General features: G+C 43.0%; 4 protein-coding genes and 2 long non-coding RNA genes across 6 annotated transcripts; 1 reads left to right on the plus strand and 5 right to left on the minus strand.

Annotated features, from left to right (window-relative positions):
* Nucleotides 1-3,577: 3,577 nt before the first annotated feature.
* LOC139839053 (uncharacterized) lies at nt 3,578-7,410 on the minus strand. The gene is made up of 7 exons (XM_071829097.1): nt 7,057-7,410; nt 6,809-6,946; nt 6,491-6,592; nt 4,685-6,382; nt 4,479-4,574; nt 3,924-4,186; nt 3,578-3,820 (listed from the first exon to the last, which is right to left on the minus strand). Exons 1-7 carry the CDS (start codon nt 7,408-7,410, stop codon nt 3,643-3,645), a joined length of 2,829 nt encoding a protein of 942 aa, XP_071685198.1. The 3' UTR covers nt 3,578-3,642.
* Nucleotides 7,411-14,481: 7,071 nt separating this feature from the next.
* On the minus strand, nt 14,482-15,009 carry LOC139830878 (uncharacterized). The gene is made up of 2 exons (XR_011744386.1): nt 14,826-15,009; nt 14,482-14,736 (listed from the first exon to the last, which is right to left on the minus strand). It is a non-coding gene; the product is annotated as an uncharacterized lncRNA (long non-coding RNA).
* Nucleotides 15,010-21,613: 6,604 nt separating this feature from the next.
* Nucleotides 21,614-23,082, minus strand: LOC127293495 (uncharacterized). Its single transcript, XM_071829098.1, has 3 exons — nt 22,986-23,082; nt 21,948-22,608; nt 21,614-21,867 (listed from the first exon to the last, which is right to left on the minus strand). Exons 1-2 carry the CDS (start codon nt 23,080-23,082, stop codon nt 21,968-21,970), a joined length of 738 nt encoding a protein of 245 aa, XP_071685199.1. The 3' UTR covers nt 21,614-21,867; nt 21,948-21,967.
* Nucleotides 23,083-28,175: 5,093 nt separating this feature from the next.
* Nucleotides 28,176-29,395, minus strand: LOC127347049 (uncharacterized). The gene is made up of 2 exons (XM_071829099.1): nt 28,668-29,395; nt 28,176-28,587 (listed from the first exon to the last, which is right to left on the minus strand). Exon 1 carries the CDS (start codon nt 29,393-29,395, stop codon nt 28,688-28,690), a length of 708 nt encoding a protein of 235 aa, XP_071685200.1. The 3' UTR covers nt 28,176-28,587; nt 28,668-28,687.
* Nucleotides 29,396-30,185: 790 nt separating this feature from the next.
* LOC127293496 (uncharacterized) lies at nt 30,186-37,272 on the minus strand. Its single transcript, XR_007845867.1, has 2 exons — nt 36,849-37,272; nt 30,186-30,537 (listed from the first exon to the last, which is right to left on the minus strand). It is a non-coding gene; the product is annotated as an uncharacterized lncRNA (long non-coding RNA).
* An 18,613-nt stretch (nt 37,273-55,885) lies between these two features.
* Nucleotides 55,886-56,690, plus strand: LOC127348537 (uncharacterized). The gene has a single exon (XM_051374530.1). It carries the CDS (start codon nt 55,956-55,958, stop codon nt 56,340-56,342), a length of 387 nt encoding a protein of 128 aa, XP_051230490.1. The 5' UTR covers nt 55,886-55,955; the 3' UTR covers nt 56,343-56,690.
* Nucleotides 56,691-72,089: the final 15,399 nt, after the last annotated feature.

Raw genomic sequence — 72,089 nt, forward strand, 5'->3', positions numbered from 1 at the left:
TTACAATAGTATGATCAAGGTTATGATGGCATGTCACTCCAGAAATTATCTTTGTTATCGTTTACCTGCTCGGGACGAGCAGGAACTAAGCTTGGGGATGCTGATACGTCTCCGACGTATCGATAATTTCTTATGTTCCATGCCACATTATTGATGATATCTACATGTTATATACACATTATATGTCGTATTTATGCATTTTCCGGCACTAACCTATTAACGAGATGCCGAAACGACCGATTCTTTGTTTTCTGCTGTTTTTGGTTTCAGAAATCCTACAAAGGAAATATTCTCGGAATTGGACGAAATCAACGCCCAGGGTCCTATTTTTACACGAAGCTTCCAGAAGACCGGAGGGGAGACGAAGTGGGTCCACGGGGCGCCGCCACACTAGGGCGGCGCGGCCCAGGGGGGCCCGCGCGGCCCTAGCGTGTGGGGCTCCCGTGACTCTCCCGACTCCGCCCTTCTGCCTACTTAAAGTCTTCGTCGCGAAACCCTCTGTACCGAGAGCCACGATACGGAAAACCTTACTGAGACGCCGCTGCCGCCAATCCCATCTCGGGGGATTCTGGAGATCGCCTCCGGCACCCTGCCGGAGAGGGGAATCATCTCCCGGAGGACTCTTCACCGCCATGGTCGCCTCCGGAGTGATGAGTGAGTAGTTCACCCCTGGACTATGGGTCCATAGCAGTAGCTAGATGGTCGTATTCTCCTTATGTGCTTCATTGTCGGATCTTGTGAGCTGCCTAACATGATCAAGATCATCTATCTGTAATGCTATATGTTGTGTTTGTCGGGATCCGATGGATAGAGAATACTATGTTATGTTAATTATCAATCTATTACCTATGTGTTGTTTATGATCTTGCATGCTCTCCGTTATTAGTAGAGGCTCTGGCCAAGTTTTTACTCTTAACTCCAAGAGGGAGTATTTATGCTCGATAGTGGGTTCATGCCTCCATTAAATCTGGGACAGTGACAGAAAGTTCTAAGGTTGTGGATGTGATGTTGCCACTGGGGATAAAACATTGATGCTATGTCCAAGGATGTAGTTATTGATTACATTACGCACCATACTTAATGCAATTGTCTGTTGTTTGCAACTTAATACCGGAAGGGGTTCGGATGATAACCTGAAGGTGGACTTTTTAGGCATAGATGCATGCTGAATAGCGGTCTATGTACTTTGTCGTAATGCCCAATTAAATCTCACAATACTTATCATATCATGTATGTGCATTGTCATGCCCTCTCTATTTGTCAATTGCCCGACTGTAATTTGTTCACCCAACATGCTATTTATCTTATGGGAGAGACACCTCTAGTGAACTGTGGACCCCGGTCCTATTCTTTACATCGCATACAATCTACTGCAATAATTGTTCTTTACTGTTTTCTGCAAACAATCATCTTCCACACAATAAGGTTAATCCTTTGTTACAGCAAGCCGGTGAGATTGACAACCTCACTGTTACGTTGGGGCAAAGTACTTTGGTTGTGTTGTGCAGGTTCCACGTTGGCGCCGGAATCACTGGTGTTGCGCCGCACTACATCCCTCCGCCATCAACCTTCAACGTGCTTCTTGGCTCCTCCTGGTTCGATAAACCTTGGTTTCTTTCTGAGGGAAAACTTACTGCTGTGCACATCACACCTTCCTCTTGGGGTTCCCAACGGACGTGTGTTTCACGCGCATCACACCACAACTTAAATATCATAACACTGAATACTACTCAACCATGATTCACTACTAACATTTAGACTTCACCCATGTCCTCAAGAACTAAACGAACTACTCACGAGACATCATATGGAACATGATCAGAGGTGATATGATGATGAATAACAATCTGAACATAAACCTTGGTTCAATGGTTTCACTCAATAGCATCAATAACAAGTAGAAATCAACACCGGGAGAGTTTCCCCTATCAAACAATCCAGATCAAACCCAAATTGTTACAGCGGTGACGAGATGCAGCGGTGGAGATGGCGGTGATAATGATGGAGATGATGACGATGGTGATGGAGATGATGTCCAGCTCGGTGACGGTGACGATGGCGTCGATTTCCCCCTCCGGGAGGGAATTTCCCCCGCGGATTCCTGCCCGCCGGAGAGCTCTTTTCTCTCTGGTGTTCTCCGCCCCGCAGAGGCGGCTGTGACTCTTCGCGACTATCCTCTGTGGCTTAGGTTTTCGGGACGAAGACGTACGCGAAGAAAAGGAGGCGAGAGAGGGCTGTGGGCCCCCTCCTCACAGGGCGGCGCGGCCAGGTCTTGGGCTGCGCCGGCCTATGAGGTGGGCCCACCTCGGGTCCCCTCGGCCCCCCCTTCTGGCTCCCTTCGTCTTCTGGAAAAATAGGATTTTTCATATAATTTCCGCCAACTGCTGATCTTCCGAAATATTACATCCTGACGGTGCTTTTTCCAGCAGAATCCTGGCTCTGGTGCGCGATCTCCAAATAATCATGAAATATGCAAAATAGATGAAATAACATAAGTATCATCTCCAAATATGAAATATATCAATGAATAGCAGCAAATTATGATATAAAATAGTGATGCAAATTGGACGTATCAAATACATACTAGACAAGTGGAGAGTACAGGAGGAAACCATTGTGGAGGAAAAAATGGACTTGCCTAAGCAGCCAGTGGGCAGGAAGATGAATAACAAAGAAAGGCAGCAGTTGCGTTACGGCACTCTATGCAATGACTACACCAGAGTAGCAAGAATGGCATCAACATCAGAAAAAGGGAAAGCCATTGCAGATAATAAATACATGCTAGCTTTGGAGAAAGAGTTGTTGGAAATGAAAGCTCCTGAATCTGCAAAGAGGAAGAAGAAAAAACTGGCTGCTCCATCTTTTGATGAGGAACCAGATGTAGAAAATGTAGGTGACGATGGGCAAGGGAATTCTTCAAAGTTTGACCATGTTGAAGATCCGGTTTATATTGCTAAACAAGGTCGTCCAGCTGAAAAGAGAAAGAAATCTGGACTGCACCTGAAGGCTACAAAGGTTGTGAAATGCAGTGTATGTGGGTCAAACCAACACACTGCGGCTACATGCAAAGATAAGATAATGCCAGGACCTGAATCAAATGAAATCGATTTCTTCCGTGTCATGGTCTAGCTTATTGAAAAATGCAAAGTTGTTTTCGATTATGATTTAAGTTGTAATGAACTTAGCTTTATGTTGACGTCAAACTTGTTGTATTCTTACTGTGATGGTAGGTGGCATGATAATTTTACATGCATGTGCTTCATGATGTAAAAAGAGAATGCAAAGTGTTGAACTGCTGTCCATGTGCTTACTGTTAGATGAATGTTTTATGAAATTACCAGACAGAAGTACATCTATTATTTTCACTCGAAGAAACAAAAACAAGAGTAAAAAGGGGCACTAAAGTAAAAAATAGCAAATGCACTTTGTAAGCACATTCAGGATGTATAAAACCACATATGCAATCAAAAAATTGTATCAGAAAAATACAAGAAAACATATGTATATATATATATAACATAGTGTAGAAAAAGCAGACAGAAAAATACACTTATCAACAGTTGTCATACAAAAAAAAAGACAACAAATACTGATTCTAGTCTTCAGACATTATTACCTGGCTCCCTATCATCAAGAAGAAGATCAACAAATCCTTACTGGGAAGAGAAGTTCCTCCCAGTCAATCCTGTTCTCGACATAATCCATCCATTTCTTCAGGAATATCTTTCTAAGCGTCGGCATGTCTGATGGGTTAATTGCTGCCATCCTTCTCCCATTCCAACACTCAATGTACTTGAGCATGAAGAACCCGCAGTCATACCTTGGAAACATAGAAAAATTGGAAAATGCATATATCAACTAAAAAAATCTATGGACAATTAGAAAAATGTAGAATTGGAAATGCAAAAGAAACTAGTCCTTACGTAGTCAATTGCCTTGGTGTAGTTATGTGCACTGTTTTGTATTTCGAGATGTCGATTTTTGATTCGCTGTTGTTTGTTGCCCACAAATGCTTTATACTTCCAATGATTGTTCGAGCATCAGCCATCAGCGCTTTGTCACCCTCACGCCTTAGTGAGTCCATCACTTCAAACCTCCCGGACGTCAAGTTCAACACAATAAGATAGTAGTGCCCAGTCATTTTCTTGATTTCAGGTGTTAAATCTTGAAGAACTGAAAACATTATCTGTACAGTTGTTGTAGAATAGAAAAGTAGTATCAGGAACATAACCGTAACAGGAACATAACCGTAGAAACACAGAAACATGTTATATTTGAGAAAAATGTAAAAATTACTTCCAATGGATGTTCTAACTCTTTGAATCATGTATTGCTAATAAGTTTTTTAGTTACATCTTGAATCTTATCATTGTATAAAAGATGCACCCAGAAAAATGCAGTAAGCATGTATCCAGGAAGTTTTTTAAAAACAAAAAAAATAGAGGAAGCAAAAAAGTGAAAAAAGAGATAGAACGTACCATATCTTTGTGGTCTAGGCGGTGCGTAGGTGAACACTCGAAAGCTTTTCTAACAGTCCTATCTAAAATACAGTTGGTTGCACTCCTTAGTTTAGTCTGCACACCATTATAAAGTATAAAAAGGGACAGGTTAAAGAGAGCAAAGAAATACATATCCAGGAAATACATTAAAAAGAAACATTTTAAGTGTAAATGATTTTACTAACCGCAATCATAAGAGGCATAACGAATTTTTTCTGCTTGGCCATGTCTGCAGAAAGCACTTGCAATGCGATCTCACAGGTTGTGTTGCTTAGCCAACCTCCTGGCTTGACTGAGTCTGATAAATCGCGGAGTTGAACAAAGAAAGTTCCATAATCGATAATCCTTTCCTCATTCAACTTATCTTTAGTTTTGCCTCCATACATGCACACCTTGTTGTATAACTCAGTATCTGATTTGGGAACAGAAGGCTTCTTATCGTTTGCAACAAATGGTGATTTCTGTTGAGGTCCTAGCTTCAAAATCCTTTTTGTTTGAGGAATGGGTGTGGAATTACCAGGAGTTGTAGGTGAAACACCAGATGAATTCTGCAAGTTAATGGCTTTTCCTCCTGAGGTAGGCATCTCAATTGAAGCAAAAATCTTGTCAAGGGAGTCACCGCTATCATTGTTAGAAATGACAATAACTTCATCCACCTGTGAATCTTGATCCTTTTGTACTGTTTCAACTTGCTGGACATGTACCGTCTGCTCAGGAACTGTGAGCTCAGGAACTGTCAGCTCAGGAGCTGTATGCTCAACCATTGTCTGCTCCCCAGGACTGAAACCGAGATCAAAAGATGGGAAATCTTCAGCCAACTCTCTAACCTTCCTCTGATGTTCTGATTCTGGAGTTTCTGCATTTCCAAGATCGACAGACAAGTTCTTGGACATGTTTCTGAAAGACTTTGAAGCAGATGAAGGAGAATTACAAAGCTTCGTCGAACTAGCATTAGCCCGTGCTTCAGTAGTAGCAAACCTTGTAAGCCTCCTTGGGCTAGGAGCAGTATTTTTGACATCTTCCTTAAGAAGTGGAGATTTCAAAGGAGACATTGATCTTGTGACAGGCCTCCTGGCAACTGGAGTAACCTGCACCTGGTCTAAAAATGTATCAGATTTACTCGTCTTTGTTTTCAATTGAGCAGAACCATTGCTTCTCTCATCCTCTTGGTCCACTTGCATGCCTTCTCCAGTGATATGAACTTGCGGAGTTTCAGTGCTTGATTGAGATCCAGTACCGTATCCTTGAAGAATCCTCAATGCATCAACCATGTTTGTATGCGGGGGTGATACTTCTGTCTCCACAGACACTATAGGAAGTACTTCCTCGTTGGCTTGAACAAGTTCTTCAATGTTCACAGTACCTTCATCAATACCATCTTCCTCGTATAGTTTATCAGCTTCTTTGTTGAGTGTCTGATCATCTTCAGCAATCATGTTACATGTAATGTCAACACTTTGACCATCTGATGCTTTTTCTTCATAAACAACTGCGGGCCCTTCGTCATGACAATCTTCACTGACGACATACACTTTAATCTTCTTCTTCTTAGGTCGTCCCGCAGCAATAAATCTGTCATCGGGTTTCCTTTTCTTGGTTTTTACCTCATTGTCTCTTGGATTTGCTTCACCTTCCATCTGGTCCACTTGCACATCCACTTGCACATCTTTCTGATTCTCGTCGTCTCTGACACTTTGTTGCACTTTTGTAACTCTCCTACGTCGTTTGTGCTTGCTCGTTTTATCAACATCTTTCTCTACCTGGTGAAGATCAGGATTGCCTTCTTTTACTTGATTCGGAGCAAAGGACCTGATAAACTGAGATAAGCCATCCTCAAACGCACTGCACATGTTTATGACAGCTTCTCTGTACTGTACCAGTTTCTGTTGGAAAAAAGCAGAAAAGAGAATGGAAAAGATTAGAAACTTGTGCACTCATAGTAACTACATACATTTCATGTCAAATGGAAAGAAGAAACACCAGTACCTTACTTCTTCATTAGGAGATTCTGGTGCATGACATCTGATAAACATGTCTATAGCAGATGGGTCATTATTAAAAAGGACAGTCTTGTTCCTAAAGCAAGCCTTGAGCTGTGGCAGTTACACAATTTTTTTAGAATAAAAGCTTGGTAAGTAAATTCAAACATGCTATTCTAAAAAATGTTGAACATCATTTAATGGCACCATATGCAAAAGTACAAAGAAGAAACTATTTACAAAAGCCATTGTATATTTATTAGGAGAACCAGTTCATACTTTGGAAAACCAAAAAAATTGAAAGTATTAAAAGAAAACAATGGGCAGTACCGGTAGTTTTCCAAATGATCCATCAGTGTTGGTATCCAAATTTACGACATGCCTTATTAACTGGTTAGTCCAAACACAAATGCGAGGTCCAGGTGGCAAATCTACAGCGTCTGTTTCCAGTGAATCTACATATAGAACCTACAAAAACAATGTAGAAAACAAAAAATGATTATGTCTTATAAGAAATTGTTACAAAAATAAGAAAAAGAAGAATAGAAAAGAGTGAAACCAGAAATGAAGGAACTCACCATTAGGTATGGCATGCAAGCTTTAAACCAGTTTTTTTTTCCTTTGGCGTTCGCGGTCTTAATGAGGATGTCGATAATAAATCTTGCCCGGTCCAACCTTCGGATTGCTTCTATGTTAATCACTGCTGGATAACACTTTGGACTAATATAAATTCCTGTTGTAGGAGCAAACACAGAAGACATAAGGAAGATAATGAACTTCCTCAAGTAAGCATCATCAGCGGGATAGCTGCGTTCCAACTGCTTCTCCACCTCTGATAAGGTTGGTTGCCTCTCATTGTTGATCCCCATCATCTCTAGCACAGAACTTGTTGCATTAATGTTTTGCTTGTACGGGACAGGGTGTGTACCCATGGGTACTGCCATCACACTCACAACCGACTGAACATTAACTGGGATTTTCCCCCTCTCACCAAAATCTAGAACACAAGCCACTAGATCAAAGTGTTCCATGAGGAATCTGCATAACTCTGGGATTAGCTTTGAACACTTCATGCTAAGGATGACACTAAAATCTGCTCCACTGATCAAAGCACGCTGCTTAGATGTCATTCCTTTGCAAACCCTAACAACCTTCATTGGAGAAGAACGGTTGAATAAATTATTCTGCAGCAAAAATGTAGTAGCATGAGAAACAACACCCATTTACAGCATGCAGAAGTAAAAAAGAAATGAAAAAGGGGAAGCATACAGTAGAAACAAAAAAGAGAGTTACAGAAAAATCTTCTTCTCAACAACATTATCCTCTTCATCTGACTTTTCGTCATCATGTAATGGATGTTCTAGCACATCGACAGGGGGCTCATCGGAAGGAGGAACAGTCTGCAATGGTACTGGTTCTTCTTGCACACCCTGAGATACATTTTTATACTGTAACCTCTCCTTCATCCTCTTGAATTTAGAAATCTTCTGCCGGCTCTTTGGAGTTTTAGAATGTTTCTGCAACATACAAAAAAGTAGAAAAGCAAGAATTACATAATCACCATGACATAAAACAAAATATACATAAAAAATCATGCATATGGTGGGACAGATTTCTTACGAGTGAGATTACAGGTTTCATTGCAACCTAATAGAGGACAGAAAACAAAATGATCCAGAATAAAAACCCTGAAAAAACAAAAAAATAGCAGTCAAAAAATGTATGAATTATAGATATAGTGGTATATCTACATGCTACAAGCCAGAATTTAAAAATGTATGTTGGAAGAACATAAATGCAAAAAATGAGAACCCATGGAATATCTACAAATAGCAGCAGCATAATTAACTGCAAAACATAACTACAAACATAAGAAAATGTATATTCAATTGACAGCCATAGGTATATGTTGAAAAGATTACAATGAAAGAAAAAATACATCAAACACATGAAACAATATTTTAAATATACACCCAACAACATTTAAAATATACATCCAAAGGGGTAAGTCAATCTTCTCTGCAACCTTGCTGACTTGAAAAAACAGATGCAAACACAAACATGTTAATGAAGTTTTATACACCCAACAGTATTTAAATATACATCCAAAAAGGTAAGTCAATCTTCTCTGTAACCTTGCTGACTTGAACAAACAGATGCAAACACAACATGTTTCTAAGTTTTATACACCCAACAACATTTAAAATATACATCCAAAGGGGTAAGTCAATCTTCTCTGCAACCTTGCTGACTTGAAAAAACAGATGCAAACACAAACATGTTAATTAAGTTTTATACACCCAACAGTATTTAATTATACATCCAAAAGGGGTAAGTCAATCTTCTCTGCAACCTTGCTGACTTGAAAATGCAGATACAAAACAACATGTTAATGAAGTTTTATACACCCACAGTATTTAATTATACATCCAAAGGGTAAGTCAATCTTCCTATAACCTTGCTGACTTGAAAATGCAGATACAAAACAACATGTTAATGAAGTTTTATACACCCACAATATTACAAAATACATGCAACAGCACTTAAACACATACAACCATCAAAAAATAAGAAAAAAATCTTCCTACAACCTTGATGACTTGATGAATATACATCCAAATATCAATGACAACAACTGAAAACTACATTGGATTTCAGCACATCAACATTGGATTTCATCACAGCAAAATGACATGATCAAATCATCACATCAAACATTTGATTTCATCAGAGCAACTTAACCTACTCAAATAAATCACAGCAACATTGGATTTCATCACAGCAACTTGAACTACTCAAATGTACATCACAAAAATAACTTGAGCAACTCAAAACTACATGATAGCCATCTGGGGGGCGCAGGATGAACTAGTTGATTCTACTACTGCTAGTACATCAACTCGATATGCTACTAGTACTACGATAACTCGAAACTTGTCGTGCTACGTGTGACAACTAACAAACAGTACAAGTGCAAATCGGGATACTAATCATCAAAATCGACATGATCCGGGTGCGAATCAAACACACCAGTGGGACTAATGCAAACTATACCAAGCCGCCGATGAGTTTCCGCCACAAAATCAACAGGGATACGACCAAAAAAATCTCCACCACAGACAAAATAATCTAGGCGGACGAACAGCTCTACCTATCGGAACAAAATCAAAGCACGTAACAGGCAGGGGCGCGAAATCAAAGCACTAACCACAAAATCAACAGGGATACGACCAAAAAAATCTCCGCCACGGACAAAATCATCTAGGCGGACGAACAGCTCTAGCTATCGGAAGTAAGAGGGGCAGGGGCGCGAAATCGAAGCACTAACCAGCGTACCAGCTGTGGATCGACGCGGGCTCGACGCAGAACAAGTCGCCGTCGCAGACACCTCCTCTCCACCTCGAATGGGACGAAATCACACCGCCGGGCGAGTCGATCCCCGCGTCCTCGACACCAATTCTGCTCACCAGAGCAGCCCGGCGGCTCCCCCCGGCGACGAGCTCGGCAACGGCGATTTAGGGGAGGAGATCTCCCATCGATGAAGCGGAGCAGCGCGAGGGGGAGAGAGAGAAAACCGGAGCAGTTTTGGAGCGAGGAAGAAGGCGAGTAGCCCACGCGTGCGGGCGTCCCCGTCGGCAATATTTTGGACGTTAGCGAGGAGGAGCGCGGACGGTCTGATTTTGATCGGACGGTAGACACGAGTGGTCACCGGCTAAGACAAGACAGAGACCCAGCACATAATAGAAATTGGGAAAACATAAGTACTAATTTGTACCTCAGAACTACTACCATCTCTTGCAGGCCAAAAGACATCACAAAAATGCTCCTTCCAACTGCATATGTTACCTGCAGCTACAACAATTTCCCAGATCAGACAGTTCGCTGGGATAGATGTGAAGGGACGAATTGTATTGGGAAACATTGCATTGCAACCGTAAGCTTGTTTATCTTAACAGCATCAACAATTAGCTTCATCTTCCACCTCCTCATCCTGCACAAACCCACCTCCTATCTCACAAATCCAGTCCCAGCTCTCAACAATGGAGTAGTACCAAACATTAGAAGAAGCTTTAAGCCAGCCAGTCATCCACTGCCAGGCTGCATAACCCCTGCTTGCAGCAGCAGATATTTTTTCCTTCATAAGCATCACCTCTGCACGGCTGACCAACCACATTTGACATTTGTGTCCTGCTCTCACTTGCGCACTTCGCCCAGATGATGAATTAAGTTGAAAAGAATGGTTTTCAAGAGTAAAATAATTGATCCCAAAGACTCTACAGCAGTCCGCGGATCCTTTGGAGATTGTACTCATGACAGCAAAGCTACATACATAGTCATCTTGCATTGTTCATAGCTGGGAAAAGAAGGAACTATTCGCTCATAAACCAGGTATTATAAAACAGGGTGCAGTACACTCCTGAATTTAGTCATGGCACCTATTTGAAACAGCGATCATAATTCACACATACCCAAGCGATGAATCCCACGAGACCACAAGTGTCATAGCATCAAAAGCATGAAAGTATGAAACCACCTGCTTAAAAATTCGCTGGACATTATATGCATACAGCCAGCATATGAGCGACTCTTTGCTTGATCTCAAAGCCCTGTGAGACAACTGTTCTTGCAACATGCCGACATCGACCACTAAACTTACAGTGACTAGCTAGTTGATATACACTTCTAGTCAGACTATAACTCCAGATCCTGTAATATTGTCTGCTCAAAATAAAAGGTGTATAATCATTTATTTTTATAATCTAGTTTGCCTCACCAAATAAGCTACGTAGATCCTTTCTTCTCCTCTAGAATTACAATGTACTATAGAATTAATCAAATTAAGCCTCTCTGGACTAGATCTTGTTTCCTTTCCAGCATAACTAATCTACGATATTGTAATTGATATACATGCACGCGTATGTAAACCTGTGTGCCAAACAGCCAGCTGACTTCTACAGATTCAATATCTAATTCAGTTCAGGAGGGTGTCTCAGCACAAGGTAACCCATACAGTACAATACAAACTGAACGGGAATCCCTTTGTGCGCACTTAGGTTTCTTGCTTCTGTGAACTAATTTGTATTGTTTCTGGCCTCATGACGATTGTTTCTAGCCATTTCCGATTTTATTCATACGTGACCAGGAGGACCCCATGTTTATATCTCAACCATTTAGATGTCCTAATTTTGGATTGACAAATATGCGCTGTTTGTTTCCTATTGTTCCAATACAATAGAAGGTAGATTGAAAACCTGATCATAATCCTCTTGCTCGCCTAAGACAATTTGCGGAGTTTTCTTTTCTAGTAGTCATGTATCGTAGATTCGTAGTAGAAAAATTGAAAGCATTTAGACTTCAACTGGAAAGGTGCTGCTGATAAATAACTTCACCATGGGCAGACCAGACAATGGCAGAGCTTGACAGAAAACACAGGGGGCTGCTGAATTTCACTCCGCTAGTGCCCAGTCCGTATGCATATGCACTGTCAGTTAAATGCCATACATATGAAATATATATATCATCTGTGCACTTCCCTGCCTACATACCCGGTAAGTGACACCCCTGTCCCCTTGCCGTTCTCGCCATCTGCAATGAGTGCTCTTTGTGCTCCTAGCTACATGTCTTAAGTTTTTTCTTCGTTGGGCGAGCGCTAAAAAATACACTTTAGATCATGCGAATGTGGTGTGCGCATGCGACATTGGAATGTGAGGTACCAGGAAAACATAGTCAGCTACCATGTTCAGTTCATTGTCATAATTCTGATTTGGCACTTCTTTTTGGTAACTTTAGGAATCTTGGAAACTCAAATAGATATTAGATAGAAGATTACTGGGTAGATTGTCCTTGATGACCTGCCTCTAAGGTTCCACCTCCAGTACTTCTTCAGAGTCCAGCAGATACACTCTCATGCAAGATTCTATGTGCTTTCTATCTATCTTACAATCGCTTCTACCATTAATTGAAGAAAAAATAGTAAGCCTGTTGAACACAAGGGTCTCAAGAGCTTCCTACTGAATACACTCTGCAGTTATTAGATTTGGATGTCCATTTTTAATAGCATCCTCCAGAATAGTGATATGATCTCTAGCGTTGTAAATCTTCTTGTCCACACAAGCTACTAATTTGGACCCCTATAAGTGATGACAAACATCCGGCAAAGTCCATTTATGAGGGTCTGTTTGTGGTACGGATCAATCAGATCACTTTGAAAAAAATCTAGAAGATCAAGATAGAGGGGGCAATGTAAGTATGGATAGTTCTGCTATGTCCCTTCATGAAAGAGGTGTGGTTTGGTTTCAGCTGAAATCACTCACGCATTGCTAGTGTTGCGCTGGCAGCTTCCTTGGTCGAAGGTTCCTGGCTTAACTCCACACTCTGTTCCTCTGTTTTTGCCAGGAGGGAGATGGCTCTCACCTCCTTCGTGGATCAGAACTTATGGAACTAGAGGAGTAGCAAAATGCGAGGGAAATCTTCATGGCATAAGAGAAAATTTTCTAACTTAGAAAATTTTAAGCACCGATCAAGATATGCAAAATTTGATGACTACATAGAAGGTGTACTTGCATGGGACCTTAGTTACAGCTTTCCCAGAAACCAACTATTTTTTGCACAGAAACCGGGTATTATGACAGTTTGTAGTTACGCACTTACACATCTTAATTTAGGCACAATACCTATATGAAACGATGATCCTCATTCAACACATAGCAAGCTAGGGCTCATCCATGAGACTGACTGTCGTAGCATCACAAGCATGAAACCACCTACTTGAAAATTCACTGGACAGCATATCCATACAGCCACATAAGACAGCATATGACTCATTGATTTGATCTCAAAGCCCTAAGATGAGGACTGTTCTTGCAACATGCCAACATCTACCACTGAACTTACGCTTGAACATGCTAGTGGATAGTCACACTGCGGTGCAGAGACAACACACACTAGAGTAAGATACACAACATATCGCTAATTCATTTCTCACAAGTCCTAACATCTCTGGCAGGCCAAAAGGGATAAAAAAAATGCTCCTTCTAACTGCATACATTACCTGCAGCTAGAACAATTTTCAACACAATTGGCCAACTGTTTTTCCTCTAGTAGCCGCCTATTGCAATTAAAAATTGAAGACCTTAAGAGTGTAAATCTGGGAAGGTGCTGCTGTAAAATCTCTTCACCATGTGCAAATGTATTACTCCTTTCTAGTGTACCAATAAATACTCACTCTGGCGTGCCAAGTACATATGAATAAGCATTGTCTGGTCTGGGTGGAGTTCCCATATATGTATGTATCATAGTTGCACTCCCTGCCCACGTACCCCAGAAGTGACACTCATCCAGTTGTCGCTGCCTGCAATCAGTGTTCTTTGTGCTCCTAGCTACATGTATTAGGTTTTTTTCTTTGTTGGGTGAGCTGCTGAAAGATATACTTAGTTGATGCGAATGTGGTGTGTGTATGCAGCCATGCACGACATCGGAATGCAAGGTACCAGGAAAACATATTTAACAACCATGGAGATGTAACCTGTTTTGGAAATTTCAACTTTGCCAGTGTGGCATTGACGAATTCCTTGGATAAGATGTGCTCATCTATTGTTGCCGGGAGGGAGACAGCTCTCGCCTCTTCCATGGTCTGGATCATCAGGAAAAAGAGGAGTAGCAGAATTGGAGGGGAAATTTCAAGGAAGAGGAGAGAATTTTCTAAACACCATGTCAAGTCAAAATTTGATGGCTAGGTAGAAGGTGTATCAGCAAGGGAGCTCTGTTACAACTTTCCCAAAAAGTTAACTATTCATGCTCAGAAACAGGGTTTTAACAAACAGTGTGCAGTTTCACACACTTACTCTTCTTAATTTAGTCACAACGCCTATATGAAAAAGAGATCATAATTTCACGCATAGCTAAGCTAGGAATCATCCATTGGGCCATATCATGTGTGTCATAGCATCAGCAGCATGGAACCACATGCTTGAAATTTCAGTGAACAGCACATCCATACATCAACAAAGAACAGCATATGACTCATTGATTCAATCTCAAAGCCCCAAGATAAGGACTCTTCTTGCAACATGCCAACGTCGACTACTAAACTTACATTGACTAGCTAGTGGATACACACTTATAGTCACACTGGGGTGCACAGACGGCAAACACTAGAGAAGATGCAGAACATACCACTAATTTGTTCCTCAGAAGTACGACCCTCCCTTGCAGGCCAAATAGCATCCCAAAATTCCTCCTCCAACTGCATATGTTACCTGCAGCTAGAAAAAATTCAAGATTAGTGGACAATTTGGTGGGATACACGTGAAGAGACGAATTGCGTGGCCACAGTACCTGTTTTTACCTTGACAGCATCAACCCTCAGTTTCATCTTCCACCTCCCCATCCTGCACAAATCCACCTCCCATCTCACAAATCCAATCCCAGATCTTCACCGGCACGGGCATCACGGACAGCCAGGCCTGACGGATCAGCGCGAAGTCCTTCATCGCGTCCACCTCCCCCGCCGCCTTCTTGATCTCCCCGAGCCCCACGTCAATTATTTTTCAAATTTGTAGTTTCATTTACCGTATATGGTCTGCAGACACCTAGTTCGGCCCTCAAATCGTGATTTCTTTGGTCTGCAAACACGTATATGCGGTTTGTGGTTCAAGGTGTCTGCTCTTGCAGCCACATAGAACTGCATATGACTCATTGATTGTTGCAAAGCCCTAAAGATAGATACTGTTCTTGCAACATGCCAGCATCGACCACTGAACTTACACTGACTGCAGTGCAGAGACGGCAAACACTAGAGTAGATACAAAACATAAGTACTAATTTGTACCTCAGAACTACTACCATCTCTTGCAGGCCAAAAGACATCACAATAATGCTCCTTCCAACTGCATATGTTACCTGCAGCTACAACAATTTCCTAGATCAGACAGTTCGCTGGGATATATGTGAAGGGACGAATTGTATTGGGAAACATTGCGTTGCAACCGTAAGCTTGTTTATCTTAACAGCATCCACCATTTGCTTCATCTTCCACCTCCTCATCCTGCACAAACCCACCTCCTATCTCACAAATCCAGTCCCAGCTCTCAACAATGGAATAGTACCAAACATTAGAAGAAGCTTTAAGCCAGCCAGCCACCAGGCTGCATAAACCATGCTTGCAGCGGCGGATTTTTTTTCCTTCATAAGCATCACCTCTGCTTGGCTGACCAACCACATTTGACATTTGTGTCCTGCCCTCACTCGCGTACTTTGCCCAGATGATGAATTATGAAAGTCATATGGTTATAATTAAGTTGAAAAGAATGGTTTTCAAAGCAGTCTGCAGATCCTTTGGAGATTGTACTCATGACAGCAAAGCGACATACATAGTCATCTTTCATTGTTCATTGCTGGGAAAAGAAGGAACTATTCGCTCATAAACCAGGTATTATAAAACAGGGTGCAGTACACTCCTGAATTTAGTCATGGCACCTCTTTGAAACAGCGATCATAATTCACACATACCCAAGCGATGAATCATCCATGAGACCACGAGTGTCATAGCATCAAAAGCATGAATCATCCATGAGACCACGAGTGTCATAGCATCAAAAGCATGAAGTATGAAACCACCTGCTTAAAAATTCGCTGGACAGCATATGCATACAGCCAGCATATGAGAGACTCCTTGCTTGATCTCAAATCCCTGTGAGAGAACAACTGTTCGGTGCCTTTCTGGTGCTCCTGCCCAAAATTGATGCCGCCATTCATCCATCTCAATTCAGGCCCATCTCGCTCCAGAACTGTGTTATGAAAGCTATCACGAAGGTGCTTACCACGAGGCTGCAGGCCGCCATCCAAACCCTTGTTGATGCTGACCAAACCGGCTTTCTCTCCGGCAGACGTATTTCTGAGAACATCGTCTACGCGGCAGATCTCCTTCGGTGCTGCCACTCTAGACGCGCCCCCACCCTCGTGTTCAAGATTGATTTCCGCAAGGCCTTTGACTCGGTTAATTGGGCTAGCCTCCTCACCATTTTGAGGGCAAGAGGGTTTGATGAACGCTGGTGCCTCTGGATGGAAATGATCCTTGCCACTGGGCATACTGCCGTTCTGCTTAACGGTGTTCCCGGACGCTGGATTCGCTGTCGAAACGGCCTTCGTCAGGGTGACCCCCTCTCCCCCTACCTTTTCATCATTGTGGCGGACGTGTTGCAACGCCTTATCCGCCGTGCCTGGACCTCCGGCTCCCTGGCCCACCCCATTTCCCCCGATACCCCATGCCCGGTCCTTCAATACGCTGACGATACCCTGATCCTCTGCCAAGCTTCCCTTGAGGCTGCGATCTGCCTCAAGCAAGTCCTGGATGACTTCGCTTTGGCCACTGGGCTAGCGATCAATTTCCACAAATCTTGCTTCATTCCCATGCACACGGAGGCGACTGTCGCCTCTGCTATGGCCTCTGTCTTAGGGTGCCCCATCTCCTCCTTCCCGCAACCCTACCTGGGCTTGCCCCTCTCGCCCACCAAACTTCCAAACTCGGCCTTCGCCCCTCTCCTCCTCTCCTTCGACCGTAGACTTTCAGGCTGGCGCGCGCATCTGTTGTCTGCTGGGGGTAGACTTGTGTTGTGTAATGCTGTTCTGAATAATCTTGCTACTTACTACATGTGTTCCTTCTTGCTACCGCGTGGGGTCATTGAGAGTATTGATAAGAGGCGTCGTGCCTTTTTTTGGACTGGAAAGGACTCGTGCTCTGGTGCTCGCTGTCTAATTGCTTGGGATAAAGTTTTGTTGTCTAAGCAGGAGGGTGGCTTCGGCGTCAAGGATCTCCACCGGCAGAACAGGTGCTTGCTCCTCAATTTTATCCATAAACTTCATCAACCTAACCACCTGCCTTGGAAGACTTGGTATTTCTCTCACACAGGTCGCGACCTTGGAGACCCCTCGCCCTCCCCCTCCTTCTTGGAGAGGATTGTTGCGGAGTGCCACCCGCTCTACCGCTCTATTACTAGAGTGGCGGTGGCGGACGGCCGCTCCACCTCCTTCTGGCTGGATAAGTGGCTCCCGGGGGAGCCGCTCGCGACACGCTTCCCCGCCCTCTTCTCCCACAGTACACGCCCCCACGCCTCCGTGGCCGCGGTGGTATCGCTGGGGCTGGACCTCCAGAGCCGCCTCACTAGGGCTGCTGAGGAGGAGCTCCGGGCTGTGCGATGCTTCATCGACACCACCTCGCTTTCTGCGGGGGGCGACCGCCGCTCCATCGACTCACCGTCGGCGCCTTCCTTCTCCTCGCGTGCGGCCTACCGTGCCCTCTCGCCGGCGCGGCCCGTCGACTCTGCGGCCTGCTTGACCTGGTCCCTCAAGATACCCACCAAGGTCAAGATCTTCGCGTACCTCCTCGACATCGACAGGCTGAGCACCCGGGTGAACCTCTTCCACAAGGGGTGCGCCTCCTCCGCCGCTTGCGCCTCCTGCGGTGCCCCTGAGACGGGGCGCCACTTGTTCTTCGACTGTCCCAGAGCTGCTGACCTCTGGGCTGCCCTGGACGTCCCAATCCCAGTCGGCAGTTTCTCTATTTCGGATCTCCAGTCCCCCCCCAGACACCCACGGGCGCGTGGCATTTCGGTCTTGCGACCGTTCTCTGGTCCATTTGGAAGTCCAGGAACGACCTCGTCTTCAATGGAGTGGCCCACTCTACCGCTTCGACGGAGCCGGCGACGACCTCTCTCTTTGGAGGTGGCGTCTCCGCCCATCTGACCGGGAGCCACTCGACCGGCTCCGGTCTAGCTTTCTTGCTAGAGCTGTTACATAGAATAAGGAAAACTCTCCTCCCCCCCTGTATTTCCCTCCTGTGTACATGGACTGGCTACTTGGCCGCTTTCGAGTTTGAATAACAACCGGTGGGGTCTTTTCCCCCCCCGTCTACCTCGAAAAAAGAGAACAACTGTTCTTGCAACATGCCGGCATCGACCACTAAACTTACAGTGACTAGCTAGTGGATATATACTTCTAGTCAGACTATAACTCCTGTAATATTGTCTCCTCAAAATAAACGGTGTATAATCATTCATTTTTATAATCTAGTTTGCCTCACAAATAAGCTACGTAGATCCTTTCTTCTCCTCTAGAATTACAATGTACTATATAATTAATCAAATTAAGCCTCATCTGGACTAGATCATGTTTCCTTTCCAGCATAACTAATCTACGATATTGTAATTGACATACATGCACGTATGTAAACCTGCATGCCAAACAGCCAGCTGACTTCTACAGATTCTATATCTAATTCAATTCAGAAGATAACAGGTATGGTACAATAGAAACTGACCCGGAATCCCTTTTGTCTCCACGCAGGTTTCTTGCTTCTGCGAACTAATTTGTATTGTTTCTGGCTCCAGGACGATTGTTTCTAGCCATTTCTGATTTTACTCATACGTGATCAAAGAGGAGCCCATGTTTGTAACTCAACCGTTTAGATGTCCTAATTGGATTGACAAATCTGTGCTGTTTGTTTTCTATTGTTTTAATAATACAATAGAAAATAGATTGAAACCCTGATCATAATCCTTTTGCTCGCTCAAGACAATTCGCGGTCTTTTTTTTTCTAGTAGTCCTGTATGATAGTAGAAAAATTGATGTCAACTGGGAAAATGTTGTTGTTAAATAACTTCACAATGTGAAAGATGTATTACTCTTGAGTCCCTGGCCATAGTAATTTGCCTGCTGTACCATTAAATTTCACTCCGCTAATGCCCAGTCCGTATGCATATGCACTGTCAGTTATGTGTGGAATGCCATACATGTGAAATATATATACCTGGTAAGAAACACCCCTGCCCCTGCCGTTCTCGCCACCTGCAATCAGTGCTCGTTGTGCTCCTAGCTACATGTCTTAGGTTTTTCCTTCGTTGGGCAAGCACTAAAAAATACACTTTAATTGACCTCATAAATCCTAATTTTTTACATCACTGCAGTTTATTGTGAGCTTTGACATCACTTGCTGATAGTCCTAGCTCCGCCACTGCCAGGTACCATGTTCAGTTCATGGTCATATATCTGATTTGGCACTTGTTTTTGGAAAGTTTAGGAATCTTGGAAACTCAAATATATAGAAGATAGAAGATTATTTTTTACTCATTGGATAGATGGTCCTTGATGTCTATAACCTGCCTCTCTAAGGTTCCACCTCAAGTCTTCCTTCAGGGTCCAGCAGATACGCTCACATGCAAAATTTAGTCACAGGAGCCTACGGAAATTGTAGTACCGAAGATTCTATGTGCTTTCTATCTATCTTAGAATCGCTTCTAACCTTAATTGAAGAAAAATTAGTAAGCCTATTGACCACAAGAGTTTCAAGAGCTCTCTACTGAACACACTCTACAATTATTAGATTTGGATGTCCATTTTTAATAGCATTGTCCAGAATAATGATATGATCTATAGTGGTAAATCTTATTGTCCACAAAATTTATTAATTTGGACACCTATAAGTGATGAAAAACATTTGGCAAAGTCCACTTATGAGGCTCTGTTTGTGGTATGGATCCATCAAATACACTTTGGAAAAAATCTAGATCAAGATGGAGGGGGAAATTAAGTATAAATAGTGCTTCTATGTCACTTCACGAAAGAGGTGTGGTTCGGTTTCAGCTCAAATCACTCATGCATTGCTAGTGTTGCGCTGGCAGCTTCCTTGGTTAAAGGGTGCTGCATTAATTCCACACTTCATTCCGCTGTTTTTTACAGGAGGGAGACGGCTTTCGCCTCCTTCGTGGTTAAGAACTTATGGAAACAGAGGAGCAGCAAAGTGTGAGGGAAATCTTCAAGGCATAAGAGAAAATTTTCTGACTTCGAAAAATTTAAGCACTGGCCTCGATGCAAAATTTGATGGCTACATTGGAGGTGTTCTTGCATGAGACCTTAGTTACAGCTTTCCCAAAAAACAAGGTATTATGACAGTTTGCAGTTACACACTTACACTTCTTAATTTAGGCACGATACCTATATGAAACGATGATCGTCGTTCAACACATAGCAAGCTAGGGATCATCGAAGAGACCGTGACTGGCGCAGTATCAAAAGCATGAAACCACCTACTTGAAAATTCATTGGAGAGCATATCTATACAGCCACATAGAAGAGCATATGACTCGTTGATTTGATCTCAAAGCCCTAAGATGAGGACTGTTCTTGCAACATCCCAACATCAATCACTGAACTTAGGCTGGAATATGCTAGTGGATAGTCACACTGCAGTGCAGAGACGGCACACAGTGCAGAAGATGCACAACATACCATTAATTCGTTCCTCACAAGTCCTAACATGTCTTGCAGGCCAGAAGGCATAAAAAATGCTCATTTTAACTACATAGTTACCTGTAGCTAGAACAATTTTCAAGACAGTTGGACAACTGTTTTTTCCCATAGTAGTCACCTATCGCAGTTAAAAATTGAAGACCTTTAGAGTGTAAATCTGGGAAGATGCTGCTATAAAATCCCTTGACCATGTGCAAACGTATTACTCCTTTCTAGTGTACCAATAAATAATCACTCTAGCATGCAAAGTACATATGCATAAGCATTGTTTGGTATGCGTGGAGTGCCCATATATGTCTATATCATCTATGCACTCCCTGTCCACATACCCAAGTGACACTCCTCCAGTTCTCGCTACCGGCAATCAGTGTTCTTTGTGCTCCTAGCTACATGTCTTAGGTTTTTTCTTTGTCAGGTGAGCAGCTGAAAGATATACTTAATTGATGCAAATGTGGTGTGCGCATGCACGACATCGGAATGCGAGGTACCAGGAAAACATATTCAACAATCCTTGGCTGCCTTGGTTAAGATGTGCTCCTCCGTGGTTGTCAGGAGGGAAATGGCTGTCGCCGCTTTCGTGTTTTGGAACATTGGGGAACAGTGGAGTAGCAGAACTCTGTTACAACTTTTCCAAAAAAAAAAACCCAGCTATTCGTGCTCAGAAACCGGGTATTACAAAAGGTGTGCAGTTTCACACACTTATTCTTCTTAATTTCGTCACAGCGCCTATATGAATCAGAGATCATCATATCACTCCTAGCTAAGCTAGGAATCACCCATGGGGCCATGTGTGCCATAGCATCAAGCCATCAACAGCATGGAACCGTGTGCTTGAAAGTTCCGAACAGCAACATCCATACAGCCACATAGAACAGCATATGACTCATTGATTCAATCTCAAAGCCCCAAGATAAGGACTCTTCTTGCAACATGCCAACGTCAACTACTAAACTTACATTGACTAGCTAGTGGATACACACTTATAGTCACATCGCGGTGCAGAGACGGCAAACACTAGAGAAGATGCAGAACATACCACTAATTTGTTCCTCAAAAGTACTACCCCCTCCAACTACATATGTTACCTGCAGCTAGAAAAATTTCCAAGATTAGTGGACAATTCGGTGGGATACAAGTGAAGGGACGAATTGCGTGGCCACCATACCTGTTTTCACCTTGACAGCATCAACCCACAGTTTCATCTTCCACCTCCCCATCCTGCACAAACCCACCTCCCATCTCACAAATCCAATCCCAGATCTTCACCGGCACGGGCATCACCGACAGCCGGGCCTGACGGATCAGCGCGAAGTCCTTCATCCCCTCCACCTCCCCCGCGGCCTTCTTGATCTCTGCCAGCCCCACAGGTTTCTGGAACTCCCCGACGGCCCGCACGTCCACGGCGCCGCCGGCCGTCGCCTCCCCCTCCTCGCCCTCGTACCACTCCCTGGTGACCTCCACGACGCCCACGACGCGGCGCGAGGCTGCGCCGGCGCCCGAGTGGTAGAAGAGGCAGCGGTCGCCGCAGCGCATCGCGCGGAGGTTGTTCATGGCCTGGTGGTTGCGGACGCCGTCCCACGGCCCGACGCCGCCGGGGGCGCTGGCCTGGTCGGACCACGACCACTCCCCCGGCTCCGTCTTCAGGAGCCAGTGCTTGCTGGCGGCGGTCACGGTGGGCGCTGCCTTCTTGCTGACGGACGCCGCCGCTTTCTTGCCGGCGGCGGTGACAGTGGGCAGGGCCGGCCCATAGGCCGGGGCAACGGGGCGACCGCCCCGGGCCCCTAGCAGGAAAGGGCCCCGGCCCAGGTAGTAGTCCAATGCTAATTCTAGGATATTTGTGCTTATGTTCAGGAAAGGAATAGAAAAAAGTAAGATGGCCAAGCCCACCACGCAGTAGTCGCAGTTAGTTTTGACAAGGTTAATTGCTTTGTATATATGAATTGATTGTATCTTTGTGCCATCTAGAAGATAGATCTTTTGCAGAACAATATTCTTTTCTTACTGTCATGATGTAGTTGTCTGAATTGCTACAAATAAATATTTGCGGTGTGAGTTTTGCTGTTCCAAAACCATCCATCTATATATATACGAGATTTGCTTTTGAAATACATTACATTCCAAAAAATTGTTTGTCAACAAGGGCCCCTTTTTATTGCTCGCCCCGGGGCCCTGAATATGTGTGGACCGGGCCTGACAGTGGGACCTGCCTTCTTGCTGGCGGCTGTCGCTGCTTTCTTGCCGGCGGCGGTCGCTGCTTTCTTGCTGGCGGTAGTCACGGTGGTGGCTGCTTTCCTCGCCATCCTGTGAAGGGTCAGTGCTGTGGCTATCGCCGGAGCAGGCAACAATAATCTTGTTTTGGCGGGGAATTGGGCGCTAGGGCTTGTGATTGCGCGGGGAATTCTTCCTACCATTGTCATGGTCTCCCGATTCCGTACTCTCAAATCGGGAAATGAACAGGCGGTCCAGGCCGGGCTGGGCCGGTCTCACTATAAGCTCTCCTTTCTGCCAGCCTGACTCGTAGGAACAGCCCAATAGGACAATCAGGCCCGTAACCACGTGATACACATGGTAAGCAACCCTAAGAAAAACACTAATCTGTCGTAAACTCGTAAACAGTCTAAAAAAAACTAATTTGTCGTAAACTTTGGTGGCAGAAGATGTCAAACACTTGAACTTGATTTAGACACAAGTTTGATCATAAATTCAGAATGATGGCTTGATTCTAATTTATTCTATCTATTGTACAAAATAATACATCCCAGTAGAAAAAACTAAATCAGTTGCTTCGAGCAATGCTCAAAAACTGTTGTTGTCGTGGTGATACAACAGATGCCCTAGGTAGGCTTATCTTGGGACCGATGTGTACCGAGGAGATTGGAGGAGGAGAAGATTAAGGAAATGGGAGCACGAACAGGAAGATCTACTCCAACATGTTGTATGTATTGATCTCAAAAGGAGCTAGGGTTTGTACTTAGCCTAGAGCTAGAGATTGAAGATGAATTATACGGTAAACTAGCCAACAGAGATCTCTCCTGCACAAGGGGAATGCCCCCTCCTTATATAGGGAGGGGTGGCTTAGAAGGGAAGGAACCCTAGTGGAGTCTTTGTCTAGTTAAGCCTATTTTATAAAGCTTCTTTGGCTTCAGGCGTGACGTTTCCTTCTGCGGCCCTTCTCTGGTGACGCTCCTTGGTTGGCCTTCGGTTGCTTTGCTCGTCATCAAGTTGCTTTGGCTTCAGAGCTTCGTTTAAAGCTGAACTGCTTAGCTCCTCCGTATCCTTTCGCCCGAGAGGGTATCTTTGACTAGGGTGCCAACATATTGCCGTTGAGGCTATGCCGGATCCAAGTTAATACGACCGGAGTAAACCGGACTCGTGTCTTATTACTCTCCCAGACTTTGGCTTCCTGGGTGCATCTCCGGCTTAGATATCACTTGTTGACCTTACTCTGGCATACCCCTCCCGGTATACCGGACCATATCATCCAGCACTCCCTTAAACCGAACTTTCATAATCCGGATTATCTCTTAATCCGGTCTATTAGTATCTTAACTTGGTATATTTTCCATAGTCTTGACCTACTGGGGGTCATCCCCCCGATATTAGTCCCCGAAGCTGGCATGGTACGGCTGAGCCATCCGACGGGCTGCACTAGGTTCCCTCATAACTTGTACCGGATTAAACATCCCAGTTTCAGTTTGAGCCAAGGATTCGGCAGCTCGCCAAATTCCATTAGTTACTTGACTAAAGTGGATTCATCGAATGCAATCCGGCTTCTATCCGGCGGTTCCTTCGCTCGCACTCTTCCTCTTTGGGACCGGGAATATCCCGAAATATGTGCCTGTCAAAGACATGCGGCATTGTTCCTAACGCTGCAGTGGTCAGCGAGGATCAAATCCTCACCATCTGCATCCACTTCATATGTAGCACTATCAACTTGTTGAGACGCATATTCTTGCTAATAATTAGACCCAACATTCACATGTGACATGAATGTCTCATCATCAACACTACATAAAAATTGCTATCAAATTCTATTCATCTACACAAATAATATTCATCTAAACAAATATGTAGCAAATTGCAAGTCATACCTTGCTGTCATATCGTCGCCCATGTTGGGCGCGCCTGATTCCGGTGCAAATGGCTCTGGTGGCGGTGGTGGTGGAGGATGCATTTGTGGCGTCGTCGCAGCGGCAGGCGCCGCGGCAATCTTCGACCCCCCCCCCCCCCCCCCCGCCCCATTTTTTCTGCACTGTCAGCGCCGCCGACCGCTTCGTGACTGATTTCTTACTCAGGGGAGGTGGTACCAGCGCCGGCAAAACGCTTCCCGTCGTCGAGTTCGATCTTGGCGCGACGAACAGGTTTTGCACCAGCCCGGCGCTAGGGTTCGCCGTCGCCACCGCGGGAGAAGTTGTGGCCAGCGGAATTAAATTATCGATGTCCGCGGCAGCGAAATTCTGCGGGAGGGGAGTGGAGCGGCCTGCCATCGCCGGTGAATTGCAGGCGCAGGAGCAAGAGAGGGAGAAATTAGGAGTGCGGGAGGGGAATGGGAAGGGCGGTTGCCTTTCCCGCGCTCTACTTTTCCTTTACAGCGCGCTGGGCCGCAATTTCGCGCGTGTTGGGAAAAAATAGGGCGTTATTATCGCGCGTCTGCTGGAGCGATATATTTTGGCGTCGGCGCGATAAACTGGCGGTTTTTACCGCGCGTCTGTTGAAGATGCCCTAAAATTAGAAGATCTGAGTCAATCTAGGTTAGGGCTTTACCATAGCAAATGTGTTACTCCGTACTCCTTTCGAATGTACCGATAAATAATCACTCTGGCATGACAAGTACATATGCATATGCATTTTCTGGCATGTGTGGAGTGCCCACTGCCCACATGTGGAGTATATATCATCTTTGCAGTCCCTGCCCACAAACCCGATAAGACACTCCTATCATCGCAAACCTCTGAAAACAGTGTTCATTGTGCTCCTAGCAACATGTCTTTAAGTTTTTCTTTGTTGGGTGAGCGGCTAAAGATATACGAAGTACTTAGATGATGCCACGGTGGTGTGTGTCGGAATGCGAGGTACCAGGAAAACATATTCGGCCAACATGGTCTCTTGTCCTGGAAACTTCAGCATTGCTACTATTGGGCTGGCGGTTTTCTTTGTGCTCCTAGCTACATGTCTTAGGTTTTTCCTTTGTTGGGCGAGCACTAAAAAATACACTTTAGTTCATGCGAATGTGGTGTGTGAACACGACATCAGAATGTGAGGTACCAGTTTCAGTTCATGGGCATATATCTGATTTGGCACTTCTCTTTGGAAAGTTTAGGAATCTTGGAAACTCAAATAGATAGAAGATAGAAGATTAGTTTTTACTCATTAGGTGGATGGTCCTTGATGTCTATAACCTGCCTCTCTAAGGTCCCACCTCAAGTCTTCCTTAAGAGTCCAGTAGATACACTCTTATGCAAGATTTAGTCACAGGAGCCTACGGAAATTGTACTACCGGAGATTCTATGTGCTTTCTATCTATCTTAGAATTTCTTCTAACCTTAATTGAAGAAAAATTAGTAAGACTATTGACCACAAGAGTTTCCAAGGCTCTCTACTGATTACTGAACACACTCTATAATTATTAGATTTGGATGTCCACTTTTAATACTCCAGAATAATGATATGATCTCCAGTGTTGTACATTTTATTGTCCACAAAAACTATTAATTTGGACCCCTATAAGTGACAACAAACATTTGGCGAAGTCCACTTATGAGGCTCTATTTGTGGTACGGATACATCAGATGCACTTTGAAAAAAATCTAGATCAAGATAGAGGGGGAAATTAAGTACAAATAGTGCTGTTATGTCACTTCACGGAAGAGGTGTGGATCGGTTTCATCTTTCATCTGAAATAACTCGTGCATTGCTAGTATTGCACTGGCAGCTTCCTTAGTTAAAGGGTGATGCCTTAACTCCACACTTCGTTCCGCTGTTTTTGCCAGGAGGGAGATGGCTTTCGCCTCCTTCGTGGTTCAGAACTTATAAAAACAGAAGAGCAGCAAAGTGTGAGGGAAATCTTCAAGGCATAAGAGAAATTTTTCTAACTTAGAAAATTTTAAGCACCAGCCTCGATGCAAAATTTGATGGCTACATTGGAGGTGTTCTTGCATGGGACCTTAGTTACAGCTTTCCCAGAAAACAACAATTTATTGCACAGAAACCAGGTATTATGACAGTTTGCAGTTACACACTTACACTTCTTAATTTAGGCACGATACCTATATGAAGCGATGATCCTCGTTCAACACATAGCCAGCTAGGGATCATCCAAGAGACCGTGACTGGCGCAGCATCAAAAGCATGAAACCACCTACTTGAAAATTCATTGGAGAACATATCTATACAGCCACATAGAAGAGCATATGACTCATTGAATTGATCTCAAAGCCCTAAGATGAGGACTCTTTTTGCAACATGCCAACTTCTACCACTGAACTTACACTGGAACATGCTAGTGGATAGTCACATTGCAGTGCAGAGACATCACACAGTAGAGAAGATACACAACATACCGCTAATTCGTTCCTCACAAGTCCTAACATCTCTTGCAGGACAAAAGGCATAGAAAAATGCTCCTTTTAACTGCATACATTACCTGCAGCTAGAACAATTTTCAAGACAGTTGGCCGACTGTTTTTCCCGTAGTAGTCACCTGTCGCAGTTAAAAACTGAACCTTTAGAGCGCAAATCTGGGAAGGTGCTGCTGTAAAATCCCTTCACCATGTGCAAATTTATTACTCTCTTTTCTAGTGCACCAATACATAATCACTCTGGCATGCATACATATGCATAAGCATGGTTTGGTATGCGTAGAGTGCCCATATATGTCTATATCATCTATACCCTCCCTGCCCACATACCCACGTGACACTCCTCCGGTTCTCGCTACCAGCAATCTGTGTTCTTTGTGCTACTAGCTATATGTCCTAGGTTTTTTCTTTGTCAGGTGAGCGGCTGAAAGATATACTTAATTGATATGCAAATGTGGTGTGTGCATGCACAACATCGGAATGCGAGGTACCAGGAAAACATATTCAACAACCGTTGCCACAAAGCCTAATATGGAAACTTCAACATTGCCAGTGTTGCGCTGACAGGTTCCTTGGTTAAGATGTGCACCTCCGTGGTTGTCGGGAGGGAAATGGCTGTCGTCTCTTTCGTGTTTTGGGACATTGGGGGAACAAAGTTGTAGCAGAATTCGAGTGAAATTTCAAGGAAGAGGAGAGAACTTTCTAAGCACCATCTCGATGCAATATTTGATGGCTAGATAGAAGGTGCACCTGCAAGGGAGCTCTATTACAACTTTCCCAAGAAAAACCATCAATTCATGCTCAGAAACCGGGTATTACAAAAAGTGTGCAGTTTCACACACTCATTCTTCTTAATTTAGTCACAGCGCCTATATGAATCAGAGATCATCATTTCACACGTAGCTAAACTAGGAATCACCCATGGGACCATGTGTGCCATAGCATCAAGCCATCAACAGCATGGAACCGCATGCTTGAAATTTCAGAACAGCACATCCATACAGCCATATAGAACAACATATGGCTCGCTGATTTGATCTCAAAGCCCCAAGATAAGGACTCTTGTTGCAACATGCCAACGTCGACTACTAAACTTACATTGACTAGCTAGTGGATACACACTTATAGTCACACTGCGGTGCAGAGACGGCAAACACTAGAGAAGATGCAGAACATACCACTAATTTGTTCCTCAAAAGTACTACCCCCTCCAACTACATATGTTACCTGCAGCTAGAAAAATTTCCAAGATTAGTGGACAATTCGGTGGGATACAAGTGAAGGGACGAATTGCGTGGCCACCATACCTGTTTTCACCTTGACAGCATCAACCCACAGTTTCATCTTCCACCTCCCCATCCTGCACAAACCCACCTCCCATCTCACAAATCCAATCCCAGATCTTCACCGGCACGGGCATCACCGACAGCCGGGCCTGACGGATCAGCGCGAAGTCCTTCATCCCCTCCACCTCCCCCGCGGCCTTCTTGATCTCTGCCAGCCCCACAGGTTTCTGGAACTCCCCGACGGCCCGCACGTCCACGGCGCCGCCGGCCGTCGCCTCCCCCTCCTCGCCCTCGTACCACTCCCTGGTGACCTCCACGACGCCCACGACGCGGCGCGAGGCTGCGCCGGCGCCCGAGTGGTAGAAGAGGCAGCGGTCGCCGCAGCGCATCGCGCGGAGGTTGTTCATGGCCTGGTGGTTGCGGACGCCGTCCCACGGCCCGACGCCGCCGGGGGCGCTGGCCTGGTCGGACCACGACCACTCCCCCGGCTCCGTCTTCAGGAGCCAGTACTTGCTGGCGGCGGCCACGGTGGGCGCTGCCTTCTTGCTGGCGGCGGTGGCGGTGGGACCTGCCTTCTTGCTGGCGGACGCCGCCGCTGCTTTCTTGCTGGCGGCGGTCATGGTGGGCGCTACCTTCTTGCTGGCGGCCGTCGCCGCCTTCTTGATGGCGGCGGTCGCGGTCTTCTTGCTGGCGGCGGTCGCTGCTTTCTTGCTGGCGGCGGTCACGGTGGAGGCTGCTTTCCTCGCCATCCTGTGAAGGGTCAGTGCTGTGGCTATCGCCGGAGCAGGCAACAGCAATCTTGTTTTGGCGGGGAATTGGGCGCTAGGGCTTGTGATTGCGCGGGGAATTCCTACCATTTGTGATGGCTTCCCGTGGGACAGAGATTTGGTGCACATGAGCACCAGTGATCTCACTTCAAACAATAAATTAAAAATCATATTTCTAAGCTTCACAAAAATCTGAAAATAAATTATGATATAGCTGGTATTGTATCCTATAATCGTGTAAATTTTCAACTGAAAATAATGTGTATTTTAGGCTGCACAAAAATAACAAATGCATAGATCTGAGTGTAATGATTCAAATCTACAAAAAGAAAACAGATTTTGTCATTTTTGTATAGATCAAAAAACAAAACATTTGAAATTGAGATTTTGTAGGTTAGTGGGGTACATCATTATGTACTTTTAGAATTTTGGTACATAATTATTTTAAATATATAAATATAATTTTCGAATTTTTTAATACGGTGAGAGCACTGGTGCCCATGTTCCAATATGACTTTTCGCTTCCCGTGCCCGTACTCTCAAATCGGGAAATGAACAGGCGGTCCAGGCCGGTCTTACTGTAAGCTCTGAGCTCTCCTTTCTCCGAGCCAGACTCGTGGGCACAGCCCAATAGGACAATCAGGCCCAATGACCACTAATATATCGTAACCACGTGATACAGGTGGTAAATCAGCCCAAAAATTTCAGAAAAAAAACACTAATTTGTCGTAACTTCGTCGTCAGAATACGCTAAACTGAATGTAGACAAAAGTTTGATCATAAATTCTGAATGATGGCTTGATTCTAGTTTATTCTGTCTATGATACAAATAATACATCCCAGTAGAAAACCTAAATCAGCTGATTCGAACAATGCTAACAAAAACTGTGGCTATCATTGTAACCAGTTACATCTCACATCATCGTACAGTATAAGTTTCAGCACCCTGTGTCCGCGACTGATCGATGGAAGTATGGAAACATTGACTCAGCGAAAACTGAAGACATTTTTGTTAAGTCGACTCAGTTTGGTCTTCTTTTGTTGCCTGATCTTGCTGCTGCTTCTCTGCCCAGTACTTCTGAAGAGGTGGCCCAAATATCACATTCCCAGAAATCACTCCAACCCTGAGGCATTTACCAGGCAGAATGACAAAGTCAGAACCGGGTATGCGATGACAATGAACTGCAAGCACACCAAGAAACAACACTTCTGTTGCATGATACAATGGCCACTAACAATGTGATATGCAAAAGCAACTATGAATGTGTAACAGCACCTGTCCAGGTCTACGATGTGATGCCCTACACATGATACAATGACCACTAGCATCATTTCTATCAAATTATACAAGCAGTTTTCATCCCGTGTACCTACCTATTAAACATTCTGACAGCCACATTACTAAAACACACATTCCACTATCAATAACTACTGAGCAGAGTAAAAGGAAAATGAGCACAAGTTATCATAAAGGAATGGTATTCTGCACTTCACAAAGTTAAAACCAACTTTAAAGCTTTGCTAAGAACTCACAGGCATCTCAAAATGTACCCAGATGCTCAGATCTATACTCGTCCGAGAAATCTCAGAACATCAACATCATGAAGCTCCCAATGTTATTATTACAAGTTGAAATAGAAATATAGGACATGGCATTACAAATTTTGCTACAACTGCAAATATAAGTCGTTTGATCAAACGAGAAGTTAGGAAGCACATAAATTTTGCGCAAAGATAACTATCCTAACCAGGTACACTACCAATAGCATTCATGACCAGACGTTTCTTAGTGAACTTCTCAGAAAAAGAACACTATCAATTAAACTGACTACTCCGGTCTTTCGTAAATAGACTTTAGCCTGTCTTCATTATACAACCTACATTGTTACTTTATCAACTATGTAGGCAAAGGTAACAAACTAGATATAAAGTGAAACTAACTTTTCATGACAAATATAATGGTACCATTTGCACCTAACCAACATAAATAGTCCTTTATTAGTTGTCACAGAAAGGACTGATTCTGAACATCATCGTATATTCGTATCATGAAGCTCCATTGAAGGGCAAATAAACTTTTCTACCACCAAACTAGTATACTAGCCCCTCCGTCCCTGTATGTTCTAATACTGGACTGAAATACCCCTTGATAGTTTCCGTGGGATATGAGAAGGATTTGCAATGGAATTGCCTGCAGAGGTTAACACATGAGGAGGGGTAAATTTTCTACTCAAGAAGTGGAACTGCAGTACACCTAAATTTCTTGGAATTTTCCCAGAAAACTAACACTATAGATAGGATCGGAGGGAGTATCTCTTTCTTGTCCCAGGTGATATTCAGCGATCTCTGATCATGTCAGAAAAAGGCAACACTCTTGGGTTATATCTTGCAGTCAAATTAGTATAATATCCTCAACAAAAAATCGTCATACGGAAGTAGAAGATATGCATTCTTCAAAAAATTGTTAGGATCTTTGCCTCAAAGGTTTTAATTGTGGTAAACAGAGGTTCAAATCAGTAAATTGGGCAAATAGGTTGTGTGGCCATAATGACAGTCATGTCACGTGGCTAGGAGAAGGAAGGCGCAACAATAGAAGGGGGATATGGTCTTGAGACTGCTTCATTTCTTCAGTATTACATCTAGCGAGTACTCTATAAATGGAGATAACCTGATAATCCAATGTAAGCATAACAACTAAATCAACTCAGTTGCATCGGCTGGACTACTGCAGTTAGAGCCCTCTGCCACACACCTATATAGGATTTCCATAGACCAGCAAGCTTGCACTAAGAAATGCTTACTGATGTTGTTCATGGAAAACTCGTATTTCAGGCTAAATTCTTAATCGGAGAAGAGAAATTCCTAAGCCTTTTTCGACGTATGTGACAACCTACCATGATACTAGACTGGATCCGACCATCTGATACTCTTCTGCTAGGAAAGCCCCAATTCTGAACCACTGCATATGGTTTTACTTGCAGAACACTTGCACCATAATTTCAAGAAATCACTGATTTTGTGATGATGATGATGTTTATCCCTGCAACAAAGAGCTCTAAGAGCAAGCCTCCCAAAGGGAATCTGATACTGCAAACTACTGTCGTTGTGCAGATAATGTATTCGTTGGTTTCAAGAAAACCTATTACCCTTCGCCGGTTTGCCCCTCTGCGCACAAGAATCAAGTTTATACTCCTCCCTAAAACAGCAAGATTGAGGTCAGCACAGAAACATCCCATAGTTAGGACTCAATCACCACTAGAAGGATCGAGAAGCATCCATAATGAAGTATAGAGTAGGAGCTCAAGAACGCATCTAATTAGCTTCAAACTGGTAAGATGCAGCGCCACCACAACAGATCTACGACGAGATGTTACAGGCGGACAGAAACAAAGAGGGGATTGGTTAAACTCACACGACGGCGCCAGCCACGAGTGGGAAGGAGAGTCGCATCCTGTATTCTTCTTCTCCGCTGCCCGCCGTTTCCTGCCCCCGCTTTGCTTTTTTTGGGTCTTTTTTTCTTCTGAAATTATCAGGGAAAAAGGAAAAGGCGTTTCCGATCTATCGATCGCTTCCTGCACCGCCGGATCAAGATAGCATGCCCCGTTGTCACATCCGAACCCTACCTTTCTTCCTTTCATTTTCTATAGAGAAACAATATCCTTTTTTTTCCTCCAACTTCGTAATTTGGGGCAGGGCCGTATCACATAGTCAGCTTGGCATTCAGGCATTCAAGCCTCATCCATGTTGTTTAGGTGTCACTAAAGTGTTAATACTTACATAATGACATGTGGGATGCCACACAGTGTAAGCTATGATAACTTGATATCAGCAGCAGTGCAAGGGAAAATGACGGCAATGTGCCGGTGCTCAAGACAGCTGGTGTTGCGGTATCAGAGGGAGGAGCGTGCGTAATCATGTTCCAAGGAGTAGGCGAAGTTTGCCAAACCTCGTTAACAAATCCTAATTTTGCCATCGTGCTATGAATACTTGATTCTCGACTGATCGACTATGTGTCTACGATGGTAACATGAGAATATGAAAAAAGGATATTTCTAAGAGCAAATAGGTATGTCATTCTTCAAAGAAAAATTAATGTGTTTGTGAGGAAAGGGCAAAGGACATATGTTTTAGATCGTCAAATTCCTCTTGCATTGTCAAATTCCTCGTTTTGTACATGGAAGATTGTATTGTCACTAGTATCGATTTCACATTTAAAATGTAGACTTTTAAAGCCACCAATATGGATTACTCCCTCCGTCCCAAAATGTAAGGCGTCTAAGGATTGGTCAAAAGTCAAACCTTACAAACTTTGACCAAATATTTAGAAAAAAAATATTTACATCTACAATATCAAATTGATATATTAAGAAAATATACTTTAGGGTGAATCTATTGATAATGATTTAGTATTGTAAATATTTATATTTTTATGCATAAACTTGGTCAAACTTTAAAAACATTGACTTTTAATTAATCCTTAGACGCCTTATATTTTGGGACGGAGGGAGTATGAAATAGCGTTGTGATGTAAAATAAATCAACCATGTGCACATTTATTACTCTTGAGTCCCTGAACCACATTAATACCTGTTGTGGAATGCAAAGTACACATGCATATGCACTATCTTTTATGCATGGAGTATATGTATCATCTTTGCACTTTCATGGACGCATAAGGGTAAGCATTGCTCCTCTAGGTTCTCGTTTGCACTACATGCAAGTAGTATTCTTTGCACTCATAACTACATGTCTTAGGTCATTTTCTTTGTTTGGTGCACGACTGAAAATGCACTCACTTGATGTGGATGTGGTGTCCGCACGCATAATGTCGGAATGAGAGGTATCGGGAAAACATATTAAGCCATGAAGCTCATTTCATCGCCATTTATCTGACTTTACATTGCAATTCAGAACTCACGGCCATAGAAAATTAGACCTATCACAAAAGGGCCATAGAAATATTTAAAATATGGCAATCAGAGTTGTGGTGTGAACAGAAAGATGCCTAGATCGTAGACTTAAACCTGATAAACCATTGTTGAAAACCAAACCGATCTCCAACCTTTAGGGGTTGTTTGCATATAAGAAAATTTATAGGAATACCATGAGTTGAAATCTATAGAAAATATGAATTTGTATTCAATCTCAGATGCAATATTGAAATATAGATTGAGTGTCACAATTTTACTTGTAGAATCCAGTCTCAGAGACAACACTTGCACTGACCAGTAATTCAGTAGCTACAATAGAAATAGCAGCAAAATGCAGAAGCAACTATGAATGTGTAATAGCGTCTGACCAGGTGTGATGCCTAGAGTTACACACGATACGACGTACACTTTCTTTCACATTTTAGAAGCAGTTTCCATCCGTGTATCTACCCATTAAACATTCTGCTAGAAACATTACTGACAGACAAATTCCACTATCAATACCTTACTGAGCAAAGTAAAGGGAAAATGGGCAGAAGTCGTCATAAAAGCACGGTACACTCCACAAACTTAAAACCAACTTTATAGCTTTGCTAAGAACTCACAAGCATCACAAAATATACGCACATGCTCAGATCTATACTCGTCCAATAAATCTCAGAAAATCAACATCATGAAGCTCCCTGTGACATTATTACAAGATGAAATAGAAATATAGGACATGGCTTTAATTTTTTTGCTACAACTGCAAATATAAGTCGTTTGATCAAACAAAAAGTTAGGAAGCACATAATTTTGCGCAAATATAACTATCCTAACCAGGTAAATAACATTCATGAACAAACATTCTTTGTGAACTTCTCAGAAAAAGAACACTATCAATTAAACTGACTACTCTGGTCTTTCGTAAATAGACTTTAGGCTGTCTTCATTATACAACTTTGACAGTTACTTTTTTGTATCAAATATGTAGGCAAAGGTAACATACTAGATATAAAGTGAAACTAACTTTTCATGACAAATATAATGGCACCTAACCAACATAAATAGTTCTTTATTAGTTGTCACAGAAAGGACTGATTCTGAACATTATGGTATCATGAAGCTCCATTGAAGGGCAAGTAAACTTTTCTACCACCAAACTAGTATACTACTCCCTCCATTCTTGTATGTTAGGTGTATTAGTTTTGGCTCTAATAATGGACTGAAATACCCCTTGATAGTTTCCGTGGGACATGAGAAGGATTTGCAATGGAATTGCCTGCGGAGGTTAACACATAAGTGTAAATTTTCTACTCAAGAAGTGGAACTGCAGACCTGCAGTACACCTAATTTCTCGGACTTTTCCTAGAAAACTGAACACTGTAGATAGGATCGGAGGGAGTATCTCTTTCTTGTATCACATGATATTTGGCGATCTCTGATCATGTCATAGAAAGGCAACACTCTCGGGTTATATCTTGCAGACAAATTAGTATAATATCCCACGATAGGGAGTCATTTCGTCATGCGGAAGTAGAAGATATGCATTCTTCAAAAATTGTTAGGATCTTTGCCTCAAAGGTTTTAATTGTGGTAAGCAGCATTTTAAATCAGTAAATTAGGCAAATAGGTTGTGTGGCCGTAATGGCAGCCATGTCACGCGGCTAGGAGAAGGAAGGTGCAGAAATAGAAGGGGGCTATGGTCTTGAGACTGCTTCATTTCTTCACTATTACATCTAGCGAGTACTCTATAAATGGAGGTAACCTAATAATCCAATATAAGTGTAACAACTAAATCAACTCAGTTGCACCGGCTGGGCCACTGCAGCTAGAGCCCTCTGCCACACACCTATATAGGATTCCCCAAACACCAACAAGCTTGCACTGAGAAATGCTTACTGATGCTGTTCATGGAAAACTCCTATTTCAGGCTAAATTCTTAAACGGAGAAGAGAAATGCCTAAGCCTTTTTCGACATATGTGACAACCTATCGTGACACTAGACTGGGTCAGACCATCTAATACTCTTCTGCTAGGAAAGCCCCAATTCTGAACCACTGCATATGGTTTTACTTGAAGAACACTAGCACCATAATTTCAAGAAATCACTGACTTTGTGATGATGATGTTTAGCCATGCAACAAAGAGCTCTAAGAGCAAGCCCCCCAAAGGGAATCTGATCCTGCAAACTACTGTCGTTGCGCAGCCAATGTATTTGTTGGTTTCAAGAAAACCTATTACCCTTCGCTCCTCTACGCAGGAACAAAAACCGTTGGCAAGAATCAAGCTTTACTTCTCCCTAAAACAGCAAGATTGAGGTCAGCACAGAAATATCCCATAGTTAGGGCTCCCGAAATCGCCACTAGCAGAAGGATCGAGAAGCATCCATAATGAAGTATAGAGTAGGCGCTAAAGAACGCATCTAATTAGCATCAGGCTGGTAAGATACAGCGCCGCCACAACAGATCTACGACGAGATGTTACAGGCAGACAGAAACAAAGAGGGGATTGGTTGAACTCACACGACGGCGCCAGCCACGAGTGGGAAGGAGAGCCGCATCCTGATTTCTTCTTCTCCGCTGCCGCCGTTTCCTGCCCCCGCTTTGCTCTTTTTTTCGATATTTTTTCTTCTTCTGAAATTATCAGGGGAAAAGGGAAAATGCGTTTCCGATCTACCGATCGCTTCCTGCACCGTCGGATCAAGATAGTCACATCCGAACCCCTACTTTCTTATTACTTTCATTTTCTACAGGTGACTGTGGCCTATAATGCAAGCTTTTCGCTTTACAAGACCGGGTGTGTACAGCCGATAGGCCTCAAAGACGCGGGTGGCCGAATTGTGAAGATTGTCAATTTTTTCTTTTTTTGACAGTGGTGAAGATTGTCAACTTTACAAAAGGGACCCGAAATTGCAGCTCACATACTCTTCAAATGTGAGGATTTGAAACTCCATCCTCTCTTGGTTAGGGATAACATGGGTGGACACATCTAGTTGGACATACGGTGAAGAGTAGCGGCAAAGTCTACCCAACGACACTAAAAGGAATCTTTTTATCTCTTATCATGCTAACTTCTTAAGAAAGCGCAATGTGAGAATTTTTGGTAAGATCTCCATGATGTTGTCTATTGTTGTAACTAAGTGTGAGCCGGCTCCGTGGAGAATAAATGGTGCAGAACGCATGGGTTCGCCAATGCCGCAAAAGTGATCTATTGTATCTCGAGCTTGGCTTGGCTTGTAATAAGCCTTAACTTCTTGGGGAGTGAATGGGGCAAAGCTTTTGCCCCATTCAAAAAAGATAGTACAATCTATTACAACCTATAGATGTTATTTGCTCTAGAAGTCCACTTGTGATACTTAATTATGTCGACGACTTTGCCCATGCAATAATTTTAACTTGCGCTAGGTTCAGCCTAATAGGTAATATGGTTTGCTCCTTTTTCTCATGTATCTAATTGAACTAAACCAAGCACAACACATGGAAAATTCCAAAATAGGAATGATGGGCCCATAAGACCGAAAAGGGAGAATATATAAAAACATGATATGTTTCTAGTAGTCCATATAGGGCATGTCATTCAGAGAGCAAATATGAGAAAATGACAAAGGACATATGTGTTTTATTGTCAAATTCCTTTTTTCATAGGTGGCAATATATAGCTCGAATCACGGTCTTCGTTTTGAACATGGAAGAGTGTATTGTCTCTAGTAGTAGCCTTCACAGTTAAAAATAAAAACTTTTAGAGTCAACAATATGGAATAGTGACATGCTGTATCTACAGCATTTTTTTAACAAAGAGTATATATTAAAATCGTGGAGATACTAATTACACCTATCTTCTGCAACAACATATTCCTCTAACGGCATAACAGATGCACACTTTCAAAAAAAGAAAAAATACAATAAAAAAAATGTCCTGCTACAGTAATCTATTCCTTTTAGCAGTCGTACTAACATCACCAAGACAACACCAAAGTTTAAATTCTCCAAAAACGACGCCTCCAAGAAAGGAAAAGTGCACAAGTGTTATCATCGTCCGATCATAGATCTTAGGTTTTCATCCTAGAGAAAGTCGTCCTCACAAAGCAATGTCTTCAATAAGACCATTACCAAGCATAACCAACTATGATCAGACTTTGGATTTTCAACCTGAAAGGCAGGACTTTGAACTTCTCATGTGTTGTCGCCCTCTCTTACGATATTATTGCTCCAAGTTACAAATCACCAAGCCAATTCCTCATCGCCACGAAGACTCGAATCACCATTGCTAGTCCTCAGATCTCGGCTTCTATGACATTCTCTGATAGCTGACTTTGTCAGAATCGTGATTTTGAATCGGATTGAAACCTCTATGGTAGGATCGCAAACTGTAGGATCTTAACTTTTAGAATTGTAAAATCTTAAATTCTACTTAGCAGAATCGTTGAATCGTTCCACTTAATTTGGGTCGTAAAATCATAGAATTGTATAGTAGAATCATGATTCTAACAACTATGGCTAACTTCACCATGGACCGAGAAAGCGTGCCCCATGATGGTAACAGCTAGCAGAGCTTCACATCGCTCCCTCTGAAACCTAACGATAAGGAAAGAAACATGAGTGCGCATGATAGAATCCCATATGATCCAGCAATCTCCGGGCATTAATCGCTCAGTCGCCAACAGAGCAACATATTAGCGCTAGTTGGAACCTTAGTACTGTCACCTTTATTCAAGTTGTGCTACTAGCCCCCACGACCCCCGGTGGATCCGCCGCATCGAAACACACCAGCCAGGCCAGTCAAGGAAGAAGACGACAGAACAAGGGCGACGATCTTCCGCCATATCTAGCTGAACCGCACAACGAGGAGGACCCCATGACGCCGGTCAACGCGCCGCCGTGAAAGACTTCCACCACCATTGATAAGGGATGGCCCGATCTTCTCAGTAAGTAACGGTGGTGATGATAATCACGGGGCGAACACATCGGAGATAACTTGATGAAGTGGATGATAACTTGTATGACGTAACGAGATCTCTCGATTGGTCCCTGTTGCCAATGCAACAACTCTCAACCCTGCAAGATATTCGCAACTCCACACACTTGCGCACGTAGCCGCCGACCATGAAGCGGTAAGTTGCAACTTTCTTATTCCCAATGGAACAGCAGATCACACAAGACTTTCAGAGATTACACCAAATCAATGCAATATGGTGTAGGGATTCAATAGAGTTGCAAATCAATCAACTATGAACTAGGGTTTATCTTAAAAGTGGTCTAAAGCAACTTTGGGGCGTCCTGGGCACTTATATAGGCGTCCGGGACGACCTTAGGTCCAAAAAGTACGAAAATAACCGACCCAGAATAGATCTGGTCGAGACAGATTCAGACACGGCCGGTCTGGGGGCCGGTCGACCGGACCTGGGACCGGCCGGTCCGGTTTGGACCGGGCCAGGGACCGGCTGGCAACCGGGCGAGGCAGCCAGGCTTACTGGATAGTGCCCGGTTGGCACAGGCGCAAAATCTGGTTTGAACCGGATGGATCCGGCGTAGCAGCCGGTCGGACCGGACCTGGGACCGGGTGGTCCGGCGGCACGGCCGGTTGACCGGGCTGGGCGCGGGCCTGAACATCCCCTCCTCTCGTGCATGCCTCCCGCTCCTCCCTCGCGCGTCCATGGAATGTCTTCATGTCCAGCTCCATGTCCATCTTCTTGTCCAGCTGCTCCTCTCCTCCTCGTGCGATGCTTGGTTTCGCTTCATACCTGATCATACATAAGTAATACGACTTAGGCAGTATAAAGTTCTCATCAATCAAAGTATCATTTAAGAAAAAGTTCACCTGTTGTTTAAGTAGCTTCGCACGAGCTCGTGTCATTGGTTCAATCCTAACTTCATTGGACTTGAGCTTCACAGCAGCATTGTCTTTATCTTGCAATGACGGAGGTAGTGTGGTAGGGATGTCCTCATCATCTCCCCCCTTCAAAAGGCGTCGACCCCGCCGCTCCAAGGTCTTCTCCGTCATATGGTGTCAAATCAGCGACATTGAAAATATTATTGACACCAAACTCGTCAGTTGGAAGATCTATCGAGTATGCATTATCATTGATCTTGGCAAGCACTTGTAAGGACCAGCACCACGAGGAAGCAACTTGGACTTCCGCAGCTTCGGGAACCTATCCTTGCGAAAATGTACCCAGACCATATCACCAGGCTGGAACAATATCTCCTTACGCTTCTTGTTCATCCTTGCAGCATTGCTCTTGCCTTTCTTCTCTATCAACTCTTTAGTCTTCACATGAATCTTTCACACAAAATATGCCGTCTTGGATGCCTCCATATTGACTTTCTCATGTATGGGTAGAGGCAACAAATCCAGCGGAGTAATGGTTTGAAACCATACACCACCTCAAAAGGACACAACTCTGTGGTAGAATGTACCGCCCTGTTATAAGCAAACTCCACGTGCGGCAAACAATCTTCCCACTCCTTCAGGTTCTTCTTGATCATGGATCTCAACAGTTGTGACAATGTTTGATACACGTACAACATGCGTCCGTTGGGAACCCCAAGAGGAAGGTGTGATGCGTACAGCGACAAGTTTTCCCTCAGTAAGAAACCAAGGTTTATCGAACCAGTAGGAGCCAAGATGCACGTTGAAGTTTGATGACGGCGGAGTGTAGTGCGGTGCAACACCAGGGATTCCGGCGCCAACGTGGAACCTGCACAACACAACCAAATTACTTTGCCCCAACGTGACAGTGAGGTTGTCAATCTCACCGGCTTGCTGTAACAAAGGATTAGATGTATAGTGTGGATGATGATGTTTGCAGAGAACAAAGAGAACGAGTATTGCGATGAGATTGTATTCGATGTAAAAGAATGGACCGGGGTCCACAGTTCACTAGTGGTGTCTCTCCCATAAGATAAATAGCATGTTGGGTGAACAAATTACAGTTGGGCAATTGACAAATAAAGAGGGCATGACCATGCACATACATGTTATGATGAGTATTGTGAAATTCAATTGGGCATTATGACAAAGTACATAGACCGCTATCCAGCATGCATCTATGCCTAAAAAGTCCACCTTCAGGTTATCATCCGAACCCCCTCCAGTATTAAGTTGCTAACAACAGACAATTGCATTAAGTATGGTACGTAATGTAATCAACAAATACATCCTTAGACATAGCATTGATGTTTTATCCCTAGTGGCAACAACACATCCACAACCTTAGGGGTTGCTGTCACTCCCCCAGATTTAATGGAGACATGAACCCACTATCGAGCATAAATACTCCCTCTTGGAGTTACAAGTATCAACTTGGCCAGAGCCTCTACTAGCAACGGAGAGCATGCAAGATCATAAACAACACATAGATAGATTGATAATCAACATAGCATAGTATTCATTATTCATCGGATCCCAACAAACGCAACATGTAGCATTACAAATAGATGATCTTGATCATGTTAGGCAGCTCACAAGATCTAACAATGATAGCACAATTAGGAGAAGACGACCATCTAGCTACTGCTATAGACCCATAGTCCAGGGGTGAACTACTCACACATCACTCCGGAGGCGACCATGGCGGTGAAGAGTCCTCCGGGAGATGATTCCCCTCTCCGGCAGGGTGCCGGAGGCGATCTCCTGAATCCCCCGAGATGGGATTGGCGGCAGCGGCGTCTCTGGAAGGTTTTCTGTATCGTGGCCCTCGGTACTGGAACTATTATCGACGAAGGCTTATGTAGGCGGAAGGGAAGGTCTGGGGGCGCCACGAGGGCCCCACACGCCAGGGCCGCGCGGCCAGCACCTGGGCCGCGCCGCCATGTTGTGTGGGCGCCTCGTCGCCCCACTTCGTTTCCTCTCCGGACTTCTGGAAGCTTCGTGGAAAAATAAGATCCTGGGCGTTGATTTCATCCAATTCCGAGAATATTTCCTTACTAGGATTTCTGAAACCAAAAACAGCAGAAAACAACAACTGGCTCTTCGGCATCTCGTTAATAGGTTAGTGCCGGAAACTGCATAAATATGACATAAAGTATGTATAAAACATGTGAGTATCATCATAAAAATAGCATGGAACATAAGAAATTATCGATACGTTGGAGACGTATCAGCATCCCCAAGCTTAGTTCCTACTCGTCCCGAGTAGGTAAACGATAACAAAGATAATTTCTGAAGTGACATGCCATCATAATCTTGATCAATACTATTGTAAGCACATGTAATGAATGCAGCGATTCGAAGCAATGTAAATGCAATGAGTAAACAATTGAATCATATAGCAAAAAAAATTCATGAATAGTACTTTCAAGACAAGCATCAATAAGTCTTGCATAAGAGTTAACTCATAAAGCAATAAATTCATAGTAGAGGCATTGAAGCAACACAAAGGAAGATTAAGTTTCAGCGGTTGCTTTCAACTTGTAACTTGTATATCTCATGGATATTGTCAACATAAAGTAATATAATAAGTGCAATATGCAAGTATGTAGGAATCAATGCATAGTTAATACAAGTGTTTGCTTCTTGAGATAGAAAGAAATGGGTAAACTGACTCAACATAAAAGTAGAAGAATGACCCTTCGCAGAGGGAAGCATTGATTGCTATGTTTGTGCTAGAGCTTTTATTTTGAAAACAAGAAACAATTTTATCAACGGTAGTAATAAAGCATATGTGTCATGTAAATTATATCCTACAAGTTGCAAGCCTCATGCATAGTATACCAATAGTGCCCGCACCTTGTCCTAATTAGCTCGGATTACCTGGATTATCGTTGCAATACATATGTTTTAACCAAGTGTCACAAAGGGGTACCTCTATGCCGCATGTACAAAGGTCTAAGGAGAAAGCTCGCATTGGATTTCTCGCTTTTGATTATTCTCAACTTAGACATCCATACCGGGACAACATAGACAACAGATAATGGACTCCTCTTTAATACATAAGCATTTAGCAACAATTAATATTCTCATAAGAGATTGAGGATTGTTGTCCAAAACTGAAACTTCCACCATGGATCATGGCTTTAGTTAGCGGCCCAATGTTCTTCTCTAACAATATGCATACTCAAACCATTCAACTCATGGTAAATCGCCCTTACTTCAGACAAGACGAACATGCATAGCAACTCACATGATATTCAACAAAGGGTAGTTGATGGCGTCCCCGGGAACATGGTTATCGCTCAACAAGCAACTTAATAAGAGATAAGATGCATAAGTACATATTCAATACCACAATAGTTTTTAGGCTATTTGTCCCATGAGCTATATATTGCAAAGATAAAGAATAGAAATTTTAAAGGTAGCACTCAAGCAATTTACTTTGGAATGGCGGAGAAATGCCATGTAGTAGGTAGGTATGGTGGACACAAGTGGCATAGTGTTTGGCTCAAGGATTTTGGATGCATGAGAAGTATTCCCTCTCGATACAAGGTTTAGGCTAGCAAGGTTGTTTAAAGCAAACACAAGTATGAACCGGTACAGCAAAACTCACATAAAAGACATATTGTAAGTATTATAAGACTCTACACCGTCTTCCTTGTTGTTCGACCCTTACTAGAAAATATTTAGACCTTAGAGAGACCAATTATGCAAACCAAATTTTAGCAAGCTCTATGTATTTCTTCACTAATAGGTGCAAAGTATATGATGCAAGAGCTTAAACATGAGCACAACAATTGCCAAGTATCAAATTATTCAAGATATTATACCAATTACCACATGTAGCATTTCCCGTTTCCAACCATATAACAATTTAACGAAGCAGTTCAACCTTCGCCATGAACATTATGAGTAAAGCCTAAGGACATATTTGTCCATATGCAACAGCGGAGCGTGTCTCTCTCCCACACAATGAATGCTAGGATCCAACTTTATTCAAACAAAACAAAAACAAAAATATACAGACGCTCCAAGTAAAGCACATAAGATGTGATGGAATAAAAATATAGTTTCACTAGAGGAACCTGATAATGTTGTCGATGAAGAAGGGGATGCCTTGGGCATCCCCAAGCTTAGATTCTTGAGTCTTCTTGAAATATGCAGGGGTGAACCACCGGGGCATCCCCAAGCTTAGAGCTTTCACTCTCCTTGATCATATTGTATCATCCTCCTCTCTTGATCCTTGAAAACTTCCTCCACACCAAACTCAAAACAACTCATTAGAGGGTTAGTGCATAATCAAAATTCACATGTTCAGAGGTGACATAATCATTCTTAACACTTCTGGACATTGCACAAAGCTACTGAAAGTTAATGGAATAGAAAAATCCATCAAACATAGCAAAACAGGCAATACGAAATAAAAGGCAGAATTTGTCAAAACAGAACAGTCCGTAAAGACGAATTTTATAGGTGCACCAGACTTGCTCAGATGAAAATGCTCAAATTGAATGAAAGTTGCGTACATATCTGAGGATCACTCACGTAAATTGGCAGAATTTTCTGAGTTACCTACAGAAACTATTGCTCAAATTCATGACAGCAAGAAATCTGTTTCTGCGCAGCAATCCAAATCTAGTATGAACCTTACTATCAAAGACTTTACTTGGCACAACAATGCAACAAAACTAAGATAAGAAGCGGTTGCTACAGTAGACTCAAATATAAAACAAAAGTGATGTAGTAAAATCATGGGTTGTCTCCCATAAACGCTTTTCTTTAACGCCTTTCAGCTAGGCGCAGAAAGTGTGTATCAAGTGTTATCAAGAGACGAAGCATTAGCATTCTTACCAGGGGCGCTGCACTTACCCTTCTTACTCTTATTTCTACTTTTTGGTTTAGGGAATACATGCCCGCATCCGGGTGTAGAGGTAAAATTTAGAGTGCCTTTTCCCATATCTATGATTGCTCCCATGAGTTTCAGCAGGGACCTTCCAAGTGTAATTTGTCCTGTCCCTACACATTCAACAACGAGATAATCAGTGGATACCGTTCTTCCAAAAAAGGTTGTGAACACCCCTTCAGCTATACCCTTAGGAATTATAACAGAGTTATCAGTAAGAGTTATTCCTTCTCCTCCTTCAGTAAGTTCCCAAAGTGTCAAAGATTCATAAATACTTTTAGGCATAAGGCAAAACTCAAACATAATATCACAACGAGCATGAAAAGTTTCACCACAAATAGTAACTTCAATGGTAGGCACCCACATTGAAGGTTCAAAGCTTAATGTAACATAATCATAATATTCGCGAATCTGGTTGTGCCCTTCTTTTAAACAGGATATATTTGTTTCGAGAGTGTTTAATCTATTATGAATGCTGGCAAGAGATGAATCAAAATTATTATCGGGGCAAGATGATGTAATCAATTTTCTTATGGCATTAAAAGCTTGATCCCCATCACAATGAAGGAAATCTCCTCCCACTACAGCATCTAAGGCATATCTATAACGAAGAATAAGCCCAAAACAAAAATTACTAAGAAGCAAACTTAGCGTTATTTTAGGTTCAGTTTTACTATAAGAGTCAAAAATTCTCGACCAGGCTTCTTTAAAACTCTCCTCACCCCCTTGTTTAAAAGTAAAGATTGATTCCTCAGGTGATAGAGTAACAACTACGGGACTAGTCATAATAACAAAAATAAGGTAAATGCAAATAACTAATTTTTTTTGTATTTTTAATATGGCAAACAAGACAGTAAATAAAGTAAAACTAGCAACTAATTTTTTTTGTGTTTTGTTTTAGTGCAGCAAACAAAGAAGTAAATAAAAGTAAAGCAAGACAAAAACAAAGTAAAGAGATTGGAGGTGGAGACTCCCCTTGCAGCGTGTCTTGATCTCCCCGGCAACGGCGCCAGAAAAAGAGCTTGATACGCGTACAGCATGCGTCCGTTGGGAACCCCAAGAGGAAGGTGTGATGCGTACATCGGCAAGTTTTCCCTCAGTAAGAAACCAAGGTTTATCGAACCAGTAGGAGCCAAGAAGCACGTTGAAGGTTGATGGCGGCGGAGTGTAGTGCGGCGCAACACCAGGGATTCCGGCGCCAACGTGGAACCTGCACAACACAACCAAATTACTTTGCCCCAACATGACAGTGAGGTTGTCAATCTCACCGGCTTGCTGTAACAAAGGATTAGATGTATAGTGTGGATGATGATGTTTGCAGAGAACAGTAGAACGAGTATTGCAGTAGATTGTATTCGATGTAAAAGAATGGACTGGGGTCCTTGATGTCTACGGGAGCTTGTATTCTTGTAGACAGTGTTGGGCCTCCAAGAGAAGAGGTTTGTAGAACAGCAGCAAGTTTCCCTTAAGTGGATCACCCAAGGTTTATCGATCTCAGGGAGGAAGAGGTCAAAGATATCCCTCTCAAGCAACCCTGCAGCCACAAAGCAAGAAGTCTCTTGTGTCCCCAACACACCTAATACAATAGGTGCACTAGTTCGGCGAAGAGATAGTGAGACGCAAGTAATATGGATGAGTACGAATGATAATAGCAATCTGAATGAAATATGGCAGCGAGTAAACATTCAACAAAACAGTAGACAAACGGAGATTCGATGCTTGGAAGCAAGGCCCAGGGATCCTGCTTTCGCTAGTGGACACTCTCAACAATGATCACATAATAGGACTACTCTACACCCTCTTGTTGGATGATGAACATCATTGTGTAGGATTACACGAACCCTCAATGCCGGAGTTAACAAGCTCCACAATATGCAATGTTCATATTTAAATAACCTTAGAGTGCAAGATAGATCAACGCAACCAAACCAAGTACTAACATAGCATGCACACTTCTACCATCACACTATGAAAGGAGGAATAGCTCGCATCAAAACCATCATAGTAATAGTTAACTTCATAATCTACAAGAGATCACAATCATAGCATAAACCAAGTACTTCATGATGCACACACTGCCAACATTACATCATGGAGGAGGAATAGACTACTTTAATAACATCACTAGAGTAGCACATAGATGATATTCAACTTGATCACAAAGAGAGAGAGATGAACCACATAGCTACAGCGGAGCCCTCAGCCCCGGGGGTGAATTACTCCCTCCTCATCATGGAGGCAGCGATGGTGGTGAAGATGGCGGTGAAGACGGTGGTGGAGATGGCTCCGGGGGCAATTCCCCGTCCCGGCAGGGTGCCGGAACAGAGAGTTCTGTCCCCCGAATTGGAGTTTCGCGACGGTGGCGGCACCCCTGGAGTCTTTCTGGAGTTTCGTCAATTGGTACTGCGTTTTTAGGTCGAAAGGGGTTTTATAGGCGAAGAGGCGGCGCAGGAGGGCTGACAGGGTGGCCTCACCCTAGGCCGGCGCGGCCGAGTGCAGCCGCGCCGCCTTATGGTGTGGTGGCCCCCTGGCCCCTCTCCGACTCTTCTTCGGTGTTGGAGCCTTAGGTAAAAATAGGAGGTTTGGCGTTGATTTCGTCCAATTCCGAGAATATTGCCCGAACAGCCTTTCTGGAACCAAAAACAGCAGAAACAGCAACTGGCCTTTCGGCATCTCGTCAATAGGTTAGTTCCAGAAAATGCATAAATATGACATAAAGTGTGAACAAAACATGTCGGTATTGTCATAAAACAAGCATGGAACATCAGAAATTATAGATACGTTGGAGACGTATCAGTCCACAGTTCACTAGTGGTGTCTCTCCCATAAGATAAATAGCATGTTGGGTGAACAAATTACAGTTGGGCAATTGACAAATAAAGAGGGCATGACCATGCACATACATGTTATGATGAGTATTGTGAAATTCAATTGGGCATTACGACAAAGTACATAGACCGCTATCCAGCATGCATCTATGCCTAAAAAGTCCACCTTCAGGTTATCATCCGAACCCCCTCCAGTATTAAGTTGCTAACAACAGACAATTGCATTAAGTATGGTGCGTAATGTAATCAACAAATACATCCTTAGACATAGCATTGATGTTTTATCCTTAGTGGCAACAGCACATCCACAACCTTAGGGGTTGCTGTCACTCCCCCAGATTTAATGGAGACATGAACCCACTATCGAGCATAAATACTCCCTCTTGGAGTTACAAGTATCAACTTGGCCAGAGCCTCTACTAGCAACGGAGAGCATGCAAGATCATAAACAACACATAGATAGATTGATAATCAACATAGCATAGTATTCATTATTCATCGGATCCCAACAAACGCAACATGTAGCATTACAAATAGATGATCTTGATCATGTTAGGCAGCTCACAAGATCTAACAATGATAGCACAATTAGGAGAAGACGACCATCTAGCTACTGCTATGGACCCATAGTCCAGGGGTGAACTACTCACACATCACTCCGGTGGCGACCATGGCGGTGAAGAGTCCTCCGGGAGATGATTCCCCTCTCCGGCAAGGTGCCGGAGGCGATCTCCTGAATCCCCCGAGATGGGATTGGCGGCGGCGGCGTCTTTGGAAGGTTTTCCGTATCGTGGCTCTCGGTACTGGAACTATTATCGACGAAGGCTTATGTAGGCGGAAGGGTAGGTCAGGGGGCGCCACGAGGGCCCCACACGCCAGGGCCGCGCGGCCAGCACCTGGGCCGCGCCGCCCTGTTGTGTGGGCGCCTCGTCGCCCCACTTCGTTTCCTCTCCGGACTTCTGGAAGCTTCGTGGAAAAATAAGATCATGGGCATTGATTTCGTCCAATTCCGAGAATATTTCCTTACTAGGATTTCTGAAACCAAAAACAGCAGAAAACAACAACTGGCTCTTCGGCATCTCGTTAATAGGTTAGTGCCAGAAAATGCATAAATATGACATAAAGTATGTATAAAACATGTGAGTATCATCATAAAAATAGCATGGAACATAAGAAATTATCGATATGTTGGAGACGTATCAATGTTCTATTCACCACTTCAGTTTGACCATCAGTTTGGGGATGACAAGTAGTACTGAAAAGTAGCTTCGTCCCCAGCTTTCTCCAAAGTGTCTTCCAGAAGTAGCTCATAAACTTCACGTCACGATCAGAAACAATAGTCTTCGGGACTCCATGTAGACGTACAATCTCCCTGAAAAATAGGTTAGCAATATGCGACGCATCGTCGCTTTTGTGGCAGGCAATAAAGTGTGGCATCTTGAAAAATCTATCCACTACCACAAATATAGAATCATGGCCTCTCTTAGTACGCGGCAAACCCAACATAAAATCCATACTAATATCCTCCCAAGGTGTAGTAGGTGCCGGTAAAGGAGTATAGAAACCGTGAGGTCTTCCTATCTTCAGTGTAATTATGTAAGCGCCATAACTTCTCAATTTTCAGCTCCCAAGTGAGGTATTCTTCAACATTGCACCTCCTTCAAACTTGGATATAGAGAACTTGGGCTTACCCAATCCATCTTCTTCCTCAAACCCACGACCTGGACGTCGGAGTTCAGCAAACTCTCGACCGCGGATACCACGCCCAGCACCACGATTAGCATTAGGTGCTTCATCTTCTGCTTCGTCTTCGTCTTCTTGTTGCTGTTGTTGAGTGAGATTACCAATAGCTAATTGCAAATCTTGAAGACTGCGCTGGATATCCGTCATTTGATCTCGCATTGTGGTGACGGTCGCATTAGTAGCATCCAGCTTTTGGGAGATCCCCTGGACCGTCCCCCTAAGCTCATCATCCTGAGTGCGGAATTCACATCGCATCTCATTACGAAGAGCCTCATACTCCCTCCATGTCATCAAATCAGCGGAATTCTTGTTTTCCTGGTTAACAATTTTCTCATCACTAGCAGACATGGTTAGTAGATTAGTGCACTAAAACAAATATATATGGTGGTATTCCCACAGCTCACTCAAAACTGATAAGAAAAGGAAATCTTACCGCTCCAAAGTGAATTAGTATTGCTTACCAGTTGTAGTGATGACTAGTGCAAGGATGTAGCGAAACGAATATCAAGGGTATAAGAACAAATCACACGGCAAAGCAGGAAATATGTGGGGCTGTAGGTGGGCTACCTATTTGCACAAATAACAAGCCCTAGCGCTGACCGTAGACAACCAATGATACTCACACAAGGCGATAAATGGGGCAATGCAACTATTTGGATGAAAGGTTACAATGCACTCGAGAGACGCTAGCAAAGCTCAACGGGACAGGCACAAGATTGCTCAACTACAGGTGCAGTAAAGAAAACTTAGGCCTTCACTTGATTCTACTAGCACATCACTTTCCTTTTTGGATTTTCTTTTGGTATAACACACAGCTATGTAGCTCTTTTTGTTTCTTTTTAAATTTTTTTTGATTTTATGACTCAACTCCTTGATAACACGGCCAACAGATAATGCAAAGTACCAAAACCCTAATGAGCAGCCTGCCGAGCGGTAAAACTAGTCTCTTCTGAGGAAGTTCGTAGCACGTATATCGAAAGGCTGTAGCAATGGTTTGGATAAACACACTGTATGCTATGTGGACTCGGAGCAACAAAAACTGACTCTAGATGAAAGCGGAAACACAAACCCTAACAATACTAGATGAAAGAAAAGTTACGCAAAAACAACTACGAAAAGCAACTAAAACTCGAATTAGTGCAATCTAAGGCTATGGCAAACCCTAACCCTGATTTTTTTTTTTGGCTTTTTCCGGATAGGAAACACTCACAACTCAACTATGGGGTGGATTGTGGATGGCTTACCGAGAAAACACTGAAATCTGATACCAAGATGATAAGGGATGGACCGATCTTCTCAGTAAGCAACGGTGGTGGTGATGATCACGGGGCGAACACAGCAGAGATAACTTGATGAAGTGGATGATAACTTGTATGGCGCAACGCGATCACTCGATTGGTCCCTGTCGCCAATGCAACAGCTCTCAACCCTGCAAGATATTCGCAACTCCACACACTTGTGCACGTAGCCATCGACCACGAAGCAGTAAGTTACAACCTTCTAATTTCCAATGGAACAGCATATCACACAAGACTTTCAGAGATTACACCAAATCAATGCAATATGGTGTAGGGATTCAATAGAGTTGCAAAGCTATCAACTATGAACTAGGGTTTATCTTAAACGTTGTCTAAAGCAAATTTGCGGGCGTCCTGGGCACTTATATAGGCGTCCGGGACGACCTCAGGTCGAAAAAGTACGAAAATAACCGACCCAAAATAGATCTGGTCGAGACAGATTCGGACACGGCCGGCCTGGGGGCCGGTCGACCGGACCTTGGACCGGCCAGTCCGGTTTAGATCGGGTCAGGGACCGGCTGGTAACCGGACGAGGCAGCCAGGCTTACTGGATAGTGCCCGGTTGGCACAGACGCAAAATCCGGTTTGAACCGGATGGATCCGGCGTGGCAGCCGGTCGGACCGGGCCTGGGACCGGGTGGTCCGGCGGCACGGCCGATTGACTGGGCTGGGCGTCGGCCTGAACATCCCCTCCTCTCGCGCATGCCTCCCGCTCCTCCCTCACGCGTCCATGGAATGTCTTCATGTCCAGCTCCATGTCCGGCTTCACGTCCATCTTCTTGTCCAACTGCTCCTCTCCTCCTCGTGCGATGCTTGGTTTCGCTTCATACCTGATCATACATAAGTAATACGACTTAGGCAGTATAAAGTTCTCATCGATCAAAGTATCATTTAAGAACAAGTTCACCTGTTGTTTAAGTAGCTTCGCACGAGCTCGTGTCATTGGTCTAATCCTAACTTCATTGGACTTGAGCTTCACAACAGCATTGTCTTTATCTTGCAGTGACGGAGGTAGTGTGGTAGGGATGTCCTCATCAACCATCTGTTTCCACATGCGTCGCCTGGTCGATGGCTCGCCTTGCACCTAAGAGACCATCGGAGCTCGCCCGCCCTCACCCCCCATCTTTGACAGGTTGGATTTTGCCGCCACCACCGACGAAGATGGCGGCAGCAGCCGTGGGGAGTAGATCAAGGAACTGCTCACTAGGGTGTGTGAGATGCCTCTGGAGCCGCCTCGCGCGAGACGAACTGGGAGGTAGGGGAAGGGAGGGAAGGAGTGAGACGAATGGAGGTGGCTGAAGGCGGCAACGCTAAAGATCCAATCGTGCGTGGGAGTCGCGAGCCTCGCCTTGCTCACTAGTCTTCAACATGTGCACATTTGTTACTCCTGAGTCTCTGGACCACACTAATATGTCTAATGTACCAATAAATATTGGTTGTGGCAGGCACAGTACTGGAGTACATATGCATATGCATTATCATTTATGCGTGGAGTATATATATCATCTTTGCACTATCCTGCCCGCAAGCATTATAAGCGATAGTCCTCTAGGTTCCGGGTTCTCACTACATGACAGTAGTATTCTTTGTGCTTATAGCTACATGTCCTAGGTTATTTTCTTTGTTCGGTGCATGACTGAAAATGCACTGAGTTTATGTGCACACACATAACGTGAGAATGAGATGTATCAGGCAAACATATTAAGCTATCAAGATCATTTTCTCATCTTTTATTTGCCTTCGTACTGCAATTCGGAATCACAGACATAGAGTATTATACCTATCACAAAGGGCCACAAAATACAGCAGTATGTCATACTAGAGTCGTGGTGTGAATGCAAAGATTCCTAGAACTTAGAATTAAATGTGGTAAACTATGGTTAAAAACCACATTTCTAAACCTTAGGGATTGTTTGGATATAAGGAAATTAACAGGAGTGCCACATGACATGAAATCTATAGAAAATATGAATTTTTATCCAATCTCAGATGTAATGTTGAGCTATAGATTGAGTGTCACAAAATGTAACGTGGATATTGCAAAAAATACTTGTAGCATTCAGTGTTTTATATGTTTCTAGAAAATAAATTATATGATACGCAATTGCAGATATATAATGTAATATGCTACTATCCATTATTTCTTTGAAATAAAGATTTTCAAACTAATAATTTATCATTATGTAGCCATGCTTTAAACGCAATACGACATGATGTTGTATGTCTCCTTATTTACCACCGGGGTAATGGGCTACGTGTAGGATAAATGTGAACTACTTCGATCATGTTAAATGGATGACCATAATTGTTTGGACGTTAGAGCATCTTATTAAAAAAATTATATTGGAAAACATTACTACGAATGGCTCAAGTTACAAAAACAAGCATGGCTAGAAATATTTGGTAGCTATGATTTGGAATTTGTATGTGATCAGACCATGAATCGGTTAAATATTACTTGGAACCTCCCTCTTTGAACCAACGATCGTGTCAAGCATCTTACGGTAGTCTCTTCTGATCATAAGCATTCGAGGATGTAAGAACCTGCAAAAATAGATGATTGGGTTGTCACATAATTTTTTCCATTTCTATAAGAAATCAAAACACATAAATTTTGCAAGTAGTGTATATGGTGAATATGAAACAAACACAAAACTTCTGGACATGCGAGGGGAGGGAGAGAGATAGAGGGAGAGAGTGAGGGAGGGAGCATGAGCGGGAGAGGGAGAGGGAGAGGCAGCGGGAGAGAGAGGGGGTCTACAATAATATATGATTGGGTTGTCACATATACTATTTATTTCTATAGGAAATCAAAACACATAAATCATAATATGAAACAAACACAAAACTTCTAGACATGCGAGGGGAGGGAGCGGGAGAGGGAAGGTGATCTTCGAATTTGAGGTGAAATAAATGAATTATGGCATATGATTTGATATCTCCTATAGTGTGAGCCAAAAAGCTCTTATTGAAAAAGAATCCTAAGGATCACAAATGTCCTGTGAACCCTACAACCAAAAGAGACCTTTCAAATTACCCGGGGCCTAAATAGTAGGGCTAGCTATTATATTCGGATGCACAAACCATTGGTTCCTTCCCACTCTCTTGATTTCCCTAGTTACTTAGCACTCCGCTTCTCACGAATATATATATTGCTAAACTAGAATATTATTCCATTAATTTGTGTTTCTCCAAATTGCGTGAGATGTGGTTCCTAGTAGTTGGCACATGGCAACTAGATAAATTTTTGGAGTTTTTATTTTCTGACAACATAAGGTCATCTCCGACAGCCACCCGCATAACGGACCGCATTTCGGTCTGTTTTGGTCAGGATGCGGCGGCCCCCAGATAAGGAAAAGGCAGTGGTCCATATACGGGTGGCAGCGGCCTCAACAGTGGCCCGTATTTTATCCGCACCCTTCAAGTGAATGTTTCTTTAAAATACCATATTTAACATTACCGGCCACAAAGGAATAGCAAATAATTCATTGAAAATGATAGAAACCGAATTTGCAACACAAGAAGTTCAAATACAAGATGCCGGCACACTAGAGTTCCAAAAGCATGACACACGAATCACATATCCTGAGTTAAAATGATCTTCTTCTTCTCGAGCCATGTCCGGTGAGTAGGGTCCATGTCGCTGGTCAAGGGGGTCGCTATGATCTTGGTCCTCACTTTCACCCGGTGGTTGGATCTTTCTTTCGACTTCAGGGCCCTCTCCTCCGGAGTGAGATCCTTCTTCCGCTTGGCCGCCGTGCCGGGGATGGCGGTTTTTTAAAGTGGCCGCGTGCACGTGGCGGAGCTGTCACCTGGGCGGCGGGAGCTGTGACCGTGGCGTCAGTCATGACGGCGTCACGAGTTGTGCCCTCGTCGGTGGGAGGCACGACTTCCATGGATCGAGCTTGGCACGGGTGGCAGCTGATGAGAGTGGGGAGAGTGCGAGTGGAGGGGAAGTGTAGACGGCTTGAGAGCCCGAAGCGGACATATTCTCCCCAGGCACGCTGTACATGCACTGTCCCTGGGCTGAGTTTGCTCTGAAACGGACACATCCGCGCGCGTGATCCGTTTTTGCGGTAGCTTTTGACCTTCGCTAACCGCGATGAACAAAATATGTCCGGCCGTGGTGATGGTTTACGCTTGCAGACTTAACGTTCGTAGCGATCCTGTCTTGCATTTTTCGTGCCATGCGCTTGCAGACTTATCGCTCATATTTTCAGGGACGAACTGCTGACCACTAGATTTTTAAAAACTACTATAAATTTCTCGTAGCAAGCGGTTTAGCCCAGTGGCGCACATAACCCGCGCCATGATGGAGAGCTCTACCCTCTTTTCCTTTGGACAGCATCATCCATGTGCTAGCCCAACCATAATTCACATCCGTGACATTATTTATGTGTACCTAATGTGACCCCATGCACCTCCTAAAGCCCCTACTAGAAAAGGATGCAACAAAAGACACTAATAGCGGCTCCACGGAGTGATTCTCACAGAAGCAAGCTTTTCATAAGTGGCCACCAAAATCGGTTCCGCCCCTTTGGTCATCTAGCTAGTAAAATTTATAGAGGACAAGAGTTAACTTCAACTGGCCGAGCATTGGTACGTGCATGAACAAGCATCTGCCTTGTAACATTGACTAATATAGGTGAACCTAATTCGATCGGGAGAGATCTGTTGCTAATCAATACTACGTATGACGTTGCTCATGTTCAAAGTCTTCCAGTTAATTTCCTGCCTCCGAGGCTCCGAGCCAATTACCCTATTACCTACAGCAATCATCATAGAGATAGTGACTTTTCACAAAGTGTATCAAGGGGCATAACAGGAATACAGACTGTAGCTTTAGCCTTTGATCGTTGGCACCAATTAAGAACCTTCGTGCGGCGCCGCTTCCATGTTTTGCCTTTTAAACAACACCCGAAGGTGGCAAAAAGAGCGGCTTTGCTTTGTTTCTTCTTTCCCCTTCGTTAGAGTGATCGCTAGCTCATGGCAACGACCACACTCACGTCCACTGCCCCCTTCTGCGGCCGTTCCGGCTGGCAGCGTGCGCGGCGTAGGCGCCCACAGTCGTCGTCGTCCGGTCAGGACGGCTGCGGGCGGCCGCTGGACCGCGTGGCCGGGTGGGTCGGCGGAGGCATCGCCGCGGCGTTCTTCGCCTCCCTGGAGCGGTGCTCGTGCGTCAACGTCCGCACGCACGACGACCTCGACGACGATGAGCAGAGGGACTCATTGGCGCCGCTGGTGTTGGACGACGGCAACGACGAGGCTGCCGGCGCCGGCGGCGGGAGGAGGAGGATGGGCAGAGGAGGGAGCTGGAGGAACGAGAAGGGCAGGAGGAGTGGCGGCGGCGGCATGGGTTGCTACGGTGATTAGTTTTTGAATGATCAGCGATGCTAATAACTATTTGTAGCTTCTTGATGGTGATTCTTAAGATTGTTAAGTTCATATCTACTTTTGACAATACAAGTGCCTTGTAAGTTTAATCAACGCTGTATATGGATGTTTAATTGTGTACAACTACTCTCTTATGGAGTAAGTTTGCAGGCTTCACATCTTTCTGTTTCCGGATGTAATACTCACTTCGTTTCTCTATTGTTAAAAAAAATAGAGAAGATGTGAAATGTGTAAGCTGGGATCAGATTCAGATGCTTGTATTGCATCCTCTGTGACTTTCGGTTAGAAAATATAATGTGATAAAGGAAGATTTATAAGCAGCCAATATGCGTTAGTACGTACTAGTGGTACTGGTGCATCGTGCTTACACAAAGATAGTACCGGTGGTTCTAGTATTTCGGGTTGGAGAGGGTATGTATTTTATAGGGTGTGGCTAATCCTTATCAATGAGAATTAGCTCAATTTATTCAAGTGATGTCAACCTCACGATTTTGTATTATACAAACAATTTTTTATTTTCTTTATTTTATTGTGTGAACTATTTTTCTCACATGCATATATATATCTGCATGCAACTAAAAATCTTGTAACTCACTTGTAACTAAAAAATATCAACGTTGCAATCCTAAAATCTTGATTGTAACCCCACTTACAACTGAAAAAATCTTAATTGTAACCCCCTTGCAACTCATAGGATACATGAATCGGGGTGCAAAATCCTGTAGTTATGACTCAAACTTACTCCCCGTTCTATTACAAATTAACAAAAACATGTTTTATATTTTAGCTATGTGGCAATGCCTTGGTGATATTATGTTTAACGAATAATGAGTATTCAATTTCTTGTGAGTTATTCACATGGCCATCAGCTGGCTCACTAGGTGGTCCTCGCTACAACGTCTGGAGATGCAAACTACTCTGAAGTTTAGGTGCAATTGCTTGAAGATGGTACTTCAGGTATTGTTCAACCAATATGGATGGCGTTCTAGCATAACATGAGTTGTAACGATTATGTTGTTATGCTTTGGCTTACAATTACCTTGTTGTTTCTCCTCTATATGTTATTGTGGTTCTAAATGTTATACGCACTTCGTTGTAAAACATTCTACTGTAAAAAAAGTGGAGAAGATGTGAAATATGCTGTAAGGTAGGATCAGATTCAAATGCTCAAATTGCATCCTCCGCGACCTTCGTTTAGAAAATGGTGTGACGAAGGAAGATTTGTAAGTAGCCAATATGCGTTTGTGCTAGTGGTATTTGTGCTTTGTGCTTACACAAAAATAGCAATAGTGGTTTTAGTATTTTGGTTTGGAGAGTATATGCATTTTATAGTGCGTGGCTAATCCTTATTTGAATGAGAATTAGCTTAATTCTTATTCAAGCAATATCAACTTCAAGATTTTGTATTACATGAACCTTTTTATTGCCTTTTTACTATGTGAATTAATTTTCTCGTATGCAAATCTGCATGCAACTACAAATCTTAGTTTCTACTCACTTGTAACTACAAAAATCTCAGTTGCAACCCAATTTGTAACTGAAAAATGTCGGTTGTAACCACACTTACAACTGAAAAAATAGAATTGTATCCCCACTTGTAACTCATAGGATACATGAATCGTGGTGTAAAATCCTATTGTCCTAAAGTTAAATGAGCTCTAACTTACTTCCCATTCAAATACAAATTAATAAAACCGTATTTTATATTTAAGCTATGCGGAGGTGCCATGATGATATTATGTTCAACAAATAATGATCTTTTAATTTTTCGCGGGTTATTCACATGGCTACCAGCTGGCTCACTAGGCGTTCTTCACTACCGCGTATAGAATACGGAGGTACAGACTAGCTAGTCTAAAGTTTTGGTGCAATTGATTGAGATGGCGTTCTACCAATTTTATTTGCACATCATGAGTTATAACGATTATATTGTTATGTTTTGGCTTACAACTACCTTGTTGTTGCTCCTCTTTATGTTCTTCTTAGCGAACCTTGTCGGGAAGAAGAAGTGAGACTAGCTCACTTGGTTAGGAAAGTGGATGTACAGTCTAGCCACCAAGCATGTTCAAGTCCCCAAGGACGCATATATGGATTCTTATTATTTAAAAAATATGGCAGAGGATTCCCTTACCGTGTTCATTTCAAACAAAACAAAAATTGTCGCGAAGAAGGTGGCTTCAGGTTGTCAATATATTATCTTATAAGGACTTGTTGAATAAAATGCTAAGATATGTTGTATGCACCATTTTGATGCACATGTCAGGAGTTTCATCATCCTAAATAAATAAAACTTAGAATAAAGATGATATGGTGCATCGACGTAGAGTCGTGTGATGATGACAAGTTTATGGACGGCACACCAAAGTTCGAAGTCACTCTCGCACTAAAGTTTCACAAGTGGAGAATCACAAGAAATACATGTCAAAACCATTACATTTGTCAGAGAGCTTCAGCTGTGACTTGGCGGAGATATGCCACATCAGATTTCAAAATGCTACTTTCCATTTAAAATTAATTAACTATATGGAAGTGTCAAGCAGATTTGAGGACCAGGGGATGATGATATTTGAAGGCAGCAAGAATGCACAACAAATGGTGCTTCGTTTAAAGTCATGAGTAAAATGTTATGCTTTTTTTTTACAAGAGTAAAATGTTATGCAAGTTCCCAGAAAAAAATGATAGGAACTTATCGGGTGCGTGAGGTACCATAAGCTTAATCCCTCTAGAGGTTGGGTCTCAACAATTAATCTCTGATTTGATCCTATGGACTGCTAGATCTTTTGTGCAGATGGAAGTGATTGTTTTTCATCAGTATTATATCCTTTTGTTTTTTGTTATTATATCTAGGTTCACAAGCCATTGTTTGGATTTGCGCCTTTGTAACAAAGCTAGTTATCCGATACATTATGGATGAGAGTTGTTCCTATTGTTTACGTTACTTCGGCGTGGTTAGGAATTTATGGCTACGACAACACCCAACATTAGTGAGGCTATTCTCTGTTCTTCTAAAAGAGTACTACTGCTCGTACAATAAGTGGTGTGCATCCATGGCCGCCACGCCACACTATGCTTTTCCACGCAAGTGAAGGAAATGTTGTCAATGGGTTAGGGGATGATATACTGCATTTGTTCATTTATGATATGTAAGTAAGTAAATAATTGGTTAGCCATTCTCCCAAATAAACTTGTGTTTATGCATGTATCTTTTGGAAGCAAACCCACCAGCTACAATTCTTTGTTGGACTTCGCAGCATGTTTACATTGAATGATTCCTAGTGATACATCTTTCTTGTTAGCTTTTTTTTATCGTAGATGGTGCAACGTTTTGCAAAGCGATCAACGATTATGAATTTTACTTGCCCACAACACGAAGTGTACGAGCAAATGAAAGGGTATATGTGAGTAGCATTGATGGATAGATTAAAAAAACACTAATGTATGTGTTAAATTAAAGGTGTTGATCGTGTTATGTGGAAAATGGTAACGGTCATCCATTAGTGCTAGTGTTAATGATGCTTTCTGCTTGCACAAAAATAGTGACGGTGGTGTTGGTATTTTAGGTCAGGATACTGGTATTTTAGATCAGGCCATGTATTTTATATTGAGCTATGTGAAGGTGTCTTGATGACCTTATGTTTAACAAAATAATAGTTTTTAATGTCTCACGGGTTATTCACATGGCTACCAATTGGCTTAGCATGTGGTCATTACTACGACGTTTGAAGGTGCAGGCTACTATTAACTTTAGGCACAATTTCTTGAAGATGGTAGGTTGGGCATTCTTCAAGTAATATGGTTGAGATTATAGTAATTTGATTTGAACAACATGAGTTGGAACAATCATATATCCATGTTTCAATTTACATATAACTTGGAATAAAGGTTTGCATACTGACTGGTAGGAGGAATTGTGTTATACGAAGTAGTTAGCTTGACTTTAGTGTTGTAATATGGTTGAGATTATAGTAATTTGATTTGAACAACATGAGTTGGAACAATCATATTTCCATGTTTCAATTTACATATAACTTGGAATAAAGGTTTGCATACTGACTGGTAGGAGGAATTGTGTTATACGAAGTAGTTAGCTTGACTTTAGTGTTGAAATGTCCCATGAGAAACCATCGGACGTCCAATAAAAAACCATCACGCATGGAAGGTGGAGATAAGGGACAATTATGCTAAACTATGAGGCTTCAGATTCCAACAATCATAACATGTGTGCATTTAAACCATGATGTTCATGTTTGTGTTTATTTCAAATTATTTTCTATAGTGTATTCCAATATAACACGTTGTTTATCAAGTAATAACTTCAATTCTTGGAATGAATGCACGGAGTCCACTCATTAATATATTGGATATGATTATATGATTACCATCGTACTTCATGTGTTTTTTTATTAGATTGCCTTCAGGCATGTTTTTAAGTCAAGCACTATTAAGTTTGACCAAACCTATAATTAAAAACATCAACAACTATAATATCAAATGCACATAGTATGAAAATATAGTTTATGTTGATTCAGATACTATAACTTTTACATCGGGATCTTAATATATTTTTCTAGTTATTTAGTCAAATTTTGTAAAGTTTGACTTTGACTAAATCCAGAACGCGAATTAATTGTGAACGGAGGGATTACTCCGGTAGACGTGCATGTGGAGTTTTGTTCCCAAAAGTTAAGGAGTGCAATAGTTTAAGGGTGAGCCATTAATGTAGACAGCAAACATGTCACTAGATCAAGAAGTTATTATATTTTTTAGTCAACACTTTGATAATAGATTCATTCAAAGTACATAGGCAAGTATATTCCTTTCACTAGGACCGGCTGTATAAGTGTCTTGACCCATAAAATGCAACTCTTGTGTCTCCTTGGCTGGCTATTCTAATCTATTCCATCCCAAAATAGATGTATTCCTTTCATCCAGCTTAACTGGCTAGGTGGCTGCCATGAACATGTACAATAGTTCCTCTAACTCGATTGGGTGCCTCGTCAGATTTTAGATGACCAATAATTATGTTGTTTATATTTATGATTTATTTAGTTAACATTTATGGTGTCTTCTTTTGTTCGATTATGTAGACGCTAAATGGTCCTGAAACACCTGCCAGTATGTTCGTTTCATGTAGCTTTGTTGGAGCTTTCGGTTATATTGTTTGGTAAAATAGATCTATTTTTTGTTGCCTTTTAATTTGATGTAGTTTGTATTCTTAGATGTTACTTCTTGCTGATGTTTTGAGACTAATGTTGATTAAAGAATCTTGCTTATATGTTTTCAGGTGTAGTGAAAACTGAGGGAATGTTACTCCTCGCAATCAAGGTAGGAAATAGAGACCACACTTGGTGAAATGTGTCCTTAAGGTCGCAGATTGGCTTAGGGTACCATTTTGAGGAGTTGTAGGAATTCACATATCACATTGGTGCAGATTGGAGGATACCATAGAGATGAAATGCATGTTTCAAAATTTGCAAATTTGGATGAAAGGCTACATGAGCATTATAAATATTTCACATGTATTTTGAAGTTTCATGATTATTTTAGGTTAGCTTCATGTTTCAACTCTTAATTTATTTTCCTCTAAGCGATGCTTCCGCTGCCAGAATTTTCATATCTTTAAGCTGAAAATTTTCACAACTTAAAGCTCAGAAGAAAGTTCACTATAATTACGATGACTGTGTCTGAACCATGGATAAAACATGCCCAAAACATAGTGGTGGCATGTCTAGAAAGTCGAGTGCCAAGCAAAGAGGGAGCAAAATTAAATAAAGATGATTTTGTGTTTTCTTATATTTATGTTATGTCTCACTAAGAATCATAGCCGCACAAATCCTTGAGAGACAAACAATCTATTTAAAAAGCTAAGAACCAACTAGTGTTGGAAAAAACAAACAGTTCAGAAACTGTAACATGGCCACTTAGTTATTTATATTTACACGTGTGTTATATGTGACGATAAAAAATAATAAGAGCCGTACCAACGTACACGTAATGGACATAGATTTTCGGCTCTGGGCACCAGTGCTCTTGCTTTTTTTAAAAAAAATCACATTTATGTGTTTTAAAAAAATTAGAAAAATATCATGGTGTAGCCAATGAATTATCCCATGAACATGCAAAATTTTAATTTTAAATACAAAATATTCTGGGCTACACCAAAATGGAAAACGTGTGGATCTGGGTATGCATATTTCAAATCTCCAAATTTAACAGATTTTATCGTTTTTGTGTAGCCTACAATATAAAGAATTTCATATTAGAATTTTACAGGCTTGTAGGTTACGTCATTTACTATGTCCAGATTTATTTTTAGATTTTTTTTAAAAAATAAATATGTATGATTTTCGGTTATTTTTAAACAGCAGGAGCACTGGTGCCAAGAGCCAAAGACACTTTTCGACATGTAATCAACTAGTTTGTCTAACAAACCAATAAATATTCACCCTCTCATGCAAAGTACGTATGCACATGCATTATTTGTATGTCTGGAGTGCCATGCATGTGAGCATATATATCATCTTTGCACTTCACTGCTCACAAGTATTGAGTAACTCTAGGCTCTGGTTCTTGGTGCCTACAACTAGTGCTATTTGTGCTCTCATGTTAAATGCCTTCTTTTTGTTGATCGGTGAGCGATCGAAAAGATCACATGGTTGATGCGAATGTGGTGTGCACACACGATATCGGAATGAGAGGTATCAGAAAAATATATTCGACATATGGGTTCCTACCATCAATGCTTATTTGATTTTGCACTCCAAATTGTTTCTTGTGGCCTTAGAGGATTTTTGGTTCAGTGGCTAGCCAGACGATAGCAAGAATAGTCACATTTTTAGTGGTTGCCACATGTTCAAGTTGGTGAACAAGAATGGCCACAGAGCCAGGGTTCTAGGGATATGCAATAAAAAAACATGGTTGAGCTGATTCGGCAAAAAGTGCCGGATGAGGGCAGCACCCTGCGCTCGCTCACCACCCAATTATTTTGGCTAACTCAATTCCCCCGCAAAAACAGCGATGCCAACCTTGAATAGTCGCCATCGCTGACAACAACACCCCCGCGCTCTGCCATCTGGTCCTTGCCGGCCTCAGCCTCGCCTCCAACACCTTCAACCAGATGGTATCGGTACATGCAATCGATGGAACTGATCGGCACGCTGCTCAAGCTGCGCTGGGTAAAGGAGCCTGGGGGTGCCGGGAATCGATGCACCGGTGAAGTGAGAGAGGGGGAGTCGGCGCTGGGCCTGTGGATGGGAGGTGGTGGACTCAGTCGTTGACTCGTTGTTGGGCACACATGTAGAAGAGGAGTTGCTGAAAAACCGGATTCACTTCCCCAGCGTGTACTGACTCAGGGGTGTGGTGGGCATCGACGTAGCAAAATAGATTTGCATGTACTAATCATATCTAGAAAATTCTTCCCAAATTTAGATTTGATTTTTTAAATCTCCAATTGATATTATTTCATATTTGTAGAGGTAATCTCGCAAGCTCTATAGAGGAGGTGACCACGTGGATATATCCTCCTTTGAACAAAACACAAAAAAGCCTCTCGCTAATCACCTCTTATCCTACCCAATCAAATAATGGCACTCCCCCACTTTCGTGAAACATGTCTGAGATTTGTTAAAATTTTCAAATATATTTACATACTATTTAGTTTTTAGATACATCTAAATTTTATATAAATTTCATAGGACGGAGAAAGTAGTCAGGACATCCTTACCCTATAAATGTACCCTCTGGACCAAACAACCCCTTAAACACTTACATGATTCTAGTTTTTGTATGATGATTAACCTAATCTTTTTACCTGACGGGGATTCGGTTCCTAGAGAAAAAAGAGAATGATGAGAAATGCGCCTTTTTATATGGTTCTTTTGCAATGAAGTTTGATGTTTCCAATCTTGAAAGGCCTAGCTAGGGAAACTAGATAGGACATGTAAAAGGGCAAAATAACCCCTGTTAAAAATGGCAAGGATAACCACATGCGTAGGATCCTTTTTAAGGTGATTAACCTAATATTATTACCTGATGGGGAGGTAGTTCCTCGAGAAAAAAAGAGAGTGACAAGAAATAATGGAATTTGCATACTTTAAAGTTTGATGTAGCTTAGTTGGAGCTTCCGGTTATAAGGTTTTGTAGTAAGAATTGAAGGAAAATAGTTCTATTTGTTTGCTACCTTTTAATTTGATGTAGATTCTATTCTTAGAGGTTGCTTACTGGTGATGTTTTGAGACTAATGTTGAATAAAAAACCTTGCTTATATGTTTTCATGTGTACCAAAAACTGGGGGAATGCTACTTGTCCTTGCAATCAAGGTAGAGAATAGAGATCGCACTTGGTGAAATGTGGCCTTAAGGTCACAAATTAGGCTAGGGTAACATTTTGAGGAGTTTTAGGAATTCACATATCACATTGGTGAAAATTGGAGGATAGCATACCGATGAAATGCATGTTTCAAATTCACAAATTTAGATGAAATGCAGCTTGAGCATTGAAAATATTTCACATGTATTTTGAAGTTTCATGATTATTTTAGGTAAGCTTCATGCATCGGCTCTTAATTTATTTTCCTCCGAGGGATGCTTCCGCTTTCATAATTTTCATAACTTTAAGCTGAAAATTTTCACAACTTTAAGCTGAGAAGAAAGTTCACTATAATCACGATGACTGCGACTAAACCATGGATGAAATATGCCCAAATCATAGTGGTGGCATGTCTAGAAAGCCGAGCGCTAAGCAAAGAGGGAGCAAAATTAAATGAAGATAATTTTGTGATTTATTATCTTTATGTTATGTCTCACTAAGAATCATAGCCGCACAAATCCTTGAGGGAAAAACAATATATGTAAAAACCAAAGAGCCAACTATTGTTGGAAAAAACAATCAGTTCAGAAACCGTAACCACACATGGCCACTTAGTTATTTATATTTACATGTGTGCTATATGTGGCGATAAAAAAAGAGACATACCAATGTACATTTATTTAACTAGTTTGTCTAAGGAACCAATAAATAGTCACCCTCTCATGCAAAGTAAGTATGCACATGCATTATTTGTATATCTGGAGTGCCATGCATGTGAGCGTATATATCATCTTTGCATTTCCCTACTCACAAGTATAGTATAGTGAATGACTCTAGGCTCTGATTCTTGGTGCCTAACACTAGTGTTTTTTGTGCTCCTGTTACATGTCTTCTTTTTGTTGTTCAGTGAGCGATCGAAAAAATCACATGGTTGATGTGAATGTTGTGTGCAAAGACATGATATAGGGATGAGAGGTACCGGAAAAACATATCCAGCGATGTTGTACCTGCCATCCGCGCTTATCTGATTTTGCACTCCAAATTTTTTCGCGTGGCCTTAGAGGATGTTTGGTTTTTTTTTTGACAACTGTACAGTAGGGCAAAAACCCTACTGTTTGTCGATTTTTATATTATAATGGGTGGAAAATGTACAAGAGTGGAGAACCAACCTGAGGTTGGGTGGTTAGGAGGGTGGTTGTACCCCCAGCCCACCAGAGTTCAAACCCCAGGTTTGATATCTGTGTGTCTCATAAAGGCGGAATATTCATTCAGTGGGAGGCGACGTTCCCGTCGATAGCGAGGCGCCTGTGGTGACTTCGTCAATTTTAAGATCCGATCCGCCGGCTAGTCTTTCGAAGGTGCTCATAGGGGTAGGGTGTGCGTGTGTGCGTTCATAGGGGTGAGTGTATGCGCGTGTATGTGAGCGCCTGCGTTTGTACTGTGTTTCTCAAAAAAAAAAAAATGTACAAGAGTGGTGAAGATCACTAATCTAGCTGTTCACAAGGTATCAATCCAGGAAGTCATGCCTTCCTTCAAACTAGGTCTAGCCCTATGAAGATTAGAGACACAGGTGGATTTAAAAAATGAAAAACATGATGTGAAGGATGGAGCAATGTCTCTGAAAATGAAGCCATTTCTCTGGTCCCAGATAGCCCAGCATCCAGATATGAGTATTTCCATGATGAAGTTCATTTTGTATCTCTGGCATGCATCAGAAATCATGTTTATGAGCTGAAGATCAGTATTCCACTCTATGCCCAGTGCCCACCAAAAGCTTTGGCTGAAAGAACATTCGAAGAAAAGGTGCATAAGGGTTTCCTCTGGACAAGTATCACACAATACGCAATCATTGAACTGCACATAGAAATTCTTTCTGCATATGAGATCTTTAGTATTTAGTCTGTTGTTCATGAGCAACCATGCAAAAAAATTATGTCTCGGAATATTGCATGTCTTCCATATATCAAGAATTGGTTTGGCCACTTCATTATTACCAATAAGGGCTATGTAAACTTTCTTTGTGGAGAAAATTGCTTCACTTCCTCTGAAATACCAGGTATCATAAAGGTCTGAGCTGGTAATTCCGTTTAGATCCAATTGTAAACCCATGAATTCTTGATGAGCTTCAATAGAGAGTGGTAAATGAAAGAGATCATATAAATCTTCTAATCCAGTTGCCTCATGCATATTTATTCTGTCATTCTTAGCAAATGACAGTAGTCGCGGGTATTGGATCTCTTTCTTATTGTTATTATCCCACTTGTCAAACCACAGGGATATTGAATTTCCTTTATGTACAGAACATGAAGTCAAATCTTTGAAGTCATCAACCATGGTGAGACAGTCTTTCCACCAGAAAGAACCTTTCCTGTTGCATAAGTGGGGGGCATTATTGTTGCAATAATAAGCTTGCCATATAAGGTTCACCCATGGAATGTCGTGGTGGTTATAAAACTTGTATAGATTCTTCATGAGTAGGGCTTTGTTTTGAATTCTTAGGTTAAGAACTCCTAGGCCACACCTTGGTCCTTTGGTTTACACATATCATGTCCCAGCTGCCAGGCATTTTCCTTGTGTGTATTCATCCTTTTTTGCCCATAAGAATTGTCTTCCACTCTTCTCAAAATGAACAAAGATAGTGATTGGAATCTTGATTGTACACATAGCATACATGGGAATAGCATTCAGTGTGGTATTGAGTAATGTCAACCTTCCAGTATATGAGAGCATAGAGGAGATACCCGACAATCTTTTATCCAATCTTGAAACTAGGGGCATTAGATCATCAACTGAAGGTTTAGTGGTGCCTAGGGGGAGGCCTAAATAAGTAAATGGAAGGGAAACCAAAAGATGTAGCCAGATTTTGTGCCTCCTCCTGTGTGATATTGATAGGCACCAGAGCTGTTTTATTAAAATTAACTCTCAGCCCTGTAGCATCACTAAATAGAGTGAGAATTTCTTTCAAGTTCGCCAATTGATTTGTGCATGCTGGCATGATGAGAAGTGTATCATCAGCGTACTGAATAATAGGAAATTTCTGTCTGAAGTCATTATCAATAGGAAGGGCAATCACTCCCCTTTGCCAAGCATCATTGATGACATATTGCAAGATTTCAGCTGTGTATACAAATAGAAGCGGTGAGAGTGGGTCACCCTGTCTAACACCACGTTTGCATATGATTTTTTCCCCGTGACTCCATTTAGCAAAACAGAGGTGGATGCAGAGTAAAGTATGTGTTTGATCCATGAGAGGAATTTGGTTCCAAAACCAAGAGCAGAGCACATTGCAATGATAGCACTATATTCAACTTTGTCAAAAGCCTTTTCGAAGTCGATTTTCAGAATAATGATTGGTTTCTTTGATAGGTGGCATATATGAAGATATTCATAGGTCCAAGCCAAACAATCATGAATAGATTTGCCTTTTATGAAGCCATATTGGTTCTGATGGAGCATAGGAATGATTTCTTTCTGTAGTCTGTTGGCCAAGAGCTTGGTAAGGAACTTGATTGGTAGACTAACCAGGAATATCGGCCAGAAGTCATTCATATTCTCTGGATCATTCACCTTTGGGATTAAAGTGATATATGCCGAATTGATACTGTCAAGATTAATAAGGCCAGTGGCTACCAAGAATAGTCACATTTTTAGTGGTTACCAAATGGTTAGTTTGGTGAGCAAGAATGGTCGCCGTCGCTGACATCAATGCATCCGCGCTCTGCCGTCTGGGCCTTGCTAGCCTCAGCCTCGCCGGCCTCAACCTCGCCTCCAACACCTTCAACCAGATGGTTCCGATGTAGCTCTCGCGGCGCGCCTCGCTCGTCTCCCTCAACCTCAGCTCCGACGCCTTTTGGACCTGAGCAGCTCACGCTCTCACCTTGCTCAACCTGAGCGACAACGACCTTTCTTGGGCTGGAGTAGCAGGAGGCCCTTGGTTTGTCCCGCTCCAGCTCCAGGCTAAGGGCGAAGCGCAAGTCCAGGCCCATCCTACAGGATGCAGAGGCTTTGGTGCGCAGGAACCTTGGCATCGTCATGGATGGCGAGGTCGTCACGGAGGAGGCTCTCGCTGTCTTTGCACGCATGTTCAAGAACCCGGTTCGAAGGAGGCGATTCAGGCGCTGCGAGTTCTTTTCAAGCTGGACAGTGCTCAGGACTTGGAGGTTCAGGAGGCTCTCTTGGCTCGCGGAGGTGCTACTGTTGTCGAGCAGTTCAGCAACATTGGAGATGCTCAGGTTGCTGATGTATAGTCGAATTCCAAGTAGAGTTCATGACCGGGTGTTGCTTGTTTTACCTATGTTACAAGTTCCTAGATGTTGATTTTGTGCTGTGAGTGTGAGGGAGCAGTCTGCGCCTGTGCCGCTGTTGTCCCTGTTGCCTGTGATGCTATATGTGTGTGTCTGTTGCAATTACTGCTCTTTCTTCTTTGGAGGTGTGCCGCTATGCCTCCAACAATCAACGTATCTTGCTGTTTTTGAGAATTTGCATGTTCACAATGAGTGACATCATCAATTTCCTCAGTTGGAATGTTAGAGGCTTGAACGACCCTGATAAGCAGGCCAGTGTTGACGAGATAATTGCTTCCTCCTCATGCCAACTTGTTTGCCTCCAAGAAACCAAACTGAGCAATGTCGACCAATGTCGAGGGTACTCCTCGCCGATGCCCTCCGATAGGGGCTTAGGGTTGATGGAATCCTGTAGGCTGACACGAGACATCGGTTCAGAGACAAGCGGGGAGAGCGATTTACCCAGGTTCGGGGCCCTCGATGAGGTAAAACCCTTACGTCCTGCCTGTCTGTTCTTTGATTATGAAGACAATGGGTTACAATGGGGTGCCGAATAGTTCGGCTGAGGTCTAGTCGAGATTGCTGTTGCTAGGGTTACCTAGCTCTAAGCTTTTCCTGGCTAAGGTTGCTAAGATTGTTCGTGTCCTTCGGCAGCCCCTCTCCTGGCCTTTATATAGGAGGCCAGGTGGTCCTAACCGAAGACGACTAGGTTTACAGTAGTTTAGATCCAATCTTTCCTTGTTTGTTCGCTTCCTTGTCTTGCCCGTCAAGGAATCTTCTGATGCGCCGACCTAGTGGCCCATCTCGCCTTCAGGTATCTTCATGGGCCTCCAATTTGTCAATACCAGATAGGGCAATACTGGTTACCCGAAGGGTAATGCCCACGTCGCAGCCCCAGTGTACGGCGAAGATAATTCGGGTAGAGACTAATGCATGTTTTCTCCTGACATTCTTCTCCTTCATTGCTCTTGTTCATCTTGATTATGCTTCATCTTCTTTTTATCGGGTGCGCGTCAGCGCTCCCGATGGGAGTAGCTCCCGAGTCTAGGTACGGATGCTTGCAATCCGTGCATAGACTCAAGTTGTACTACTCGAATACTTTCCTCTGCCGAGATCTTCATAAGTCATCCGATATATATATTCTTTTTATGCAAAGGATAATGAGTAACGTGCCCAACTGTTGTTTGGTCAACTGCCGATGGCAAAACACCGTTACCCTACACAGAATCAAGTCCCCGGGCATGATCCTGGAGTGCAAAAAACTTCTATCAGGTATGCATCACGAGCTCCCGATGGGAGTAATAGCCCCCGAGTGTCTGGGTGCGAGCGCTTTGCAACCGAGTGCTGACTCAAACCTTCTTCCTTCGACTGCTCATTCTCTCGAGTCTTCGTTTTATCGGGTGCGCGTCAGCGCTCCCGATGGGAGTAGCCCCCGAGTCTAGGTACGGATGCTTCGAAATCCGTGCGTGGACTCAAATAATTTATCCGATGACTTTTTATGTTTCCTTCGAATGCTTCCAAATTATGACGTCATTGCTGACGTGTAACTGCTGCAGGCTGACTTGACGGGTCCATCATGACGAGCTAGCCCTAGCCCTGCTCAATCAGTGTTTTTAGGGCTTGACCACTATACGCGTAACGACCGAGGTGGCTCCTCGATTTTCGCGCAATCGTGGGCGTAGTTGGCCGTCAGTTCCTTCCCTTCCTCAAGCGCCACGTGCTTACTTTAACTTCTCCTTAAAATCTCCAAGGGACAAAAAGTTCTCAATTTTCTCCACGGTTCCCACAGCATCTCCTCATTCTCCCTCTTCTTCCTTCTTTCGCCATTGTTGCGCCGCCGCTACAGTTTCAATCTTCCTCAGATCTCGCGATGGTGAAGAAGAAGAATACCGCTGCCGCTGCTAGCTCCACCAGCGAAGGTGCCGCTGCCAAGTCCTCCTCTTCTCTTCCGAAGGGGAGCGCTCCGAGCGCCCCTCCCCCAGCTCCGGCGCTGCCAGCGCCGTCGGGCTCGATGGTCAAACCTGGGGACTGGGTAGCTTCAACCGTCACCAAGCGTGACGAAAAGAGGTCCCGAAGCTTAGGATTGATATCCTCCGACGCGGGAGATGTGATCCTTCCAGGTGCGATCTCTCGGCCTGATCCTCCTGCTGGATTTTTTGTGATGTTCTTATCTTTTCTTCATCGAGGCCTTTCGCTCCCCACTCATGGATTCCTCCTCCATCTCTTGCGGACGTATGAAATCCAACTATGGCAACTTACCCCCAACTCAATCCTCCATGTTGCTGTGTTCATCACCCTTTGCGAGGCGTTTTTGGGTATTGAACCTCATTTCGGGCTGTGGAAGAACATCTTCTATGTGAAAAGATACAGCAGTAGTAATGGGTACTTTGTCACCGGAGGAGTAGGTTTTGTTGCTCGCTCAGAAGTTAATTACTTTAATTTCCCAATGAGAGAGTCCGTGCAAGGATGGAGGTTGAAATGGTTTTACGTTAAAGATTCCTCGTCATCCGAATGTCGACTCCCCTGCTATGCCGACGTTACTGAAGCCAAGCCCAAGGACTCTTGGAAGAACATCCTCTCAGCCGACGAAAGGGCCTCAACCGAAGAATTGTTTGCTAAATTCCTTCGAATCAAAGAGGCTGACGGCCAAACTATGATTGGTACGGAGGTGGCAGCAGTTTTCCTGAAACGCCGAATCCAGCCAGTCATGGCCAGAGTTCACCCGATGTGGTTGTACTCAGGTCCAAAGGATGAGACCAGGATTAATGCTGCCGATCTATCAGAAAAAGAGTTGCTTGATGAAGTTTTTCGCCTTACTTCCTTCAACCAGGAAGATTCGATTCCGCTGACCTCTTCTTATGCTCCCCTTGACGTTGATCATCCACCATCAGGGGTATTTTCCTTTCTTCATATCTCTATTATAGCTCCTTGCTTAGCCGACATGATTACCTTTGTTCTTACTTGTCCTTTTTCTTTGCCAGATCCCTATGGCTTCTGAAAATACACGTGATTCACCGGATAATACTTCTGAGGGGAGAGGCTCCTCAATCCCCGTAGATTTTCACACCACCGATCAAACAGGTTTATAGGATGAATATAATGGTCCGATGAATCTTGAAGTTGCCCACGCTGATCT

Source organism: Lolium perenne, chromosome 4 (genome assembly GCF_019359855.2).
Source record: "Lolium perenne isolate Kyuss_39 chromosome 4, Kyuss_2.0, whole genome shotgun sequence".
NCBI classification, from domain to species: Eukaryota; Viridiplantae; Streptophyta; class Magnoliopsida; order Poales; family Poaceae; genus Lolium; species Lolium perenne.

Coding starts and splice junctions, on each gene's coding strand:
- LOC139839053 (XM_071829097.1), bottom strand. CDS start 7,410: ATGGGTACACACCCTGTCCCGTACAAGCAAAACATTAATGCAACAAGT. Junction 6,947..7,056: donor CTTGCATGCCATACCTAATG/GTGAGTTCCTTC, acceptor TTGTTTTTGTAG/GTTCTATATGTAGATTCACT. Junction 6,383..6,490: donor CAGAATCTCCTAATGAAGAA/GTAAGGTACTGG, acceptor TTTTTCCAACAG/AAACTGGTACAGTACAGAGA.
- LOC127293495 (XM_071829098.1), bottom strand. CDS start 23,082: ATGGCGAGGAAAGCAGCCACCACCGTGACTACCGCCAGCAAGAAAGCA. Junction 22,609..22,985: donor AGCCGCCAGCAAGAAGGCAG/GTCCCACTGTCA, acceptor CAAATATCCTAG/AATTAGCATTGGACTACTAC.
- LOC127347049 (XM_071829099.1), bottom strand. CDS start 29,395: ATGGCGAGGAAAGCAGCCTCCACCGTGACCGCCGCCAGCAAGAAAGCA.
- LOC127348537 (XM_051374530.1), top strand. CDS start 55,956: ATGGCAACGACCACACTCACGTCCACTGCCCCCTTCTGCGGCCGTTCC.